The following is a 53,495-nucleotide window of genomic DNA, read 5'->3' on the forward strand; positions in this document are numbered from 1 at the left end:
TAAATTATACATTTTTCCCATTCTATATTGTTTTATTTTCAATACAAATGGACTGAAATTAAAGCGCTCTCATAAGTTCCTTTGCGTACACATCACAGATAAACTTAAATGGTCCACCCACACAGACAGTGTGGTGGAGAAGGTGCAACAGTGCCTCTTCAACCTCAGGAGGCTGAAGAAAGTTGTCTTGTCAACTAAAACCCTCAAACTTTTACAGATGCACAATTGAGAGCATCCTGTCGGACTGTATCACCACCTGGTACGGCAACAGCACCGCCCAAAACCGCAGGGCTCTCCAGAGGGTGGTGCGGTCTGCACAACGCATCACCAGGGACAAACTACCTGCCCTCCAGGACATCTACAGCACTCGATGTCACAGGAAGACCAAAAAGATCATCAAGGACAACAACCACCTAAGCCACTGCCTGTTCACTCCGCTGCCGTCCAGAAGGCAAGGTCAGTTCAGGTGCATCAAAGCTGGGACAGAGAGACTGAAAAACAGCTTCTATCTCAAGGCCATCAGACTGTTAAACAGCCATCACTAACACAGAGAGGCTGCTGCCTACATACATACTTGAAATCATTCACCATTCAAATAAATGGATCACTAGTCACTTTAATAATGCCACTTTAATAATGTTTACTTATCTTGCATTACTCATCTCATATGTATATACTGTATTTTATACCATATATTGCATCTTGCCTATGCCGCTCTGTCATTGCCCATCCATATATTTATATGTACATATTCTTATTAATTCCTTTACACTTGTGTGTATAAGGTAGTTGTGGAATTGTTAGATATTACTGCACTGTCGGAACTAGAAGCACAAACATTTCGCTACACTCGCAATAACAGCTGCTAACCATGTGTATGTGACCAATAGAATTTGATTTGATCTCTATAGATAATTAGAATAGATAAGCCTACTGTAATGTTATAGGGTTATCACACAGTGCAGAATTCATTAGAAATTTAATCACAAAAACATGTTCTTTACATTTTACATTTTCCACAGTGTTGTAAATCTTGAGGACAGGACAACCTCTGGGTGTTGTTGAGTTCCACTTGGCATATGTTCTCTGCTGAGGTCACAGAGCTGAGGAAAGCAGTGTGGAGTCTATACAATGAACGGAGACATACAGCTATGCATTTGGGACAGAGAGGCATGAGGGCATAACATTCTGACTCCCACACCTCAGTCCAGCTAGCCAAAATATTGGAATGGCGTTCTGGATCCAAGCTGGAATGTAATAAGAATACATTTTACATGTATATAGGAGCGCCTTGATACATTTGAGTCTCCACTTTGTGTTACACTGAAGTTGTTACAGGCCTGAAGAGAACATACGTTGCTTTTCCATTGCAATCTTTTATCAGAAATCAATTTCATACAGTCTCCCAACCAAACGTAGGTCTCAACTGCAGATGGATTTGAAAGCCAACACAAAGTTCTCTCAGTGTCCACAGAGTCTTTGCAAGACAGTCTCTTTATGGCCGAGATTAGCATGTAATCCCCTTTTATGGAGGGTTAGTGGATTTGGGGGTTGTTGGGAGTAGGGCAGGAAACTAGCCGTTATGTAAAAGCTATTAGCGGTCTGGAAGACAAAGCCCTATTAATGGCCTGAGAGGCGATCCTCAAGGACATTTGAGGACTGAGGTGCTCGTTCAGAATTTGGGGGTGGGGGGGGGGGCGAGATTTGTCCCTTGATCAGAATGACTAATTTGTCCTATAATACATGTAAAGCAGGATATGTAATATACTGTATGACACAAAAGTCGTCGTACCGGCTGTATTTCTGCTTGCTTGAACGGCGAATAGCTCAGATACACATGAAAACATTAAAATGACTGAGAATCGATAGAGCATCGCTCAGAGATACACAAATACGATATAACAAAAAATGGGTTTCCTTTAAGAGGCCATTTTAAGAGTACTGTAGGTCTACATGTGACGGTTGTCTACTTTGTACCCTTTATGATGGATTCTCACCATTTTCTCACTATAGTTTGTCAGTTCAAATGACTATTGAGGGAGATTAACGTGCCCTATTTAATACTAGACATTAAAACATGGCAGGAGGGCTGGCTGAGACAGCCCTCCAAGTAACTATGCAGTGACACAATGGTATAAATCTATGAAGCCAATTTTATCTAGCCAACATATAACCCACGTTTGCTTGGGCATGTTCTCTATGAGGCTGTTGTATGGGAAAGAATCATAACACCTCTGGCACAATTATTTTTTTATTGGTTCACTGTAAGCACGTGTTAGTCATCATGGAGAACACTTGTAATGCTGATCTATGACATCTTACTATATAGGCTGCATTAATTACAGTTGTATATTACTATGAAATTGCCATTTGTAATAGTTCTCATTTTCATTATATCAAAGTATAGAATTAACAAATAGTTCAGCCAAATAATATCATTTCAAGTTCTAATTTGATGTAAAACACAAAATGGAAGTCAAGTTTGAGTCTCGGTCCAGGATAAGTAACGTCATAATGGACCCTGGTCGTAGAGGGAGAAAGGGCAACTTGAAGTCCACCATTGTTGATGTACAGCTGCATTTTGAACCCAGAGACTTATGGGGTTTATTCAAAACAGAACAGTCATGGAGGTGATGTGAATCTACAACAGAGAACATAGACCAGGGGATCAGTTAGAACTTGTTCTATCTTCCTGTTCTGAATAAACTCCTGAAACAAAGTAGGCTATAACAGGTCATTCCTCAGCTGACCATTTGGCTACTGATCATCTAATCCAGATGGTATATTCATCTAATACACACAACTCTAGTCCTGCTGCTTTTATGTATCTCCTTGTCAAAATATTATTTATATTCCTTACGTCTGCCCTGAGACACCAAGTAGACAAGTATTTTGAATGGAGCAAAAAGGAAGTGAATATTGACAGGCTTTGTGTTTCTAGTTTTCAGTCCATCACAAGTAAGAAACAGTAAACCCATCTGGCAAACCAGACACCGAGAAGCATTGGACTTGAGATGGAAAAGATATGTATTGATCTGACCTCTTGTTCTTGGTTATCTGAAGTGTCTCAGTGTCTGTATGACCGACTCCACAGCGCCTACCCTCATTTGTTGTGGTCTATAGGCAGGATATTGCTGAGCAGAGAACCACCAGTCTACCATACTTAGGGCTTTGAGATTAAGCACCTTTGGTTGAGGGATCCACAAATTAAAAGACAACTCACTGCAACCTTAATCATACATCTTCTTTTTTCTGTTGTGTTAACACATCCACTTACGTTTTGTAAGTTTCACATTCAATTAAGAAGCACCTGATCATACTTTGAACCTCAGTGTCAGTCAAACTCAAAGCCACTGAACTTCTGAATCAGCATTCGCTACAGCAACAATCACATTATAGATCTGGAATACAGCGACACATATTAGCATAGAGAAATAAATACCATCTCATCGTCAAAATAATTGTCAAATAAATACATTTTTTTTAAAAAGTGTCCATCGGTCAGTGCAAAGCCACGATGTGTCCTGTTGGCAGAGGTAGCTATAGGGACACACATTACACAAATGACCATGAAACAGTGAGAACAGACTGGGCCTTTTCCAGTGTTCACTTGATTCTCTAGTATTACAGGCCAATCTATCTATAAATCAATGTTGACTACTATAGGCCCAACCTCCATGTAGTGTAGTGAAAAGTGTAGTGAAAAGTACAGGAATACCTGCTCGCCGAACATCTCATTCCAAAATCATGGGCATTATATGGAGTTGGTCCCGCCTTTGCTGCTATAACAGCCTCCACTCTTCTGAAAAGGCTTTCTACTAGACGTTAGAACATTGCTGTGGGAACTTGTTTCTATTCACCCACAAGAGCATTAGTGAGGTCAGGCACTGATGTTGGGCCTGGCTGGTAGTCGGCGTTCTAATTCATCCCAAAGGCATTCGATGGGGTTGAGTTCAGGGCTCGGTGCAGGCCAGTCAAGTTCTTCCACACTAATCTCGACAAACCCTTTCTGTATGGACCTCACTTTGTGCACTGGGGCATTGTCATGTAGAAACAGGAAAGGGCCTTCCAAATCAAATCAAATCATTTGATTTGATTTGATTTGATTTTGATTTGATTTGAAAGGGCCTTCCCCAAACTGTTGCCACAAAGTTGGAGGCACAGAATCATCTAAAATATAATTTTATGCTGTAGCGTTAAGATTTCCCTTCACTGAAACTGAAGGGTCTAGCCCAAACCTTAAAAAACAGCCCCAGACCATTATTCCTCTTCCACCAAACTTTACAGTTGCCACTATGCATTGGGGCAGGTAGCGTTCTCCTGGCATCCGCCAAACCCAGATTCGTCCGTTGGACTGCCAAATGGTGAAGCGTGATTCATCACGCCAGGGAACGCGTTTCCACTGCTCCAGAGTCCAATGGCGGCGAGCTTCACACCACTCCAGCCAACGATTGGCAATCTTACGCTCCCGTCGTGGAAACCCACGCTCGGTCATGGAAATTTCATGAAGCGCCTGACGAACAGTTATTGTGCTGACGTTGCTTCCAGAGGCAGTTTGGAACTCGGTAGTGAGCATTCGGCGTTGCCGTCCTGTGAGCTTGTGTGGCCTACCACTTCGCGGCTGAACCGTTGTTGCTCCTAGATGTTTTCACTTCACAATAACAGCACTTACAGTTGACCGGGGCAGCTCTGCCAGGGCAGAAATTTGATGAACTGACCTTTTGGAAAGGTGGCATCCTATGACGGTGCCACATTGAAAGTCACACAGCTCTTCAGTAAGGCCATTCTACTGCCAATGTGTGTCTATGGAGATTGCATGGCTGTGTGCTCGATTTTATACACCTGTCAGCAACAGGTGTTGCTGAAATAACCAAATCCACTAATTTGAAGGGGTATCCACATACTTTTGTGTGGAGATATAGATATATATAGTGCATCTATAAAGTACTCCATCTTGTCGAGTACTCTTAAGTTGGCATAGTAAAAAAGGTACACAAATGTAGTTAAATCTATAATTTGGCAATATGTACAGTGTGCACAAAAGGTATGGCTCCCACGAAAGACTTAACACTAAGTGGAATGAACACAGACTGTTAGATAGTCTAAGCAAGTTCAAGATCTGTACAATGGTGGTTCTGTACGTGGTATCAGTGTACAAACAAACACTTTCAAACCCAGCGTAGGCCTACTCATTAAGCTGCAAGACCAAATCTATGGTACATACACATACCATTCTAATTGCTATGGTTACTTGAATTTAGTAGAAAACAAAAGAATAGAAAAACCCTGGTTGCTAATATTACTGCACCCATTGACTTCAAGTGAAGAGGTGGTGCCATCTATTCGAGCTAAATGAGGCATAAGAGCAGTCGGATGCTAAGAGGTGATAGCATCAGGACTCAAACAATTCATTTATCAACCTTTGACCTGGAAATGTTTGCGTCAAAAACAAACTTGTAGATAAGGATGGAAAGTAGTCAAAGGGATGGACGGTAGATAAGAAAAGTGCTTATGAAACCATCGGAGCGTGTCGAGGTGATAGCGTTGACAGGATTGAAGGAGACAACAGGGCACATGTTGTATAAGAGGTACAGGTGTTAGTGCACATGCGCGCACACACACACACAAAACACCCTTTGGAATCTGCTATTTGAGGCCCTCTCCTATAGCAATATCCTCTTGAGCAGTCCATTCAAAGGTGCAGAAAGAACAAATACTGCCATCACTGTCCCCAGAGTCAATGACCCGGACTCGGCCACTTGTTCTCACTTAGGTCCTCTTTGGTCTTCTGGATGCAGGTGAAGATCTCCTGGAAAAGGGCCTTGTACTCCGGCTGAGGCCCGTTGTCTTCGGGGACAGCTGGGAGCCCGATGGAGGTGGCCGAGCTTGAGAGGCGCCGTTGGGGGTAACTGACAGTGCCGTGGGAACTGTGGGGTGTCTGCACGGCCTTGTGACTGAGCCCGTCTGCCCCCAGCTGGCAGCGCCGCAGAAGCTCCTCGTATTTGACCTGCAGGAGGCAAACGTTCAGTCACTCATCGGCAACTTTCCACACTGTATAACAAACTCAAATTACTGCATAAAAATGTCATTTGCTTCACCTCCTAGACCTTTTGTTTGTCATTCTTATTCATAGGGCACATCGTAGACAAATGGAAATAGTTTCACCCTCGGTCTTTGTGTTGATTATGCAATAATGAGAAGTGAAAACCTTTACCTGCAGTGCACTATACTGGGCGTCCACCTCATTGAGCAGGGAGATTCCTCTCTGCTTCACCGCCTCTGCTCTTCTGATACATGTACGTTCATGCCCCCGCCGGATGTCATCTGCTAGTGTCCCCTTCAGAACACTTTCGCTGTTGCACCTCTGCAGGCTGCGCCTCCCCTGCTCCCCCACTTCCTCCTCCTTTTGTACCAGACTGGGCTTCTCCTCTGGGGCGAAGAAGACAGTGTCAGGCAGCAGTAGCCGGTCAGGTCTCCTGACGCTGGTGGAGTAGAGTATTGTCTTTATTATGCCGAATATACAAACAACATGTACCAAGTATGAATAGAAAGTGTCATGATCGTACCTGTTGGCGTAGTCGGCCTGCCACAGCTGCCGTAGCTCCTCCACCTCTGCCTCCAGCTCCCTCTGCCTAGCCCGGCAGCCCTCCAGCAGGGCCAGCCGCTGCTCCAGAGCCCCGTTCTCCCTGGCAGTTAGCTCAGTCTCCTGTTCCGCTGCCTCCCGCTTCCCCCGCTCAGAGGCCAGAACAGCCTGCAGGGTCTGGATGGAGCGCTGGAGCACAGAGTTCTCCTCATCGGGGTCTGGGTCCTGACAGGACTCCTTCCTTGCTGGCCAGGAATGCTCCACACGCAGGCTCTCATAGGCCATGTACCTGGGACAGGGAAAAGGACTAAAGGTTCAACACGATGGTGAAAGTGGTTATAGAGGCCTGTTTTTTATCATGTACAGTACCAGTCAAAAGTTTGGACACCTACTCATTCAAGGGTTTTTCTTTATGACTATTTTCTACATTGTATAATAGTGAAGACATCAAATCTATGAAACAACACATCTGGAATCATGTATTAACCAACAAAAGTGTTAATCAAATATATATTATATTTGAGATTCTTAGCAACAGTTTGCCTTGACAGCTTTGCACACTCATTCTCTCAACCAGCTTCATGAGGTAGTCACCTGGAATGCATTTAAATGATCAGGTGTACCTAGTTAAAAGTTCATATGTGGAATTTCTTTCTTTCTTAATTAATGTGTTTGAGCCAATCAGTTGTGTTGTGACAAGGTATTTGGTAGAAGACCAAGTCCATATTATGGAAAGAACAGCTCATATAAGCAAAGAGAAACAACAGTCCATCATTACTTTAAGACATCAGTCAATGTGGAAGGTCAGTCAATGTAGAAAATTAAGAACTTTGAAAGTTTCTTCAAATGCAGTCGCAAAAACCATCAAGGGCTATGATGAAACTGGCTCATGAGGACCGCCACAGGAAAGACCCAGAGCTACTTCTGCTGCAGAGAACAAGTTCATTAGAGTTACCAGCCTCAGAAATGGCAGCCCAAATAAATGCTTCACAGAGTTCAAGTAACAGACATCTCAACATCAACTGTTCAGAGGAGACTGCGTGAATCAGGCCTTCATGGTCCAATTGCTGCTAAGAAACCACTACTAAAGGACACCACTAAGAAGAGACTTGCTTGGGCCAAGAAACACGAGCAATGGACATTAGACTGGTGGAAATGTGTCCTTAGGTCTGATGAGTCCATTTTTGAGATTTTTGGTTCTAACCGCCTTGTCTTTATGAGATGCAGAATAGGTTAACGGATGATCTCTGCATGTGTGGTTCCCACCGTGAAGCATGGAGGAGAAGGTGTGATGCTGCTTTGCTTGTGACACTGTCAGTGATTTATTTAGAATAATTCAAGGCACACTTAACTTAGGAACAGGAAGAGGAGTTATATGCTATATGCTCTGTGTTATGGTCCCAAGGACCCGTTGATGTGGGGTTGATTAACCAGCATGACTACCACAGCATTCTGCAGTGATATGCCATCCCTTCTGGTTTGAGCCTAGTGGGACTATCATTTGTTTTTCAACAGGACAATGACCCAACACACCTCCAGGCTGTGTAAGGGCTATTTGACCAAGAAGGAGAGTGATAGAGTGCTGCATCAGATGACCTGGCCTCCACAATCACCCGACCTCAACCCAAATGAGATGGTTTGGGATGAGTTGGAACGCAGAGTGAAGGAAAAGCAGCCAACAAGTGCTCAGCATATGTGGAAACTTCAAGACTGTTGGAAAAGCATTCCAGGTGAAGCTGGTTGAGAAAATGCCAAGAGTGTGCAAAGCTGTCATCAAGGCAAAGGGTGGCTACTTTGAAGAATCTCAAAATATATTTTGATTTGTTTAACACCTTTTTGGTTACTACATGATTCCCTGTGTGTTATTTCATAGTTTGGATGTTTTCATACAATGCAGAATATAGTACAAATAAAGAAAAACCCTTGAATAGTAGGTGTCCAAACTTTTGACTGGTACTGTATGTGCTTTATCAGTGGTTTTGTATTGCATGCTAAAACAGGCTACTAAACTATGTGTGTATGTTAGTGTGTGTATACAGGCCAGACTTAACCTCCTCTGAAAGATTTATCTGCAGGGGATTATGTCCGAAAAGCCTTGGCCCAGATTAGGTGGTCTGGGTCTGGGTGACCTGGGGACGCCCAGTCAGCACACGGCTGATAATGGCGGTAATACATAGTCATTAGACTATGGACCCATCTCAATAGTCAAGTGTCTCTGCCTGTCTCCTTTACTTAATATGTACTGAAAGGGAATACACAGTACACAGATCACTAGAAGGGGAAGAGATGAGAAGAGGCTCTCTGACTGCTGGTTTGACACCATTGATGATTGATAGTGCAGTTTCTATAAAAACTTTCAGAAAGACCAGACACACAGTTCCTGGAATGATGTACTGTAACTTGGCCAGACACACAGTTCCTGGAATGATGTACTATAACTTGGCCAGACACACAGTTCCTGGAATGATGTACTATAACTTGGCCAGACGCACAGTTCCTGGAATGATGTACTGTAACTTGGCCAGACGCACAGTTCCTGGAATGATGTACTGTAACTTGGCCAGACACACAGTTCCTGGAATGATGTACTGTAACTTGGCCAGACACACAGTTCCTGGAATGATGTACTATAACTTGGCCAGACACACAGTTCCTGGAATGATGTACTGTAACTTGGCCAGACGCACAGTTCCTGGAATGATGTACTGTAACTTGGCCAGACGCACAGTTCCTGGAATGATGTACTGTAACTTGGCCAGACACACAGTTCCTGGAATGATGTACTGTAACTTGGCCAGACACACAGTTCCTGGAATGATGTACTGTAACTTGGCCAGACACACAGTTCCTGGAATGATGTACTGTAACTTGGCCAGACACACAGTTCCTGGAATGATGTACTGTAACTTGGCCAGACACACAGTTCCTGGAATGATGTACTGTAACTTGGCCAGACGCACAGTTCCTGGAATGATGTACTATAACTTGGCCAGACGCACAGTTCCTGGAATGATGTACTATAACTTGGCCAGACACACAGTTCCTGGAATGATGTACTATAACTTGGCCAGACACACAGTTCCTGGAATGATGTACTATAACTTGGCCAGACGCACAGTTCCTGGAATGATGTACAGTAACTTGGCCAGACACACAGTTCCTGGAATGATGTACTGTAACTTGGCCAGACACACAGTTCCTGGAATGATGTACTGTAACTTGGCCAGACACACAGTTCCTGGAATGATGTACTGTAACTTGGCCAGACACACAGTTCCTGGAATGATGTACAGTAACTTGGCCAGACGCACAGTTCCTGGAATGATGTACTGTAACTTGGCCAGACACACAGTTCCTGGAATGATGTACTGTAACTTGGCCAGACACACAGTTCCTGGAATGATGTACAGTAACTTGGCCAGACACACAGTTCCTGGAATGATGTACTGTAACTTGGCCAGACGCACAGTTCCTGGAATGATGTACTGTAACTTGGCCAGACACACAGTTCCTGGAATGATGTACTGTAACTTGGCCAGACGCACAGTTCCTGGAATGATGTACTGTAACTTGGCCAGACGCACAGTTCCTGGAATGATGTACTGTAACTTGGCCAGACGCACAGTTCCTGGAATGATGTACTGTAACTTGGCCAGACGCACAGTTCCTGGAATGATGTACTGTAACTTGGCCAGACGCACAGTTCCTGGAATGATGTACTGTAACTTGGCCAGACGCACAGTTCCTGGAATGATGTACTGTAACTTGGCCAGACACACAGTTCCTGGAATGATGTACTGTAACTTGGCCAGACACACAGTTCCTGGAAGGATGTACTGTAACTTGGCCAGACGCACAGTTCCTGGAATGATGTACTGTAACTTGGCCAGACACACAGTTCCTGGAATGATGTACTGTAACTTGGCCAGACACACAGTTCCTGGAATGATGTACTGTAACTTGGCCAGACACACAGTTCCTGGAATGATGTACTATAACTTGGCCAGACGCACAGTTCCTGGAATGATGTACAGTAACTTGGCCAGACACACAGTTCCTGGAATGATGTACTGTAACTTGGCCAGACACACAGTTCCTGGAATGATGTACTGTAACTTGGCCAGACACACAGTTCCTGGAATGATGTACAGTAACTTGGCCAGACACACAGTTCCTGGAATGATGTACTGTAACTTGGCCAGACACACAGTTCCTGGAATGATGTACAGTAACTTGGCCAGACACACAGTTCCTGGAATGATGTACTGTAACTTGGCCAGACACACAGTTCCTGGAATGATGTACTGTAACTTGGCCAGACACACAGTTCCTGGAATGATGTACTGTAACTTGGCCAGACACACAGTTCCTGGAATGATGTACTGTAACTTGGCCAGACACACAGTTCCTGGAATGATGTACTGTAACTTGGCCAGACACACAGTTCCTGGAATGATGTACTATAACTTGGCCAGACACACAGTTCCTGGAATGATGTACAGTAACTTGGCCAGACACACAGTTCCTGGAATGATGTACTGTAACTTGGCCAGACACACAGTTCCTGGAATGATGTACTGTAACTTGGCCAGACACACAGTTCCTGGAATGATGTACTGTAACTTGGCCAGACACACAGTTCCTGGAATGATGTACAGTAACTTGGCCAGACACACAGTTCCTGGAATGATGTACTGTAACTTGGCCAGACACACAGTTCCTGGAATGATGTACAGTAACTTGGCCAGACACACAGTTCCTGGAATGATGTACTGTAACTTGGCCAGACACACAGTTCCTGGAATGATGTACTGTAACTTGGCCAGACACACAGTTCCTGGAATGATGTACTGTAACTTGGCCAGACACACAGTTCCTGGAATGATGTACTGTAACTTGGCCAGACACACAGTTCCTGGAATGATGTACTGTAACTTGGCCAGACACACAGTTCCTGGAATGATGTACTGTAACTTGGCCAGACGCACAGTTCCTGGAATGATGTACTATAACTTGGCCAGACACACAGTTCCTGGAATGATGTACTGTAACTTGGCCAGACACACAGTTCCTGGAATGATGTACTTTAACTTGCCCAGTGACAAACATTCAGGCTAGCTGAAGTAGAACATTCCTCTCAAGGCACATGCTTGTTACTGTACTTTAAAATAACATTTAAGGTAACTTCCTCTGTTTATTGTGTTCCCTCTCTCAGCATGCACATAATCTCCAAATTGTTTAGTTACTATAATCCGAGTGCAGGAAATTAGTGTTCACGGTGACCATTCCCACTGCAGAATAAGGCCAGCTCATTTGGTTTCCATCTCCATCTACTCTCTTCTCAGCCTAGTCTTGGTTTGCATGGTTGATATGAGAATTAAATTGATCAACATTGATTTGAGCTGAATAAAGCTGAACACATCTGGTTCTGTGGCGGAATGGATGTTTTAGACTAACAATAACATTAGCGGTTTGTTGGCACCAGGTTCAATTGTACAGCTGCAGGACACATACATGCACACACTCACTTTTCTTTCTGCAGGTCATACAGCTCCTTGAGGCAGGACACACTCTGTGCTCCGAGGTTGTGTCTCTGTTCGGCCAGTTCTCTCCTGCTCCGGTCAGACTGGGCTGTCCTCAGCTCCTCCACCTGGGTCTGCAAGTCCTCCATGTGGGTCTCAAGACTGTTGATCGTTTCTGTCAGGCTGAGAGAGAGGACAAGCATAGAAGTGGTTCGAATTACTGAGCTTTGTGGAGAAAATGTATTTAGCCAAAACCTTGCCTCTTAGTAAATTTGGCATCTAAGTATTTATACTGGGGGTAAAAATGTTTACAGCTACTATTTTCAGAAAGGAATCAAAGTCCTGAGTCTCACCAGTTGATCCTCTGCTGGGCGACGCGGTTGTCCAGAATCAGCCTGTGGTTGCCCTGCTCCAGGTCTCTGGCCGCCACATCTAGCTGCTCGTATACCTTAGCATGCTGGTCATTCATTTGCCTCAGCAAATCCACCTGCTTAGTCAGGTACTGGGAGGAGGTCAAAGGTAATTGCCATTGAAATAGGATGGATAGAACAGTTTTTTGGGTCCACTAATAGGGTCCAGCGTTTGTCAGGTGATACCGAGTTTTTACTGTATGTAAGTATTGATCAAGCATTTAATTACGGTTCCATTATGACTGCTACAGTATGCAAGTCCTCTCATTCTTGTAATTCGATTCTCAGAACAATGATCCATTACGAAAACAGGTCAGTGAAGAGGACCAGTAGCACCGAACACACTTTTGAACTGGCAAAACACTGTGGCTTTGTGACCAGAATACTTTATGCAAGCATGGAGCTGGGACATATGCCACTTAGCATTATCAGGATGGGTCACTTCCACATGTTGAAGGACTCCTAAGTGATCCCCGTGTGCCCTCAAATTTAGGCTTAACCATCACGACTAATTCAAATCATTAGATTTTGATATTAACTGACTGGCAGACGAGGCATAGGAGGATAAAGCCCTAACCCACATCACTCAGGGATCTCCTTCAGAGAGACACTTCAGTTGAAAAATACATCAATGGAACTTTGAGCTGGTTCAATTACATGTGAAAGATTTATTTAATTATTTTTTTCACCTTTATTTAACCAGTTAGGCTAGTTGAGAACAAGTTCTCATTTACAACTGAGACCTGGCCAAGATAAAGCATAGCAGTGTGAACAGATAACAGATTTACACGGAGTAAACAATAAACAAGTCAATAACACAGTAGAAAAAAAAGATAGTCTATATACATTGTGTGCAAAAAGGCATGAGGAGGTAGGCGAATAATTACAATTACAAGATACTTTACTGATCTTGCAGTCAAAAATGTACAAAGATCTTAAGAGTCCAAAGTGAAAAACAATAGCAGTGTCACAATACTGACAGATGAGTAACACAGTCACAGTAGTTGAATAGGTGACAATAGTACCTTGAACTTTACATATCTATCTAACCATTACCTGAAAATAAAAAGCCTATATTCCTCTGTTAAAGGATCCAATCCTTTTTTTCATTTTTCACCTAAAATGACATACCCAAATATAACTGTCTGTAGCTCAGGACCTGAAGCAAAGATATGCATATTCTTGATACCATTTGAAAGGAAACACTTTAAAGTTTGTGGAAATGTGAAATTAATGTAGGAGAATAGAACACAATAGATCTGGTAAAAGATAATACAAATAAAAAAACATGCGGTCTCTTTTTGTTCCATCATCGTTGAAATGCAAGAATAAGCCCATTACATGACTTAGAACTCTAGGCGCAATTTAGATTTTGGTCACTAGATGGCAGCAGTACATGTGCAAAGTTTTAGACTGATCCAATGAACCGTTGCATTACAGTTCAAAATGTTGTATCAAGTCTGCCCAAATGTGCCTAAATCGGTTAATTAGAAACGTTTAAGTTCATAACTGTGCACTCTCCTCATACAATAGCTTGGTATTATTTCACTGTATTAGGTACTGTAAATTAGACAGTGCAGTTGGATTAACAAGAATTTAAGCTTTATGCCCATATAAGACATAGCTATGTTCCTGGAAAATTTTCTTGTTCCTTACAGCGTCATGCTAATCACATTAGCGCATGTTAGCTCAACCGTCCAGCGGGGAGGGGGGGGCACCGATCCTGTAGAGGTTTTAACCCTCTAGTCTAAGACCTCTGTCTTGACGTTTAACCCCAGGATGTCCGACTATTACTGACTGTACCGTTCTATTTTAATTACTGGAGAGACCATCTCAGCTGGTCAACAAAGGACCTTAAAATTCTTTACAGTGCTTATTATGAGGCCAATGCCTTCAGTGCTTAGAATTGTAATCCCATGTATCTGACCATATCTATATGTGGTGTCTGTACCTGGTCTTAGGCTCCTCTTGGGCTATTCCACGGTAACAGAATGATGGTCTGTGCTGTTTGTGCCGTCATTCTGTTACCAAACGTTGCCTCTGCACTGTTCTTCAAGTAAATGTGTTTTTGTAATTTTCTGTGGAAATTGTTAAAAGTTGTCCTTGTACATGAAGTTGTACGTTTTATTTTTTTAACTTTGCGATCATTGGTTTTTATTTTACGTACATTTGAAAGTGGAAAATTGGGAGTCTCAGCATCATTCTGTTACTGTGGAATTGCCATTTTTGGTTAATGTTAAAATCCCCTGTGGTTGGTTGTGTGCTGAACGAACACGTTTGCACCTGAACACCCTTTGAATGCATCACCTGTTTGTGTGAACTCGTTGAGACTGCTCACCGAACACATACTGCTTGTTCCACCATGGTCGCCCAAAGCTAGCACCTGCGCAGTGCACATATTTGCTAATCTTTGTACAGATCTGTTGTTCATACTTATTTGTTTGGAAATTACTGTACAAATCAGACCTGTGCCGCATACCCGGCGCCTATAGCGCAAGTCGACCCTTGTGAACAAGCAAGGAGTTCATACTTAAGTGGTCACTAGTCAGGATGATGGAGGAAAGGCAGAAAGGTCTGATACGAAAATGTCATGTTGTTTGTACCACCACCCTAACTGAGAACATGTGTGTGTGTGAGTACTCAGCAGGATACATCCCGTGAATATAGTGAGGGTACTATTAGGCATCCCCAAAATGTAGGTCATTAAACACACCATCATATATCATGAGGTGCGAGGCAGGAATGAGCATTTGCGCACCAAGTTCTCTTAGGCTATGCTGTCTAAACACAGCCTTAGATACTCTGTGTTGAGAGGCAGGATAACATCAGTAGTAACTATGTGAAAGTTCACTACCTTGACTAAGCCTTTGGCTACTGAAGGAAGCATAAAGCCGTTGGCCACTGCTCTCCTTACAGAGAGGAGGTGAAAGGTGTCCTAAAGGTGCCTTAAAGATAGTTAGACAAATACCTGTCCATGCAATGCACAATGCCAAGGACCAATTAAGTCATGAGCTAATCCAGACAGGCTTTCACTTGATCCCATTTAACAAGAGGAAACTAACGATCGGAAGAGCCTGACAAGAAAAGAGATTTGGGGGAGAGATTTGTCAATGTGGACTTTCGGCTCCCATTGGTGGACTTGTTGGTCTGTGCGTAGGGTTGTTTCCTAATGACGTCATACAGTTGAGCTAAGCTTCTTATTGCTTTTGAACACCGAAGTCCTGTTTTTGTTTACATACAGGACAGGTGCCGTTCCTTCAGAAAGTATTCAGACCCCTTGACTTTTTCCATTTTGTTATGTTACAGCCTTATTCTAAAATGGATTAAATACAAAACAAACAAAAAATCCTCAGCAATCTACACAGAATACCCCATAATGACAAAGTGAAAACAGGTTTAGAAATTTTGGCAAATGGATTCAAATAAAAAAACAGAAATACCTTATTTACATAAGTATTCAGACCCTTTGCTACGAGACTCGAAATTGAGCTCAGGTGCATCCTGTTTCCATTGATCATGCTTGAGATGTTTCTACAACTTGATTGGAGTCCACCTGTGGTAAATTAAATTGATTGGACATGATTTGGAAAGGCACACATCTGTATATATAAAAAGGTCCCACAGTTGACAGGGCATGTTCGAGGCACAGATCTGGGGACGGGTACCAAAAACAATTCTGCAGCATTGAAGGTCCCCAAGAAAAGTGGCCTCCATCCTTAAATGGAAGAAGTTTGGAACCACCAAGACTCATCCTAGAGCTGGCCATCCTGCCAAACTGAGCAATCGGGGGAGAAGGGCCTTGGTCAGGGAGGTGACCTAGAACCCGATGGTCACTGACAGTAAAAGGCACATGACAGCTTGCTTGGAGTTTGCCAAAAGGCACCTAAAGGACTCAGACCATGAGAAACAATATTCTCTGGTCTGATAAAACCAAGATTCAACTCTTTGACCTGAATGCCAAGCGTCACGTCTGGAGGAAACCTGGAACCATCCCTATGGTGAAGCATGGTGGTGGCAGCATCATGCTGTGGGGGTGTTTTTTAGCAGCAGAGACTGGGAGAATAGTCAGGATCAAGAGAAAGTACAGAGAGATCTTTGATGAAACCCTGCTCCAGAGTGCTCAGGACCTCAAACTGGGGCAAAGGTTCCCCTTCCAACAGAACAATGACCCTATGCACACAGCCAAGGACAAGTCTTAAGTCTCTGAATGTCCTTGAGTGGCCCAGCCAGAACCCAGACTTGAATATCTCTGGAGTGACCTGAAAATAGCTGTGCAGCTGTGCTCCCAATCCAACCTGACAGAGCTTGAGAGTAAGAATGGGATAAACGCCACAAATAGAGTGCCGCAGAGTCGATATCAGTGCTTATAAACTCAGGGTCGTTACACTACTGAGAGTCTGAATACTTATGTAAATGTAATTTTTTTTATTTATTTTTTATGAATTAGCCAAAATTGAAAAAAAAAAAAAATGTATTTGCTGTCATTATGGGGTATTATGTATAGATTGATGAGGATGGAAAAAAAAAACAATAATACATTTTAGAATAAGGCTGTAACCTAACAAAATGTGTAAAAAGTTGTGGGGTCTGAATACTTTCCGAAGGACAGGTTAGCTAAGACCAAGTCAGTTTGGTGAATGAATGTAGGGCTACTCCAGTGGTACAGTATCTGCAAAATGGTAATTTATTAACAAGCAATATTCCAGCCATAGTGACCTTCAGAGCAAGGTTTAAAAAGTGATTAATTCATATTACACATCTTATGTTGCCGACTGATTCTAAATCAGTGGGAAAAAATGTAACCTACAATGTGGTGTGTGTGTTTGTATTGTATTGTAAGCCTAGTATGTAAGCACATACTAGGCTCTCAGTGGCCTAGTATGATTATATTTAGACTAGCTACCTCAATCTCCTGCAGCTGCTCCTGGTTGGTGGAGTACATCTGCTGCAGCCCCTGCTCCAACTCATGGTTCCGGTCCAGCAGGGTCTTACCCAGCTGAGCCGCCAAATGGAGATCTGTAAATAGATACACGCAAACAAAACACATTTATTGTACATGTAACAGGGTGGTTATGTTTCCAACTTGCCTCTAAAGAAAGGTGCATTTAATGTTCAAACATTCTTATTGGTTGGTTCAATTCCGATGACAATAAGGCGTGTTGTTATTGGCCCCGCTTTCAGAAAGGGGGAGATCGCGAACGTCAGGTCTCCCCAGTATGAAAATGTGACGCAAGGGGTAGGTCACGTTCTGAATACTGTTTTCTATATTTTACAATGTGTTGCTGATTTATACATGTGTGGGTATATGGTACCTGTCCGATGTAATGGTCACATACGCCCACTGCTAACAGATGTTTTCATGCTACAGATTTTACCATCGACAGCCATCAACATCATTAAGTCCTGCACAACTAACGTGCTGTTTCCTATTTAACTACAGATAATAAATAATGCTCAACTGGGACCCCTGGCTGGGGTGATTTATTTGGACAAAGCACAACGCAAGGAGAGTACGATTATCACTGTGACATATACACACACTAAACATGGATCAGTTCACACTTTCACAAATGTGTACACATAGTATGTTAGGCTCCTTCAGTCCAATATTGGGCTAACATTACTCCTTTTAGTCCAAGGTCCTTACATGTTCTGTTTAAAGGTGAATTGGCTCTGGAAGCCAAAACAGCCAAAAACTCAATCTAAATCAATTCTCAATTGCAGTATGGTTCTTGAAACATAAATCCCTCTACTTTCATATCACATCAATATTATTTCCAAATGCAAAATACACACTTACCGCACACAGATTTAAGCGGTTTTAACACAGTTGCAGCCGACAGTATTTTTCAGTGACAACACGTTTACACACGTGTTCGGAGACGCAGATAGCTAATTTGCACAGGTAGTCCACCTGTTTTCTGTAAACAAGCACTGTAACATGGAAATATGGCTGTGTGGGAACCCTAACAAAATAAAGGTGTATCAATTTAACCTTTTGTTTTGTATAACGAGAACGTCTAGCAACCCAAAAGGTTGCGAGTTCGAATCTCATTGCGAATAACTTTAGTATTTTAGCAACTTTTTCAACTACTTACTACTTTAAGCTACTTTGCATGTTAGCTAACCCTTAACCTTAACCCCTTTAGCCAACCCTTCCTTTAAACTAACCCCCTAACCTAGCTAACGTTAGCATCCTAGCCACCTAGCTAGAATTCGTAACATATTATATTGTAAAGTCATAACATATTGTACATTTTGTAAATTCATAACATTACAAATTATAATTCAGAACATATTAAACAAAATGGGTGATGGACATCCACAAATTAATACATATACTAAATGGAGTGTATTGGATTTACATACAGAATAATACAAAATGCTCTGAGACCAGGTTGCAGCCAGCCACGTAATGTAATAAGTGTCATGATCAACAACATACAGGTAGGTGCACAATAATCATGCAGTACACATATACATGCAAATAGTGCCCAAACAAACCAAAAACTGTAGCCTGCACACACAAAACACAACAATCAACACATGGGAAGTGACAGCCTCAGGATATCCTGGCAACAAGAAGGTTCTCAGTAATTCTCAATATAGACCCCACTGACTGTGTGAGTGTCACAAGAGTGTTACCATTTACAATAAGATAATGTGTTCGATTCAAATCACTCATTTTGTTGAGACTTTAATTTAAAAAAATGTGTTTTCAAAATGGAATGGATGTGGGTCTATGAAAATTGTATCCTTTGAGACTTGCGGTTGCAATGTTGGCAATTGCATGTCTGCCACTGAAAATGTAAATCAGCCTACGTGCAATAACCGTGAGGCTATTCACTGATTTTGTCTAGGACAGTTTAAAATAACCTTGTAATTATTTTCCAATCTGTAACCTCAGATGACTGTAGAATAGTGGAGTCGTATTGCAATAGGAGGCTGGTGATTGTTCCCTCTCAGCTGCGGCTGTTTAGGACGCAACCAAGCTATCCCTCCCTTCAACGCCCGCAACACAAGTCTCTTACCGTGCTCAAGGTCCTGTTTGCCATACCATGGCTCCTCATCCTTGAGCTCAAACTCTTCCTCCACTATCATATCGGTCAGCATTTCCACTGACAATTGTATTCCAATAGAGTGCACGCTCCACCCGGCAGAATCGTAAAACACCGGTGTGATAAACAGCCTGGAGTGACCAGACAATATCCTCTGGTGTCGTAGTCCGGTGTCTTTCTGCAGCAACGTGGCAATCTGCGCAGCCGGAGAACGAACTCAGCCCCTAAGTAAAAAGCAACACTACTTTTTTAATGACAGTTCATTGACCAATAATTAGAAAGTAGGTGGGACCAGAGCACCTTTTTGTCCAATGTTTGTTTGTTATGGTTGGATTATTGCCCCGCCTATTTCCGCATTTACAGAAACGGGTTTGATAGCTGCAAGCGAGGAGAGGAGCATAATGTTGTTATTTTATATTAACACATAGTTGTGATTGTGTATTCATCAGTGAGGTTATCTTAATTAGTATTTGCAAAGTCTGTTTGCTGACCAAGCTGAAATAGTAGAAATCCTGCGCTCGACTGCAGCACTTTTGCCATGAAATATGAATAGCTGTGAACTCCGTTTCTATAAACTCACCTTTCACTCAAGACACACTCGACTCACTTTGCAAGTCTGTGGTAATTAGATCAAAGTGAGTAGCCTGGGGAAAGGAAACCACCACCAAGCATGACCGTAGAGAAACCAGCCGCAGGTGTTCGCACCTTCGGCGGCCTGAACATCCTAGGGCACCTGGCGAGTCTGGGGGCTCACCCCGCCGCCGTGGCTTACTCCATGACCACCCTGGGAGCAGGCATGATGAACAGCATATTCAGCTTCTACTATGTCAAGCTGTTCCTCAACAAGTACAAGATATCAGAAGGAGCTTTCCATCAGTCACAAGTGAGTACTGTACTACAGTAACAGATACTGTAAACTTTATGAGAGGCAGGTAGCCCAGTGGTTAGAGTGTTGGGCCAGTAACCGAACCACATTATTATTTGTTAAACAGCAACTGTAGCCTTCGGGCCATATGACTATGGTGCACTTGTGTAATAATAGGCCAACATTGTGCACTGCCCAATAATAGTATGTCAATTCAAAATGGGAATAATTGGCTTTATATGTCAATGCTCAATGGTAGTGAGGAATGTACGTACAATGGTATTATTGGTCATGCAGCTTGCTCACACTTTATTAAGTGGAACGAACAACACATGACCGCATATACAGTCCTTTGACATGTGTAATTTGGGCAATTGTGCAATATTTGCAACTTTGAGATACACATTTATATGCAAACAAGACAATAGTTATGTAATTCCTTCATCCTGACAGGTGGTGTACATGGTGTGGAACGCAGTGAACGACCCTCTGTTCGGCTACCTGCAGGATAACTCCCACGTACCGTGCTGCTCTCAACGTCGTCTCTCCATTCTGTATGGTGCTCCCTTCTACGCAATCGCCTTTCTGCTCGCCTGGTTTCCATGGCGAGAGTACACCCCCGGCGACTGGATGAGCGGCGTCCACCTGATGGTGGCGTTGTGTGCGTTCGACGGGATGCTGACATTTGTGTTGCTGGCGCAGTGCGCCCTCTTTGCAGAGATATCAGGCCACCACCAGAGCAGGTTGAGACTCATTAAATACAACCAGGTAGGAAAGGGAGGTGTTTTGTGTAGTGTTTTTTTACATGTTTCATTTTAGCCTGTATATGGTATTTATTTTGTTGTCTGAAGTCATTAAAGTGTTCTCACGTTTGTCTCCTCTTCCCCCTCCTCTCCCCAGGTGGCGTCACTTATAGGTTCCTCCAGTGTTCTATTCTGCAGCCTCCACTCCCAGAACATGGATGACTTCCCATCCTTCCAGGGCTTCACTGTCCTGGTGGCCGTTCTGGCTTGTGGCTGCATGATCTACACAGGCCTACACAGCGAGAGCCGCTTTGACACCAAAGGGTCAGCACCGAGGTCAAACTACCAAGGTTCTGGCCAATCAACTCTTTCCTTCTCCTTGGTGACCTCTATGACCTTGCAGATCCTGACCAATAGGGACTTCCAGCTCTTTGTGCTCATGAACTTCTTTCAGGTCAGAGAAAAAGACTTGGATACAGCCACTGAATGGGGGCACAGAATGTGGTTTGTTCTGTTAATGGGGACATGTGTGTATGTGAGTGTGTACCACAGCTGACCATTACATTTATATTTCCTATCCTTTGCACTTTTTCCAGGTCTTCATGGTGGCATTCTGTAATAACTTCACTATGATCTTCGCCGAGCATCTGATACCCCCCAACGTGCTTCCGTCACTGGCCAAGAGCTTCATGTATGGAGCTGGCTTCATCTGTCCTCAGGTAACATACCACAGCTCAAAACACTTTATACTGAGTGGAGGGAGTCACTAACCTCACTCAGCATCACCAATGTATTGCATTGAGTGCGTTGCCAAGTGCTGACCACACACTAGACCACCTATTTTATAGCATTTCCTCATTGATTTATTCCAATAGTGTTACTTACTGTATGTTATTGTCATCTGTCTGTGGTGCGTCTCTCTCAGTTGGTTGTGCTGAGCAGTCAGAGCCTGCTCCACAGCCTAGGCTACTACAAGATCATCCTGCTCACCTTCTACGTGGAGGCTGGCATGGCTGCCGTCATGCTGGTGCTGGGGCCACATCACTACTACATCCTGGCATTCTTCCTGACCGCTAACATGTAAGATGTTATGGTATTGTCATTGTAATGTTATTATATCATCTATTTATATGTTATTGTAGCCACTGGCATTAATGACAATACATTTCCACATATATCAATGTCAGTTATGTAATTCAGTAACATGATTTGCTCTATGAGTTGGAAATACAACAGTGCCATTTTACAACTGTTTGCTTTATCATACAAACACTATTTAATTGTAAAATAAATAAATATATATTCTCTTTGTCACCATTAAGGGTCCTTGTCCAGGCAGCCTTCAGTCTGTTTAACCTGCCTCTGGCTGACATTATCGACTCAGACCTTCAGAGACACAAGCGCAGGTAAACCCAGGTCTGCTGTGTGACAGCACAGTTATAATAGTGCCACATCAGCACACAGTGACCTCCACCCGCCCAGCCATCCATTACAGATAGACAGAAATAGAACTACTCTCTCAGGTGTGTTCTGTAGGCTAACACTGAGCTTCATTGGCAGTGCTACAGTACCTAACAGACTCCCTTGGAAGGGCACCGACCTAACGTTACAAAAGTAACAGAGGCTGTATGTTCTTACAAAAGGTTACAATCAATGTGCATCTCTGTAAGTCACGTACAGTACACAGACAGGAATGTAAACACAGTGACGGAGATAAACACTAGCAAGGGTAGAGCTAAAAGCGCTTTGAGCCCTTGATGGAAAATATAAATCCAATCATTCCAATCCAAGATTATTATTGTCATTGTTATATCCTTATGACGTCAAAGTAAGTGGATCAAGTTTTAAAGCCTTGTTGTGTCCTTTCCCTCTGTCCTCTACAGCTCCCCCCTCTCCTCCATGGTGTTTGGGACCAATGCTCTGTTCACTAAACCAGCCCAGTCTCTGGCTCCTATGCTGGTGGTCTCCATCCTAAACCAGTTTGGCTATGAGAACCTGAAGGACGCTGGGAGGGATGCAAACCCCAGGTAAGGGCTGCTGGGAGGGATGCAAACCCCAGGTAAGGGCTGCGTCTCAATAGTCTTAAATGTCCACTCCTTATCTCCTTTTTGCTAATTGTATTATTGTGGTGAGTACTGAACAGGTGAAAGTGAATTCCCTGTAGACATCCATTTTGCTTGTATCTGATCTGTCTTCAGATAAGTGAGGCGAGGAAGGCACTTTAGACTATCAAGGACGACCATTTAAGATCCTGTACTGTGTTTTGCATTATTAGCTATAATCCATGTTTGCTCTGCCAGCATGCAAATTAACTTTAGCCTGACAAAACCAGTCTTACTGTTACGGCCTAGTGTATTTTGGAGCTGTAGTAGGAATGATCTAGGATTGGTTCACTGCCAGCGAGTCACCGGCTGAATTAAAGCAGCATTTGATTCATTTCAGGTGCCGATATCACACATTGTTATCCGTAGATGTAATGTTTGACAACTTGCTGGGGTTAAAGCTTGAACTCTAATGTTACGCTTACTGAGATGACTGCTTATGCCCCCTAGTGGTGAAATAGCTGCATTGACATGTTACATTAATTGTGTCAGTGAACCCATGGAAAGCAACTGCATTTATTCTACGACATGGTAGTTAATTATACGTTACTTTAATGTATCTCTATCATAGCATTATTAGATGTAATTTTTATGAATTGTCTTGATACACAGACACACTGGTTGAATTCATGACAACACATTTCCAGTAGCTCTTCTATATCTTGTAACAGATCCTGTACTGTCTGAATAATGTCCTACTCCTCCTCTGCAGTGACTTGGAGGCCCTCCACACCACCATGTTCTACCTGGTGTGTGTGGTGCCCATGTGTATCGCCGCCCTGCAAGTCTTCGCCTGGAAGCCCTTCTCAATACGCAGCAGTCACACCGTGGACACCATGTATATTGACGGCTGAGTCACTCAATTTATGCTGTTTATGAGTCACTGTCTATGCTGTCTTTTAAGACTTGATAGGTTGCTGCAGCACTCCTAAAGGGAACATGGGGGTGTAATGGCCGGAGGGTACTGCAGAAGAAAACACTCCATCTGTATGTGTTTGTTATGTTTGTCGGTGAACTTGTCTGGTGGTGATGAAGGGAATGGTACTGACCTTAACTCTGGTAGCAGGAGCACAGTACCTGAGTCTGCTATTACTCTATGCAATAATATTATGTTAGTTACTGTGGAAACTGTATGACTTAACCAAGTTTGAGGGATATTGTAGCATCAGATTACTTTCACATAGTTTATTAGTTTTCAGACTTTGTTCTCCAAACAAATTGAATGTAAAACAGATATTTTCTTTGACATTGTGTATACTACATACTGTTATCATGGGACCTGAACCATTGTGATGTTGTGCCTTTGTCTAAATAGTTAATACCAAAAAAATATGCTATTACTTTTCATTCAAATGATTTGCATTCATTTGTTGGGGAATGTTTCCTACGTGTCCTTTTACACTGTTTCCATTTAAAAACAATAAGCCTTCATTCAAATAACTTGCACTGTTATTTACGTTGACTTTTCAAACTGAAACATGGACAAAAAAAAATGTGGATATTCAAATAGGTGAACTTCAGATTCAGTAGAGGGACTTCTGTTTTTCTTTCTGATTAATTTGAAGTTTATCAAATCGAGATTGTTTTTGTCTGGTTACTCTCTTTGGTTAAGCTAAGGGTCAGTTTTAGATTTTGGTTAGTCGTTTTGCAGGTCAGCAGTGTCCTTCGTTTATAGTCTCCCGCCTGAAGATCAGTCTGTGTAGGGAAGTAGCTGTCATTAGTGGTTCTTCTTTTTGTTGAGTCACTGGTTTTGGTAAATGTCCTCTGGATGGTTGGAGTGGGGGCTTTCAACCTGCAAGACGATTCAGTTGAGTTTATCAGCTGTAGAGTCAACATGGTGTAGATTAGATGTGTTGATAGAGAAGAGTTTGCTTAAGAACAAGGTGTGATTATTTAGTCAATTGAAAACCGGTTGATATAACTGAGTCATAACATTAACATAAAATCTAAGCACTTTCCTAGCCTCTCTCATACTTATTAGGAAAGCCAATAAGCCATATTAGGAAAATGCAATGTGACCATCCCGTACCTTGTTTTGAGCAGGGCCACTGTGGTTGGGGTTTTTCTTGTTACTTTGTAAGTTCCTCTTACCGTACAGCTCTTGCACAACAGCACCAAACTGTACTCGAACTTTATTCTTCTGTAAGAGAGAATGAACAGCAAACAAATTGGTTACATCCCAGTGGTAAATAACAACTAAGAAGTGTTGTATTTCCTTGTCTTTCTGCAATGTAAACATACATTAAAGTCTCAACATTGTGAGACTGAGGATTTTACTAGGAATTTACTGAAGAGGAATACCCCCTCTTACAAAACAATGATAGCAAGGGCTTAGAAATAGAGCTGTTCCTTGTTTAAGACATTGGGCTTTCCACAACATGGTGAAACTAAATATTGAGAACACATTGCACATTGTGCTGGTATCAATAATTCTTTAAGACATCATGAACAACTTCAGTACAAAAGAGAAGACTGCACCTGGATGTCACTCTGCTGTGTGCCTCTGCAAATGGCATTGTCTTTCCCAGTCTAGTGTAGAATGAGCAGGTTAGAATCCAATGTAGACTAGATGATTATGATGGTTGCATGATTGGTCAATATATTTTGTGCTCTGTTACATCTCAAACAACAACCAATTCATAATGATCATTATATGCATGTATCTAGAGTAATACAATAGCTTACCTTCTTACGAATGATCAGAATCAGTATTGCCAGACTGTACAAGACTAACAGGACAAACAGCAGCCACAGCAAAACATGCCAGGCCATCTGCACGCCCCTCTCTGAAAGCACACAGGAGAACTGGCACTTCATATGGTTGTAAAGGCAAAACTTGAGTAGAACTGAAAAGTCCCCCTTGCTACCCCAAACACTCTTACCCATAGAGATACATTAAATGATGAGTAATAATTTCAAATGACACATGTTCTATTTAATTCTATGCTCTTACCTCTCACCACCAGCGTGGTGCCCTGCCCTATCTCCTGTGCCCCGCTGCATACCACGTCTCTAAACAAGGCAGCACAGTGGTACACCCCGCTGTCATTGGCCTGGAGTGAGTTGATATTTAGGCTGTTTCTCTCCAGGCTGTATTTGTGTTGCTGGGTCATCAGATCGACCGAGTGGTGAGCATCCTGCTTGAAGACGAACCAGAGGAAATCAATGTTCCTATTGGTATCATATGCGATGTTACAGGGGAGAGAGGCTGACTGACCCCCTATCCGCCAAATGATATCGTCTGGCTGGTGTAACGATAACCCTGGGGGGCAGTTTTCCTTGTTCTCCATGATGACTGGAGTAAAAAGAGATACACGTATAATCATAAAGTTATACTCTCAATCGTTATAAGTGAAGCTAATATGGAATCATAACAGTTTTAATCTAATATTTGATCACATTTAATTTAGCTGATATGATACATTTAATTTAGCTGATATGTCCTTACCGGCTGTCGAGATTAATTAGCGTGATAGAGGAGAACACTGACAAATCCGTTCTGATGAAAACATAATGTTGACACAATATGTGTGTGTGCGCGCTGTGATCTCATGACTAAGTGTGCAATAGACAGAACAGGAAGATGGATGTTTTCACTTCTCTCAGTTTTCCATCCTGTTTACCAAGTATCTCATCATTATGTGTTTGGTGTTGTAATCCCAAACAAATTCTCTCACAGTTGTCAGTCAAAACTGTCTTCTCGTAATGTTGCAGCATCAGCGAGATGTGAGAATCAATCTGTTCGCTGATCTTCAAATTCAAGGCCCTGGCATGACAGTCACATTGCGTTTATTCAACTAGAAATTCTTACCAATGGAGGGCGTGTTTAGCACAGGTGTCACTCAAACCGCCGTATCCAATCCGAACCCAATTTGCTGTGTAATTTACGTTTTTCTTACGCCCCCTTCCACGTCGACTTGCCCTATCGCCATATTTCAACTCGTTGCATCAAAAAGGGATAGTGAAGCCGGTTAAATAAGTTAGCTAGAAAGCTAGTTTAAACCAGGAGAAAGTTAACAGGAGACTTTAAGTCATTTTCACCGGTGTCAAAAGAAGGCATCAGCTCTAGCAATGAACATCTTCAGGTTAACGGGAGACCTCTCTCACTTGGCAGCTATCATCATTCTCCTGCTCAAAATATGGAAAACCAGGTCGTGTGCTGGTGAGTATATTAGCCACTAAAATGTATATTTCTTCAAATGACTTATTGGCTATGTGCTGTCTACTCATGTATTTAGTTAGCCGTCTGCCCATATTCCAACGCATCTAGTTAGCTGTAGTTTAGATCCCTGTAGACAGCTAGCTAACATGGATAGTATATATATTTAGCTGGTAGCTACAGAACAAACAAGCAACGAATGGCATTTTAAGTGCTGATCAGTGTATATATATATATATATATATATCATGAAACATGCAGATCATGTTGTGTGCACTGGAGTGTTCGCTAGCTAGTGAGCTTGAATTGGTTGAATGTTAGCTACTTCACCACAGTAGCATGTCAACTTGCTAACTGTCTATTCTAGCGCGGCAACTTGGATTGCTCTGATTTTAAAGTAGCTACATGGATTATTGTTTAATCAAATCCTTCATTGAATATCTGGTTTGCCACCTATGCAAAACATGTTAGCTACGGTATCTCATTAGCTAGCTACGTGTAACAGCCCAAATAGTCGACGATTTAAAAAAATCGATTGCTCATAAAGTGATGCAGGTTTGGACACTGTACCTTGCTTTCAGATGAGGCATTTATGAATAACTTTTGTTTAAACATCCGGTCTAGTGTCACCTTGTTTTCTGCAACAGTCTGGCATGCGAGTTCACTCAATGTAGGCTGGCGTTTGATTGTTAGATCTGGACTCTGACGTGGCATTCTTGAAAGTCTCACGAAATTAAATTCGGTGGCAAGGAATCAATGCATTCTCACTCAAAAGTAGTCGACACTTATACATTTATGTGTCAAATTAGCTGAACACATCGTATATTCTAAACACTCGCACACGTTTCTCTCATCAACCTTGTTTGCATCGGATTCATTTGCCTTTGAGGCATTAGGATCTGCTGTTTTTTTCTAATACCAGTCACTGTAATATATGGAATAAATAAGATGTCTTGTGCACATTACGATTAGGCCTACATGGAGATGCATTAGTTGCAGAGTGATCACCCTGGTCTTGAGATGCTGCTGCATTTCTTGATGTAGTTTCAGCAATCAGACTAGACCCTCTAGTCAGACATGGGTTTGTCTCACTCACATTTCCAACTGCTGTTGATAAGATACTATCACACTTGCAGCTCTCTGACTGGGCAGGGGCTTGCAAAGGAAGAAGGGGCTTGCAAATTTCAGAAGTTGTGAAGGACTTGCCATTCTTCCAGAACTTGTTCTTGAAGTGATGCAAAACTAGAAGAATAATTTCTTATTTCATTCCCAGGTATTATCAGTCCTACTGTTGTTAAACTGGTTGTCCCATCCAGGTATCTCTGGGAAGAGCCAGATCCTGTTTGCTTTGGTCTTCACTACTCGTTACCTGGACCTCCTCACCTCTTTCATTTCCCTCTACAACACCACCATGAAGGTAAGAGGATGGCTGAGCCTTCCTTTCCTTCTCTCCATAGTATAGATTAAGTGTTAAGATTAAGTTGGGCTAGGCATAGAATCCCTTAGTCGTCTGCATAAGCAATTGACAATGTCCTCACCAAATCTCTCTGGGGGTTCTATCTGTAGATTTATTCTGGCCCTAGTCCTTATGAGAGACTGTGCTACTATTTTCTTCTCAGCACCATTTTATTTGACCTTTATCTAACTAGGCAAGTCAGTTAAGAACAAATTCTAATTTTCAATGACGGCCTAGGAACAGTGGGTTAACTGCCTGTTCAGGGGCAGAACAACAGATTTGTACCTTGTCAGCTCGGGGAGTTGAACTTGCAACCTTTCGGTACTAGTCCAATGCTCTAACCACTAGGCTACCCTGCCGCCCTTAACATGGGATACATTCATTTTCTCCCTATACTCTTCTCTGCAGGTGATCTACATTGGTTGTGCCTACGCCACTGTCTACCTGATCTACATGAAGTTCAAGGCCACCTATGATGGGAACCATGACAGCTTCCGAATGGAATTCCTGGTGGTTCCTGTAGGGGGCCTCGCCTGCCTGGTCAACCATGACTTCTCTTTCCTAGAGGTTAGAGACATTTACATTACATATGAAGGAGAAGCCCCTAGTTGATGTCTACTTAACCTATTCCGCATGGTCAGTTGTGAGAGAGCTGGCGGATGAGATTAATGGCTAATATACAGTGTTGTGTGTTTGTCTTTCTATCAGATCCTGTGGACATTCTCCATCTACCTGGAGTCGGTGGCCATCCTGCCCCAGCTCTTCATGATCAGTAAGACGGGCGAGGCGGAGACCATCACCACCCACTACCTGTTTTTCCTGGGTCTCTACCGGGCCCTGTACCTCTTCAACTGGATCTGGCGCTTTTACTTCGAGGGTTTCTTCGACATGATCGCCATTGTGGCCGGCATGGTGCAGACCATCCTCTACTGTGACTTCTTCTACCTTTATGTCACCAAAGGTGAGTGTCCACCTAAATGTCCACCTCTGATGTATGTTCTGCCATCTGTGTATTCGCTCTTTGACCATCTGGTATTTTATGTATGCGTAAGTAAGCTTTGTTGGAGTTTTTTATTTTTTATTTAACCTTTATTTAACCAGGAAGGGCTCATTGAGATTAAAATCTCTTTTTCAAGAGCGCCCTGGCCAAGATAGGCAGCATCAAGTCATTACAAAAAAATTACAGACAGACAACATGAAAAACTACAAGTAATCTAGTAAAAACCATTGAATTCACAAGAGTATAAAACAGCAAATTAAAAACATTGACAGGTCAGGGAATCAGCCTCAAACTCCTTCATCAGTGATTTAAAAACACCAATCAGGACAAGTTCTTCCAGTTTAAAAGTATTTTGTAAGGTGTTCCAAGACTATGGCGCAGAGTACATAAAAGCCCTTTTACCAAATTCAGTTTGGACGTTTGGAACAGTTAGCAGGATAAAGTCCAGCGAATGAAGAGTACCCACCACATTTCTGAACATTAAAAATGCACAAATAAAAAGGTAGTAAACCCAAAATGGCTTTGTAAATAAAAGTCTACCAGTGACTAGAGAAGGCCAGCCAACCCTGGTATACAAAGTGCAGTGGTGCGTAAGGGTTTTGCAGTTTAAAATACATCTCAAAGTGCCATGGTAAAGAGTGTCAATTGATCTCAAACACTGAGCAGAAGCATTCATATATAAAATATCTCCATAGTCTAGTAAAGGCATAAATGTAGCTGACACTAGCCTCCTTCTGGCTTCAAAAGAAAAACAGGCCTTATTCCTAAAATAAAATCCCAATTTCAGCTTCAATTGTTTTGTAAGTTGTTGAATATGCTATTTTAAAAGAGAGGCTGTCATCAATTAAAATTCCAAGATATTTATATGAGGTTACAACCTCAATCTCCTTACCCTGACAGGTAGTAATAGGTGAAAGGTTCAGAGGTCTATTTCTTGCATTAGAGAACACCATTAGTTTAATTTTGTCAGTATTGAGGATAAGCTTCAATTGACACAAGGTATGTTGAACAGTATAAAAAGCAGTTTGCATGTTCTGGAAAGCTTTTGTAAGAGACGAGGCACAACAGTAAATGACAGTATCATCAGCATAAAAATGAAGTTGTGCATTTTGGACATTTTTGTCTAAATCATTTATGTGAATAAGAGTGGAGCAAGTACAGAGCCTTGGGGCACACCATTCAAGACAGACAATTTAACAAACATAAGCCCGTCAAATTGAGTGCACTGAGTTCTATCAGACAGATGGTTAGCAAACCATGCAACTGCATGCTCCGAAAGACCTACACTCGACAGTCTCTGCCTGCATGATCAACTGTATCAAAGGCCTTAGAGATCAATAAAAGTGAGACAGAGTGCTGTTTTTTGTCAATGGCTTCAGTGATATCATTTAAAATGGCTGCTGTAATTGTGCTATGCTTCTTCCTGAAGCCTGATTGGTACATTGATCAAATAGAGTTAGTAAATTATTGATGTTTGAGTTTGTAGGACTACATCCTATCCTGAATGAGTTATAATCTATCTAGATACACTTTGAATGTTGTAGTACACAGGAGTCGGCACACTGCAAGGGAAATATATTTTTTAAATCATTGGACCCTCTGACATGTATCTCAATCCTCAGTGCTGAAAGGAAAGAAGCTGAGCCTGCCAGCATGAGAGGTTCAGACGGAGACCCCGTGTCTTCCAGCAGACTCAGGGTGCGTGGAGATGACATCACAGAACCCCGCCGAGCAAGATGCCTGAGAGACAGAGCGACTCAAGGGGGAAAACACTAGTCTTCTTCATGAATAACTTTGAACTGGTAAACAACAAACGGCTCAAACTGAATGAGAGGTCATCCCAGGTCTTCACGCAGTCATCAGATATCTATTTTTAGCATATTGCCTTACCTTTTCTCATTGCTGTTCAAAAAATAGACATGTGAGGTGTGCTCTTTGATGGCTCAATATGCATTGTATTGATTAGGGTTGACTCAATACAAAGTACCATGCCAAACTTCAAAATGAAATACAAAAATGTAGTCTTTATGATTAAGATGGAAACGATGTGTCAAGGAGTATTATGTAATGATGATTTTATGTCTTGCTATTTTTTCATACATTGTTTTTACATGACTGTACCCCCTTGGCCAATTTATTATTCACAACTACATTTACTTGTGTTTTGTAGGTGCTCTTTCATTTGGATATCCCAGTTTGCACTCCTCTCTTGAAAAAGTAATCCTGCAAAGCCCACTTCTGGGTTCTTGTGTTTATAGAACCCTTTGCCCAATATATATATTTTTTTCCAGTTGCCCTTTTTGACATTTTTGGTAAAATTCCCTTCAATGCAGTTGTCAAATTTGAAAGCATAAATTCTTCATCTTGGTGTCCTCCATTTATGTACATACTTGCCTTTCTAAGATGACGTTCCCATCTTAACATGATACATATCACCTTTCACATCCCCAACCAAAAGAAGAGTTTACTGCATTACTTAGGCCCAGGCTCAGCTTGTTCAACATTGGATGATTGTAAGTAATTTAGGGGTCCGTATCAGTAAATGTGCTTCCCGACAGGGCTATTTGGTTTGTTTTCAATGCAGTCATAGACTAAGGTTAATTTGATTGAATACTGTAATCACCTTACATGGTCAGTTTGTTTAGCTGTTTAAATAAAGATGCAGTCATTTGTCACAGAGGTAAAAGACCCATTGAAATATACATGATATTCTAGAACAGTGTTCAGGAGGAATGCGTGTGACATATGGTGTTTGGTATAGATGCATTTGAGTTAAATGTTGAGATTTGACCCATTTTCCCAGCTAAGTAAACCCCCATAGTCTTTTCATTTGTCATTCCTATAGCTTCTTTTGTTTTAAGTTGCATGATAACTGTGATACAACCTCGCCTCCAATAAACTTTTTATGAAAAAGCACAATTTTACCTTGTTAATGTGAAACACCACCTATGTACAGACAGCTAGAAAAGGATTAGGCAAAAAAAATGGTAAGTACTTAGAATTACTTGTATTATTTTATTAGAATCTCCATTAACTGTTGTGAAAGCAGCAGCTACTATTCCTGGGGTCCACATTAAACATGACAATACAGAACATTTAACTGCTCAAGGCCAGAACTATAAATCTGTGAAGGGTCAATCATTACAAATGACTTTTGTACATTAGAAAAATGTCTTACAATATTGAGACACTGGCTTTCTAGAGCAAATCAATTTAGTGCAGTTGAAGTGATTTACTTGTAACATTCCATCAAAGTAACATCTCACCACTAATCTTCAGAGAAAAGGTACATTAAATTGAATACATATAAAAACACTTTTTGATACAAATCAGTCACTATCATCTCTATTAGTGCATACTTTACATTTCTGATTCACACAAACTGACATGACCTTAGTAACAGAAACTAGCTCCCACTTTTCAAATGGACCACAGATTTTAAACTTAAAAGACTGACCTGTTATTAATCCTATGTGGATAAAAACTAGAGGAACACATTTAAGAAAAATCTTTGGCAAATGTACAATATGGATTATAGCATACTGCACACATTGTTTCCAGAATACACAGATTGTCAAATACAATGTAGCAGGTATATTATTTGCAGTGCTACCTGGTCATCTGTCATGTTCTAAATGGGCTTTGTTTAACAAATCATTTCTACCATTACAGGTTCTTAAACCTCTCCCCATTGCAAATGGACAATAAAAACCAAGGTGCATTCATTGCATGTAACATCTGACAATCAGACTAGCAACCGATAGCAGCTTGAATTTAAACTATGTTTATGTATAAAATATACATCTTTGTACTCTTAACCCTTAGAAAGATCAAGAAAATAGAGATATTAGTACAAATGCTATAATGCAATAAAATAAATCAACAATCAATGTGCCTACATTGTCAGGTGAAATTATACAACCTCCAGAATCATATAAAGAAATATTAATACTTGTATCAATGGTGATGATTCCATTGGGCTGCTTGGATAATCAATTTTTCTAGTTAAAGGCCCAGTCAAAGATTTTTGTTTTATAAATATTTCCAGACGATGATGTTGGAATAATACTGTGCAATTGTGAAAATGATGCCCTTTCAGTGCAAGAGCTGTTTGAAAAGACCACCTGAAATTTCAGCCTGCTTTGGTGGGCTGAAAATGTGGCCTGCCTGTTGACATCACCTGGCGGTAAATTAGTTTATAGACTAATAAGAAAGAGAGTTCCAAATGTCTGACAATAACAGATATGTTTCAGTTTTTCCCTCCCCACTTAGACCTAAACAATTATTGCTTGAGAACATGCTCTTTGCTAAGAAGCATTTTTTGTTTGTTTTCATTTAAAACAAATCACAGTAAGGTACTTAATTATTAGCCAGAAATTATTTTATATTGAGATAAAAACAGCTGCATTGGGCCTTTAATGAAAAGTCAACCTGAGGTTTTACTCTATCTAGTTCTTGAGTCTAGAGGAACCCCTATCTGCCAGTGAAAGGACTGCAGTGCAGTGATCAGTATACGATTGTGTCTGTAGAAGGCCATCTCCATCACTGACGCTGCAGCTCCTTAAACCTCCGGCTTCCCTTCCCATAGGCTTCTTCATCTCTGACAGATTTTAAAGTAGGGGAGAGAACAAACAACTTGAGTATTAAATTAAAGGGACACTTTAAACTTATGAGAAACAACATTGTATGATACAGTTAAAGTACACCTTAGCCAAATACCTTTAAACTAAGTATTTCATAATTCCTGACATTTAATCCTAGTAAAAATTCCTCGTCTTAAGTCAGTTAGGATCACCACTTTATTTTAAGAATGTGAAATGTCAGAATAATAGTAGAGAGAATGATTTATTTCAGCTTTTATTTATTTCATCACATTCCCATTTGGTCAGAAGTTTACATACACTCAATTCATATTTGGTAGCGTTGCCTTTAAATTGTAAAACTTGGGTCAAACGTTTTGGGTAGCCTTCCACAAGCTTCCCACAATAAGTTGGGTGAATTTTGGCCTATTCCTCCTGACAGAGCGGGTGTAACTGAGCCACGTTTGCAGGCCTCCTTGTTCGCACATGCTTTTTCAGTTCCGCCCACAAATTGTCTATGGGATTGAGGTCAGGGCTTTGTGATGGCCACTCCAAGACCCATTTGCGACCAAGCTTTAACTTCCTGACTGATGTCTTGAGATGTTGATTCAATATATCCACATAATTTCCCTTCCTCATGAATCCATCTATTTTGTGAAGTGCACCAGTCACTCCTGCAGCAAAGCACCCCCACAACATGATGCTGCCACCCCCATGCTTCACGGTTGGGATGGTGTTTTTCAGCTTGCAAGCATCCTCTTTTTACTCCAAACATAACGATGGCCCTTATGGCCAAACAGTTCTACTTTTGTTTCATCAGACCAGAGGACATTTCTCCAAAAAGTACAATCTATGTCCCCATGTGCAGTTGCAAACTGCAGTCTGGCTTTTTTATGGTGGTTTTGGAGCAGTGGCTTCTTCCTTGCTGAGCGGCCTTTCAGGTTATGTCGATATTTGACTCGTTTTACTGTGGATATAGATACTTTTGTACCGGTTTCCTCCAGCATCTTCACATGGTACTTTGCTGTTGTTCTGGGATTGATTTGCACTTTTCACACCAAAGTACATTCATCTCTAGGAGACAGAACGCGTCTCCTTCCTGAGCGGTATGACCGCTGCGTGGTCCCATGGTGTTTATACTTACATACTATTGTTTGTACAGATGAACGTGGTATCTTCAGGCGTTTGGAAATTGCTCCCAAGGATGAGCCAGACTTGTGGAAGTCTACAATTTATTTTCTGAGGTCTTGGCTGATTTCTTTTGATTTTTCCCTGATGTCAAGCAATGAGGCACTGAGTTTGAAGGTAGGCCTTGAAATACATGGGGCGGCAGGGTAGCCTAGTGGTTAGAGTGTTGGACTAGTAACCGGAAGGTTGCTGACAAGGTACAAATCTGTCGTTCTGCCCCTGAAGAGGCAGTTAACCCACTAGGCCGTCAATTCTTAACTGACTTGCCTAGTAAAATAAAACATCCACAGGTACACCTCAAATTATGTCAACAAGCCTATCAGAAGCTTATAAAACCATGACATAATAATTTCCAAGCTGTTTAAAGGCAGTCAATTTAGTGTATGTAAACTTCTGATCCACTGGAATTGTGATACAGTGAAATAACCTGTGTCTGTAAACAATTGTTGGAAAAATTACTTGTGTCATGCACAAAGTAGATGACAACTAATCTGAATACAAATATTACAGTCATGGAACAAGATGGGTGTGTTCAACTTAACACATTATTTGGTTGATGAACAAAAACTTGTCGGTTAGGAGTTTTTGTTCATCAACCATGTGTTAAGTTGAACACACCCATCTTGTTCCATGACTGTTATATTTGTCGCAGGCTCCACCTACTGACACTGGGTGAAAAAGAGAAAGAAAGAGGGAGAAAATTAGAATCTCAAATGAAGGGCCTCTGTGTGTGTGTGTTTACTCCAGGCTGTGTGTTTTGATACCGCTGGCTGTAGTAGAAGTTGAGCACATTGTAAGAGGTAATGTAACAGGCACCAAGGACCAAGGAGACCAGGATGGAGAGGATGGCCAGAGCAGAGAGCACACACAGCAGACTGACCCCTCCTAGGGATAGCAGAAACACTGGAGGGAGAGGGAGGAATAATGAGGAAAAACATGATAGTGAAAAAGGGTTTCAGTATTAGCCACCATCATTGTCCCTGATAGACAGGCATTCAGATTAGTTGTTATACTACACAGCTGGGAAGAGTGTATTGGCACTGTAGTAGTGGACAGTAGGTATTGTATAGATAGTGTAGGGACTTACCCTCCAATAAAACGAAACCCACAGTGGCACCAATGAATGTAACAGTGGCAAAGGTCAGGAAAATCCCAATGGGTACAGTGGCCATGGAGCCAAATACCAACACAGCCAGGGCTAAGAATGGGTGGCCATTGAGGTACTGCCCCATTGATGTGTTCATCAGCGCTGCCACCTATTGAGGAGAGAGAGAAGGGTCATGAACATGCTTCACATTACCTACTGTCCTATTAAGAAGTAATACATGTGTTACTGTTAGACCAAGAGCTTTTAACAGTGTTGCTAAAGAGGATACATGGTGCACTGTTACCTTGGGGTCTTTGTAAAGGCTGTCCATCATGCTACTCAAACTGTCTCGAAGCTGCAGTAGCCCTTTGGGGATAGTTGTCACATTGTTGCACTGCATTGTTAGGTTTCTATCATGCACAGAAGAATTGGAAGAAGAGGATAAGGGGAGGAGGGGGTGATGGATACATTTACAAATAAATAAATGTCGCTATGTCACATAGTTTAGCCACCTCTCATGGAGACACACATATGAATACCGAGTATCTAGCTAGCTCACTTATAAGTCTATTTCAGCAAAGCGCCTTGATGACACATCAGCTAGCGTTAGTAGTAACAGTTAGCTGGGTTTCTTGGTTTGTTTACTTTCACTAACGTTAGCCTAGCTGAATAGCTAAAGCTATTTCCAACGACTTGCTAGCTAAAAAAGCGAGCAACACATTGAGTTACTCCTCAATTCCACACGATTTTAATTTTAACACAGTTAATCGTGTAGTTTGCTACTAATCCAAACGTTTTGCAAAACTGTTCGTTACCTTCTTCTTCTATAATATTATGGCGGTCCGCAAACAAACGTTATCGTTGAATGCCGCCACTTACTGTACTGGAGTAATCACAGTTTACGGACTAAAGAACAAAACATTAAGAACAAATAAACCCTCCTATCTAATCCTTTACTACTCTGTTCGTTATCTACCGGTCAGGAAGTGTGCCGACTGGTTTGAAGCTGTGTGTGAACTATCGCGAGGTTAACAAAAAGGTGTAAAATGCAAAGAACAAAAATTACTAGGACTGAAAAGCATGTGTGACTGATACATAGAAATAGAACTAATAGAACAAACAACACATTCAATAAGTTTGCATCCAAATGATATACCCTTCTCCCCAAGTGCACATAGTGAGGAATAGGCAGTGGTCAGTCTAAAAAAATACAACAACAAAAAATCTTATACAAAGGACAACAGACAGAATCAAGGCTTGGACTGGCAACCCTGCAGTCTTGAGGACAATACTACATCCCTTTCTTCACAGATAAAATTACATAACTGTTGATGAGAACTGCACCTGTTTCTGGGAAATCATATGATACTGTAATACGAAAGTAAAATATCTAAATTATGTAAGAGCCCAGGCAGCCAATAGATAACAATATGGAAGATCTCTATGCTGAGTGTGTTCACTGTGTGTGATATATCCCCTTCAGTGAGAGTGAGGGTAGTCTGGACACAAAAATAATTGGGATTAATTTTTTAAATAAATAAATACAATATAAATATAGGACAAAACAACAAGAGAGACCCAACACTACATAAAGAGAGACCTAAGACAACAACATAACAAGGCAGCAAAACATGACAACACAGCATGGTAGCAACACAACATGACAACAACATGGTAGCAACACAACATGATAGCAGCACAAAAACAAAGTACAAATATTATTGGGCAAAGTCAACAGCACAAAGGTCAAGAAGGTAGAGTCAACAAGACATCATACAAAGCATCCGCAACTGTCTGTAAGAGTGTCAAAGATTGAGGCTTTGAATGAAGATATTGAGATAAAACTGTCAAGTTTGAGTGTTTGTTGCAGCTCGTTCCAGTCGCTAGCTGCAGCGAACTGAAAAGAGGAGCGATCCAGGGATGTGTGTGCTTTGGGGATGTTTAACAGAATGTGACTGGCAGAACAGGTGTTGTATGTGGAGGATAAGGGCTGCAGTAGATATCTCAGATAGGGAGGAGTGAGGCCTAAGAGGGTTTTATAAATAAGCATCGACCAGGGGGTCTTTGCGATGGGTATACAGAGATGACCAGTTTACAGAGGAGTATAGAGTGCAGCGATGTGTCCTATAAGGAGCATTGGTGGCAAATCTGATGGCCGAATGGTAAAGAACATCTAGCCGCTCGAGAGCACCCTTACCTGCCGATCTATAAATTATGTCTCCGTAATTTAGCATGGGTAGGATGGTCATTTGAATAGTTTGGCAGCTAGGGTGAAAGAGGAGTGATTACGATAGAGGAAACCAAGTCTAGATTTAAATTTAGCCTGCAGCTTTGATATGTGCTGAGAGAAGGACAGTGCACCGTCTAGCCATACTCACAAGTACTTGTATGAGGTGACTACCTCAAGCTCTAAACCCTCAGAGGTAGTAATAACACCTGTGGGAAGAGGGGCATTCTTCTTACCAAACCACATGACCTTTGTTTTGGAGGTGTTCAGAACAAGGTTAAGGGAAGAGAAAGCTTGTTGGACACTAAGACATCTTTGTCGTAGAGCATTTAACACAACACCTGGGGAGGGGCCAGCTGAGTATAAGACTGTCTCATCTGCATATAAATGGATGAGAGAGTTTCCTACTGCCTGAGGTATGTTGGTTGATGTAATTTGAGAAGAGCGTGGGGCCTATATTTGAGTCTTGGGGTACTCCCTTGGTGACAGGCAGTGGCTGAGACAACATATTTTCAGACTTTATACACTGTACTCATGAGAGAGGTAGTTAGCAAAGCAGGACAAAGACCTCTCAGAGACAGCAATACTCCTTAGCCGGCCCACAAGAATAGAATGGTCTACCGTGTCAAAGTCAATAAAAATAGGAGCACAATATTGCTTAGAATCAAGGGCAAATGGTGACATCATTGAGGACCTTTACGGTTGCAGTGACACATCCATAACCTGAGCGGAAACCAGATTGCATACCCGAGAGAATACTATAGACATCAAGAAAGCCAGTCAGTTGATTATTGAAAAGTTTTTCCAACATTTTTGATAAACAGGGCAAAATCGAAACAGGCCTATAACAATTAGGATCAACTTGATCTCCCCCTTTAAATAAAGGACGAACTGTGGCTGCCTTCCAAGCAATGGGAACCTCTCCAGAAAGGAGAGACAGGTTAAAAAGGTTTAGATAGGCTTTGCGATGATAGGGACAGCAACCTTAAAGAAGAAAGGGTCTAAACCATCTGACCCAGATGTGTTTTTGGGGTCAAGTTTAAGGAGCTCCTTTAGCACCTCAGACTCAGGGACTGCCTGAAGGGAGAAACTTTGTAGCTGGGCAGGGGAAAAAGAGGGAGAAGCATCGGGGATAGTCGCATAAGAAGGGGTGGGATATGAGGAAATGTTGGACGGGCAAGGAGGCATGGCTGAGTCAAATAGGAATCCTGACTTAATGAAGTGGTGATTAAAAAGCTCAGCCATGTGATTCTTGTCAGTAAACAACCACATCATCAACATTAAGGGACATGGGCAGCTTTGAGGAGGAGGGTTTATTCTCCAGGTCTTTAACCGTTTTCCAGAACTTCTTGGTTAGACCCACAGAGAGAGAGAACTGCTCCGTAAAGTAACTAACTTTGGCCTTCCGGATAGCCTGAATGCACTTATTTCTCATTTGCCTGAATGAGAGCCAGTCAGCCTGAGTATGCGTGTGCCAAGCCTTTCGCCAAATGCAATTCTTGAGGTGGAGTAATTCTGCAAGATCACGGTCGAACCAGGGGCTGAACCTGTTTTTAATTCTCATTTTCTTTATGGGGCGTGTTTGTTAACAATACCATTGAAAATATCAAAAAAGAAGGTCCAAGAGTCTTCGACAGCTGATCAAGCTGGTCAAGCTGATTCTATACCATTTTACAGAGGCCAGTTCATGAAGGAAGGCTTGCTCATTAAAGTTTTTTAGCAAGCGTCTATGACAAATCAGGACAGGCCATTTCACTGAGCAGCCATTACGAACACATGCTGTAAAACAGTGATCACTAAGGTCATTACAGAAAACACCAGACTGATACCTATCAGGATTATTTGTGAGGATAACATCGAGGAGAGTAGCCTTTTCTGGGTGTTTGGAGTCATACCTTGTGGGATTGGTGATAATCTGAGAAATTTTAAGGGAGTCCCATTGCTTTGAGACTTGGTCAGGTTGTTTAAGCACGTCCCAGTTTAGGTCACCTAGCAAGACAAATTCAGACTTGGTGTAAGGGGCCAGGAGAGAGCTTAGGGCAGATAGGGTACAGGCCGGTGCTGAATTTTTGTAAAAAATGTTTTACCTTTATTTAACTAGGCAAGTCAGTTAAGAACAAATTCTTATTTTCAATGACGGCCTATGAACAGTGGGTTAACTGCCTGTTCAGGGGCAGAACGACAGATTTGTACCGTGTCAGCTCGGGATTTTGAGCTTGCAACCTTCCTGTCACTGATGTAGGACGATACCACCCAACAACGGTCAACAAAAAGCTATTTTAAAGTTTAATGCTTAAAACCAGCAAATCAAATTGTTTGGGGATAGACTTGGTAGAGACAACCGAGCACTGAAGGTGATCCTTGGTAAAGATTTCCACTCCCCCACTTTTGGAAGATCTGTCTTGCCGAAAAGCCTTATAACCAGAAAGTTTAACATCAGTATTCAAAACACTCTTCCTTAACCACGTCTCAGTAATGACCAACACATCTGGATTGATCAGGTAAGATGAATACAAAGCCGACGAGAGGTTAGAATAGGATGGGAGGCCAAAAGTCTGTGTAACCAATACAGACTCAGAGTCCCGAGTGTTGGAACAAACATAGTCTGTCCCACAGTTTGATAAAGAAAGTTTGTAGTCAACAAAGTACGCAGGAGTCATGAGGCAAATAGAACAATGCACAATATTAAAAAATATATATATAACGACTTGGGGCTAGCCATTCTAAGGTCAGAGTCACTCGCACCAACAGTGCGTGTGTGGTGGAGGCGAGCGAAAGCTCGGGAGAGAGGGGTGAATGTGGTGGAGGTACCTGTACCAGACAGGGGGAGACAGGCCAGGGAGAGAGGGGTGAATGTGGTGGAGGTACCTGTACCAGACAGGGGGAGACAGACCAGGGAGAGAGGGGTGAATGTGGTGGAGGTACCTGTACCAGACAGGGGAGAAAGACCAGGGAGAGAGGGGTGAATGTGGTGGAGGTACCTGTACCAGACAGGGGGAGACAGGCCAGGGAGAGAGGGGTGAATGTGGTGGAGGTACCTGTACCAGACAGAGGGAGACAGGCCAGGGAGAGAGGGGAGTGTGGTGGGGGTACCTGTACCAGACAGGGGGAGACAGACCAGGGAGAGAGGGGTGAATGTGGTGGAGGTACCTGTACCAGACAGGGGAGAGAGGCCAGGGAGAGAGGGGTGAATGTGGTGGAGGTACCTGTACCAGACAGGGGGAGACAGACCAGGGAGAGAGGGGTGAATGTGGTGGAGGTACCTGTACCAGACAGAGGGAGACAGACCAGGGAGAGAGGGGTGAATGTGGTGGAGGTACTTGTACCAGACAGGGGGAGACAGGCCAGGGAGAGAGGGGTGAATGTGGTGGAGGTACCTGTACCAGACAGTGGGAGACAGACCAGGGAGAGAGGGGAGTGTGGTGGGGGTACCTGTACCAGACAGAGGGAGACAGGCCAGGGAGAGAGGGGTGAATGTGGTGGAGGTACCTGTACCAGACAGGGGGAGACAGACCAGGGAGAGAGGGGTGAATGTGGTGGAGGTACCTGTACCAGACAGGGGGAGAGAGGCTAGGGAGAGAGGGGTGAATGTGGTGGAGGTACCTGTACCAGACAGGGGAAGAAAGACCAGGGAGAGAGGGGTGAATGTGGTGGAGGTACCTGTACCAGACAGAGGGAGACAGGCCAGGGAGAGAGGGGAGTGTGGTGGGGGTACCTGTACCAGACAGGGGGAGACAGACCAGGGAGAGAGGGGTGAATGTGGTGGAGGTACCTGTACCAGACAGAGGGAGACAGGCCAGGGAGAGAGGGGTGAATGTGGTGGAGGTACCTGTACCAGACAGGGGGAGACAGGCCAGGGAGAGAGGGGTGAATGTGGTGGAGGTACCTGTACCAGACAGGGGGAGAGAGGCCAGGGAGAGAGGGGTGAATGTGGTGGAGGTACCTGCACCAGACAGGGGGAGACAGACCAGGGAGAGAGGGGTGAATGTGGAGGAGGTACCTGTACCAGACAGGGGGAGACAGGCCAGGGAGAGAGGGGTGAATCTGGTGGAGGTACCTGTACCAGACAGGGGAGACAGGCCAGGGAGAGAGGGGTGAATGTGGTGGAGGTACCTGTACCAGACAGGGGGAGAGAGGCCAGGGAGAGAGGGGTGAATGTGGTGGAGGTACCTGTACCAGACAGGGGGAGACAGGCCAGGGAGAAAGGGGTGAATGTGGTGGAGGTACCTGTACCAGACAGGGGGAGAGAGGCCAGGGAGAGAGGGGTGAATGTGGTGGAGGTACCTGTACCAGACAGGGGGAGACAGGCCAGGGCAGACGGTGAACAGATCGCCAGGTGGAATCCAAGCAGCAGTGCAGCAGGCAACAGGAGTAGGTGTCACACCACCTTGGGAGAAGCCTTTATTTCTGGAGGCAGATTCCTTGTAGAAAATGCCAGTGAATGGTCTTTGAACAGCAGGAGGGGGCTTCAGAGGACGCTTCAAAGACTCCTGGCACTGGTTGGGCCAAAATCCCTTTTACTTCACACCTTAGTGCTAATTGTATTTGTATCTGGTCTGTCCTTTCAAGCCTGGGAGCTCAGTTCCAGGTTGGAATGGTGTCCTCAGGTCTCTGCTGTTTGCTTGCTAGAGCACCCTCTGTGTAGCTTGGAAAAAGAAAACCTTGGAAGCAGTAATCTCTACAGTTAATTGTGGTCAAAATCTGGAGCGAAGGCCATGCTGCGGAGAGGAGCATCCTGCATATGTACCTGCCAAAAAATCCAAGTTCATCTAACTCCAAGTCTATCCTTTTGTAAAAAACATGTTGAAAGATGTGAGAGCTCACATTAAGCTGTGTCTCTCTCTGAGTGGGGCGTGTCCTCTACAATTCTACAAATCCATGCAATCCCTAGGCTTTTGGGGGCCCTAAGCCCAAAATTTTGACTTTTTAACGTTCATTTCCTGCAATCTTAGAGATTGACGAGAGTCGTAGAGAAAATCTTTAAGTTTTAAAGCAAGTTTGATGCGTTTCTACACATTTTTCCATGTGGCTGAGGGAGCATTTTGCAGTTTTACAGGTGATGCCTTGCAATTCTACACATTTTGCCATAGGGTGCAGAGAAATGTTTGCCGTTTTTAGGCAAATTTCCTGAAATTCTACATATTTTGCCTTGACTTATGGTATGTTGGTATGATATCTGAGTGATTGTTACTTACCAGAGCTGGCTAGGCTAACTTGCTGACATGAGCTAATTGAGTGACTGTCAGTGACCCCAACTGAATTCCTAATATTTGGAAAGTGATCTGCGGGCTGTGCCGCCTTTTACCGAATTCCTTGCATAGAGCATTACCTTTGGCCAAGGGTGTGCTGGTATATGCAATCTCAGTGGTACATTTCCTGCTATCACAAAGAACAACGGGCAGTGCGTGTTTCTGTGCGATGCGAAAGATCTATGCTGGCTAGAGCGTATCTCTCCCAGTCTTGGTTCACCACCTGGGGATGAAGCCTCCAATCCCTGTATAGGGGATTCCCTCTGGACAACAAGTTCGCTCTCACATGCAATACGCCTGGGACATGACTCACGTGTAGTGAAAGTAGTTGTGCCCTGCTCCACAAAATAATCTTGACAGCTATTCTGTGTAGATGCAGAGAGCGGTGCAACCTTGGCAGTTGATGTATGCCACCACAGTCGTATTCTCTGTCCCAACAAGGTCTTACAGTCTCACTGCAGAATTAGACATTTATCCACGTTCTCCAAATGTCAAATTTCAAAGTTGTTCCGAATGTAAAATGTTAAAGTTTTTTAGTTAGTCCTGCTGCTCTGTATCGTTCCATGTCTCCAAACATCAAATTTTGAAGCTAAGGATTAAATTTAGGCACTCATAACGAATGGTTAGCGGAAGGGTTAAGGTTTGGGATAGGGTTAAAACCCAAAATAAAAAAACAACTGGGATCAGACACATAACCTTCTGATCCAGAGTTGCAGTCATTCCAATGGGTAAGGGTTAAGGTTAGGGATACGGTTGAACAGGGAGAGGCACCGTTGGAACAACATTATGTGGCCGTCCGATAGCGTAGCCCGGTAAGAGAGAGAATCCAGTATTCTATTCTCTGTGTGGGCATCAAACAGCTCTTTTTCTGTTTGAACTTGAACCATAACTCGTTGAGGTGGATTACAAGGGAAGCCGTGTTTCGTACCGCTTACTTGGGTGCTATATACACACTTGCTGAATGTACGGGAAGCTTGGGCTAGCCCGAAGGGAACAGTAAGGTATTCATAGGCTGTGCCTTCAAAGGAGAACCTGAGAAACTTCCAGTGTGCTGGCAGAATATTTATGTGAAAAGAAGCATCCTGAGGTCGACTGAAGTGAACCAGTTGCCTCGACAAATAGAGAAAGACAGCATATTGATAGTAAGCATATGGAACGTGAACTTCCTCAGGAAGCTATTAAGGAACCGTATGTCCAAAAGGGACCAGGAAGTACCGGGAGTAAAAGCCTAGATGGCTCTCTGCCACTGGTATTACTCTACCCCTTTGATTAATAGAGAGGAAATTACGCAATTATGCAGTCTGAGTCACCATTTGCTATTGAAACCAGAACTCTGTTGATAACAGGTGGCTTCATAGAGAACTGAAGTCTGTACCCCTTTATGACTATGTACAAGACCCAGGGCTGGAATGCCAGTTCCCTGCTCTTGCGGTTAGTCACCTACAAGTCTGATGACTCTGGCAAACCAGTGTCATATTTTTGCTCTGTGCCCTAGGCAAGATGCCTGGATGCAACATACTTTTGTATTACAAAGCACAGTGTTAAAACACTGGGATTTGGGGACAGTGCTTGGTGGCAACTGGCAATTTGTCTTCCTGCCTCGATTGCTTGTGAAAGCGCTGATGAGAGAGCTATGGCACTGGTGGTGAGACCCCCCCATCTTCCCTGTGAGGGGATGCATAGAGATTAGCTGCTCTATATGAGCGGCAGGGTTTTAAAAGTGCGTACCTGGCGAGAGTCTGTGCTCCAGCCGAGAGGAGGCAGGCCAGGACAAGGAGTGAACTGTTGGATGCTCCTCAGAAGCCACTTCTTTCCCCCAAGGGATTCAGGCTGCAGGACACTGATGTGGTGGCAACGAAGGACCGCTTCCCCTACTGTCAGCCTCTGTTTGGAGAGCCAAACTGTGGGTTAGCTGCCTGCTGCATTTCTGGGGGTTTTGAGTTACGTAAAACCCTGAAGCCCTGGCTTGTGGAAGGGGAGACCGGGTTACCACAGTACCCAGGTCTACTGGGCAAGCAGAAGTTGAAGGCTTCACCTTCATTCTTGCCGAGTTTGCACTTCTGCTGCATGGCAGCAACAGTTCATTCGGTACTATAGGAACATCAAGGAAATCTGCCTCTTCTTTGTACGAGAGGTTGGACAAGTTGAACCACAAGGCTCTCTCTCCCGCGCACCATAAGACTCATGGTGCACCCACAGCCTCTGGAGACTTGGAAGTTGAGATCTGCAATGACGCAGATCTTGTCCCATTGGCCCTGGTTGGCTGTGCCTTTGACTTAGAGAATGCTCATCTCTTGTAACAAATCGACCTGGTAAGCCAACAGTAGAGACGTTACGTTCAACGCCGGTACTGAACATGCCACAGACACGTATACTTTTTGGAATATGGAGGCGGTGAAGCACTCCATCTTCCCAGGGAGATCAGTGCTGTTCATAGTTTCCTCCCATTGAACCAGTCCCTCTTGGCGCTGCCACCCCCCATGGGTGCAGGCCATGTATTTGTCATCGGGTGCTGATGTGCGCTGAGGGAGGAAGAGGACCTCGAGCCAATGGTCTTGAATCTCCTTTTCCTCCTCTCCATACTTTCACTTCTCGTCCTCCTTGCTGTTTCATCTTGATACAGCAAATCGAGGACCCCGTATTCCATAAGGCTATGGTATGTGGGGTAGCCTCAAGACAAGTCTTGTTTGGGGGCTGCTCTGCACACTTGCCGATGGAGGGAGTTTGCAGGCAGTGCCCTACAATGTACACAGTACTTGTATTATTAAGCAAGTAAATCCAAGACACTCAATTTAGAATGTATGTTACGTTTCGTATGGTATGTATTAATTTGTGGCTGTCCATCACCCCTTTTGTATGATATGTTAGGAATTTGCAAAACATACAATATGTTATGAATTTTCTAAATTTACAATATGTTACAAAATCTGCAAAACTTATGTTATGTTATGAATTCTAGCTAGGTGGCTAGGATAATAATGTTAGCTAGCTGGCTAGGATGCTAACGTTAGCTAGCTGGTTAACGTTAGCTAGTCAGCTAGCTTGCTAAATAGCGACTTTCGTAACTTTGTCTCTACATTAACTAACATATTCCTCTCAACTGTACATTTTTTGCATGATTCGTTATGACGTTTTAATTACTTACATTTGCTTCCATCCTAGTATTTTTGTCAGCCATCTTTGCTGAAGAATGTCTCCAGCCTAGGGTCGCATACCGTCAAATTAGTCATGGGAACCACTCGATATGATTGGTCATCGCCCAGTGATCGTCGCAGGTGATTTGCATCAAGTTGGGAAATGTTGAACTTTTTACACCCTCCCACGCCACATTTATGCCACCCAACGGTCCCCCACCCTCTCCGCTTCCCAAGGCTTTTCTTCCATTGAAAATAAATGGGAAGCGGTGTTTCACCGCATGGCACCACATGCTAGTGTACACGGCGGGGCAAAAGAGCTTTCATTGTCTGCTTATATACCCCCTTTATTTATCCTACAGTTCTGACTTGGTGTACAGGGAGAATACTGTAAGAACGGCCCATGTTCTGAATTCTGTCCTGTACATTTCAAAGTCTTAGCTTGCTCATTCATGTCTTAATTGAAATTACGTATTACCTCTTATCCGCTCTTCATTCCCTTATACCATAGTTTGTACATCTCAATTTTCAGTAGAAACCACATTAGTTTAAGCAAGTCAGCCATATCCACTATGTTTTTAAAAAAGGCAGTAAATGAGGTTGAATATCTGTTTCGTTGCCAGACAAGACTCCCCTGATAGCCAGGTGTAGCTGTGGTAAGGATTTACTCCATGGTGCTGAAAAGAAAGCTCTGCTGTTGGAACATCTTTATATAGGCCCTAAAAGTTTGTGGGCACTATTTGTCACTGTTATAGTGCAGTTAATGTATTGTTTAATGTTGTGTAGTGGCTTTGCTGGCACACATCTAAAACATTCTTTGGGAGTTTGCCCCACTACGATTTACATGTTAAAATCACCACTGAGAACAGGGTTTCCCAAACTCAGTACTGGAGCACTACACAGCTGATTAAAATAATCAACTCATCATTGTTATTTATTTTATTTCACCTTTATTTAACCAGGTAGGCCAGTTGAGAACAAATTCTCATTTACAACTGCGACCTGGCCAAGATAAAGCAAAGCAGTGCGACACAAACAACACAGAGTTACACATGGGATAAACAAACGTTCAGTCAAAAACACAATAGAAAACTCTATATACAGTGTGTGCAAATGTAGTAAGATTAGTAAATAGGGCTTAGTGGTGAAATAATTACAATTTAGCAATTAGACACTGGAGTGATGGATGTGCAGAAGATGACTGTGCAAGTAGGGATACTGGGGTGCAAAGGAGAAAAAAATAATATTATGGGGATGAGGTAATTGGGTGGGATATTTACCGATGGGCTATGTACAGGTACAATGATCGGTCAGCTGCTCTGACAGCTGATGCTTAAAGTTAGTGAGGGAGATATAAGACTCCAGCTTCAGTGATTTTTGCAATTCGTTCCAGTCATTGGCAGCAGAGAATTGGAAGGAAAGGCGGAGGAGTTGACTTTGGGGGTGACCATTGAAATATACCTGCTGGAGCGTGTGCTACGGGTGGGTGCTGCTATGGTGACCAGTGAGCTGAAATAAGGCGGGGTTTTACTTAGCAAAAACTTATAGGTGACCTGGAGCCAGTGGGTTTGTCGACGAATATGTAGGCCAGCCAATGAGAGCATACAGGTTGCAGTGGTGGGTAGTATATGGAGCTTTGGTGACAAAACAGACGGCACTGTGATAGACTACATCCAATTTGCTGAGTAGAATGTTGGGGCTATTTTGTAAATGACATTGCTGAAGTCAAGGATCGGTAGGATAGTCAGTTTTTCGAGGGTATGTTTGGCAGCATGAGTGAAGGATGCTTTGTTAGGAAATAAGAAGCCGATTCTAGATTTAATTTTGGATTAGAGATGCTTAATGTGAGTCTGGAAGGGGAGTTTACAGTCTAACCAGACACCTAGGTATTTGTACTTGTCCACATATTCTAAGTCAGAACCGTCCAGAGTAGTGATGCTAGACGGGCGGGCGGGTGCGGGCAGCGATCGGTTGAAGAGCATGCATTTAGTTTAACTTTCATTTAAGAGCAGTTGGAGGCAACGGAAGGAGAGTTGTATGGAATTGAAGCTCGTCTGGAGGTTAGTTAACAGTGTCCAAAGAAGGGCCAGAAGTATACAGAATGGTGTCTTCTGCGTCGAGGTGGATCAGAGTCACCAGCAGCAAGACATCCTTGATGTATACAGAGAAAAGAGTTGGTCAGTAGGGAAAGGGGGGGGGGGGGATCAGTAGGGAAAGGGGGGAAACCTAGTGTTGTACAACTGAATGCATTCAACTGAAATGTGTCTTCTGCATTTAGTATGGTGTTTATCAGTGGAAGCTGCTGAGGGGAGGACGGCTCATAATAATGGCTGGAACGGAGCGATTGAATGGCATCAAACACATGGACACCATCTTATCGCATTCCTCTTAATCCGCTCCAGCCATTACCACTAGACTGACCTCCCCAATTAATTAAGGTGCCACCAACCTCCTGTGGTATTTATACATTATGTAGTTGTAATTTTGCATTGTATTTTTACAATATGAAACTGTATGAAAATAAGAAACTTTTTACAATATAAAAATGTTTTTCCGCAGGATCAAAGGATTTACATAAATTCACTGAAAACCTTGCAGTTCCCTTTCTCTCACTAGATCGCGTACCTAAACTACAGCCTATGTAGCATATAAAAACATATGTGATTTTGATGATTTTGATGTGATTTTCTGGATTTATTTTTCTCATTTTGTCTGTCATAGTTGAAGTGTACCTATGATGAAAATTACAGGCCTCTCTCATCTTTTTAAGTGGGAGAACTTGCACAATTGGTGGATGACTAGATACTTTTTTGCCCCACTGTATGTCACGGAATCTCTGAGACAGGGGTACATTGGGCCCTCCATGTCACCTGTCTCCTCGAGTTTCTTTTTTGTGAGGAAAAATGAGGGAGGACTGCGTCCGTGCATTGATTATCGAGGTCTAAATTCGATCACAGTGGGATCTAGTTATCCGCTACCTCTCATCGCTACGGCGGTAGAATCATTCCACGGAGCGCGTTTTTTCACAAAACTGGACCTCAGGAGTATTCGGGGAGGAGACGAGTGGAAAACAGCGTTTAGTACCACATCAGGCCACTATGAGTACCTTGTGATGCCGTATGGGTTAAAGAATGCTCCAGCCGTCTTCCAATCCTTTGTAGATGAGATTCTCAGGGACTTGCACGGGCAGGGTGTGGTGGTATATATTGATGACATCTTCATCTATTCTGCCACACGCACCGCGCATGTCTCCCTGGTGCGCAAGGTCCTTGGGCGACTGCTGGAGCATGACCTATACGTCAAGGCTGAGAAATGTGTGTTCTCCAAACAAGCCGTTTCCTTCCTGGGTTATCGCATTTCCACCTCGGGGGAGGTGATGGAGTGTGACCGCGTTAACGCCGTGCGTAATTGGCCGACTCTGACCACGGTAAACGAGGTGCAGCGGTTTTTAGGGTTTGCCAATTACTACCGGAGGTTTATCCGGGGTTTGGGCCAAGTGGCGGCGCCCATTACCTCACTGCTGAAGGGGGGGCCGGTGCGTCTATGGTGGTCGGCCGAGGCAGATGGAGCCTTCAACCAGTTGAAGGCGCTGTTAACTGAAGCTCCCGTGTTGGCGCATCCGGACTCTTCGTTAGCATTCATAGTGGAGGTGGATGCGTCCGAGGCTGGGGTTGGAGCCGTGCTGTCACAGCGCTCGGGTACACCACAGAAGCTCCGTCCCTGCGCTTTCATTTCTAAGAAGCTGGGTCCGGCGGAGCGGAACGATGATGTGGGGGACTGGGAGTTACTAGCTATGGTAAAAGCCCTGAAGGTGTGGAGACTCTGGCTTGAGGGGGCTAAACACCCTTTCCTCATCTGGACTGACCACCGCAATCTGGAGTATATCCGAGCGGCGAGGAGACTAAATCCGCGTCAGGCTAGGTGGGACATGTTCTTTACACACTTTAGATTTACTATCTCTTATAGACCAGGTTCCCTTAACACTAAGGCCGACGCGCTGTCCCGTCTCTATGACACCGAGGACCGGTCCATCGATCCTACTCCCATCCTTCCAGCCTCTTGGCTGGTGGCCCCGGTGGTATGGGAGGTGGACGCGGACATCGAGCGGGCGTTGAGGGTAGAACCTGCGCCTTCACAGTGTCCGACCAGTCTTAGGTACGTGCCGCTTGGTGTCCGTGATAAATTGATTCGGTGGGCTCACACACTACCTTCTTCGGGTCATCCGGGGATTGCGAGGACGGTGCGGGGTCTTAGGTTGAAATACTGGTGGCCCACCTTAGCTAAGGACGTGAGGCTCTATGTCTCCTCCTGTTCGGTATGCGCTCAGATTAACGCTCCTAGGCACCTGCCTAGAGGGAGGTTACAACCCCTCCCGGTTCCACAACGGCCCTGGTCTCATCTATCGGTAGATTTTCTTACTGATCTTCCCCCATCTCAGGGGAACGTTGTGGATCGGTTCTCTAAGTACTGCCGTCTCCTCCCATTGCCTGGTCTCCCTACGGCCCTACAGACTGAGGAGGCTCTACTCACCCACGTCTTCCGGCACTACGGGGTTCCGGAGGACATCGTATCTGATTGAGGTCCCCAGTTCACGTCCCGGGTTTGGAGGGCGTTTATGGAGCATCTGGGGGTCTCGGTAAGCCTTACCTCTGGTTATCACCCCGAGAGTAATGGGCAGGTGGAGAGAGTGAACCAGGAAGTGGGTAGGTTTCTGAGGTTGTATTGCCAGGACCGGCCAGGAGAATGGGCGAGGTACGTCCCGTGGGCAGAGTTGGCCCAGAACTCACTCCGTCACTCATCCACGAACATGTCGCCATTCGAATGCGTACTGGGCTACCAGCCGGTTCTGGCTCCGTGGCATCAGAGTCAGACCGAAGCTCCTGCGGTGGAGGAGTGGGTACAGCGCTCTAGAGAGACCTGGTGCGCAGTCCAGGACTCTCTCAAGCTGGCCAGTGAACGGCAGAAGAAGAGCGCTGACCGCCACCGCAGTGAGGCCCCTGTGTTCGCACCAGGTGACAGGGTCTGGCTCTCGACCCAAAACCTACCCCTCCGTCTGCCCTGCCGGAAGCTGGGGCCGCAGTGTGTGGGGCCATTTAAAGTCCTGAGGAGGATAAACGAGGTGTGTAATAGATTGCAACTTCCCTCTTACTATTGCATTAACCCCTCGTTTCATGTATCTCTCCTCAGGCCGGTGGTAGCTGGTCCCCTACAAGAAGTTGAGGTACCGGAGGTCCCTCCGCCCCCTCTGGACATCGAGGGGTCCCCGGCGTACACAGTACAAGCTATTCTAGACTCGAGACGCCAGGTGAGGGGCCTGCAGTACCTCGTGGACTGGGAGGGGTACGGTCCAGAGGAGAGGTGCTGGGTACTGGGGGGGGGGGGGACATTTTAGATCCTTCCCTCCCTCCATCACCTCTACAATGTGATTTTATGGATTTTTTTCTCATTTTGTCTGTCATAGTTGAAGTGTACCTATGATGGAAATTACAGGCCTCTCTCATCTTTTGAAGTGGGAGAACTTGCATAATAGGTGGCTGACTAGATACTTTTTTGCCCCACTGTATATCTTAAATGTCCAATTCAGCCGTTTTGATCTAAATATCTGATCATTCCTGTGTAACAATACTGCACCTTACTGTGATTGTTTTCAATTAAAATGCTTGAAAAGAAACAAAAAATGCTTCTTGGCAAAAAGCAATTTCTCAAGTAAGAATTTTGCTAGGACTGTCTGGGAGTGGTCTGAGTGGGGAGGGGGAGACAGAAAACTAGGTTTGGAACTATTTCTTATTGGAACTCAATTACCACCTGGTGATGTCACCAGGCAGGCCAAAACTCCATCCCACCAAAACAGGCTGAAATTTCAGATGATATTTCACTTAAAAGGCATTATCATAATGTTCACAATTTCATAGTATTATTCCAACCTCCTAGTGTGGAAATATACAAAACACAGAAAAATCCTGTTTTTGACTGCACTGGGCCTTTAAGTAACCACGTTTTCACGATTTGAATGATACATTAAAGACCTTAACCCAACACCTAGCAACCTTGTCAAGAGGTACCCATGAGGCCATTGGACAGGCATGTACACATACAGTGCCTTGCGAAAGTATTCGGACCCCTTGAACTTTG

General features: G+C 43.4%; 5 protein-coding genes across 14 annotated transcripts; 2 read left to right on the forward strand and 3 right to left on the reverse strand.

The window, feature by feature from the left end:
• Nucleotides 1-2,237: 2,237 nt before the first annotated feature.
• LOC139398591 (cerebellar degeneration-related protein 2a) lies at nucleotides 2,238-19,731 on the reverse strand. Its single transcript, XM_071144509.1, has 8 exons — nucleotides 19,547-19,731; nucleotides 17,419-17,531; nucleotides 12,459-12,607; nucleotides 12,112-12,288; nucleotides 6,567-6,872; nucleotides 6,215-6,482; nucleotides 4,129-6,007; nucleotides 2,238-4,065 (listed from the first exon to the last, which is right to left on the reverse strand). Exons 1-7 carry the CDS (start codon nucleotides 19,626-19,628, stop codon nucleotides 5,738-5,740), a joined length of 1,365 nt encoding a protein of 454 aa, XP_071000610.1. The 5' UTR covers nucleotides 19,629-19,731; the 3' UTR covers nucleotides 2,238-4,065; nucleotides 4,129-5,737.
• A 27-nt stretch (nucleotides 19,732-19,758) lies between these two features.
• Nucleotides 19,759-24,720, forward strand: LOC139398590 (major facilitator superfamily domain containing 13a-like). 2 transcript variants are annotated; one of them, XM_071144507.1, is made up of 8 exons: nucleotides 19,759-20,456; nucleotides 20,892-21,206; nucleotides 21,339-21,635; nucleotides 21,778-21,900; nucleotides 22,107-22,261; nucleotides 22,504-22,587; nucleotides 23,065-23,208; nucleotides 23,996-24,720. In XM_071144507.1, exons 1-8 carry the CDS (start codon nucleotides 20,244-20,246, stop codon nucleotides 24,135-24,137), a joined length of 1,473 nt encoding a protein of 490 aa, XP_071000608.1. In that variant the 5' UTR covers nucleotides 19,759-20,243; the 3' UTR covers nucleotides 24,138-24,720. The 2 variants fall into 2 exon arrangements, with proteins under 2 accessions (XP_071000608.1, XP_071000609.1); XM_071144508.1 differs by having other exon boundaries at nucleotides 19,921-20,456; nucleotides 23,065-23,240; nucleotides 23,996-24,231.
• Nucleotides 24,449-27,107, reverse strand: LOC139398592 (immunoglobulin superfamily member 6). The gene is made up of 6 exons (XM_071144510.1): nucleotides 26,732-27,107; nucleotides 26,237-26,578; nucleotides 25,969-26,069; nucleotides 25,762-25,812; nucleotides 25,313-25,423; nucleotides 24,449-25,075 (listed from the first exon to the last, which is right to left on the reverse strand). Exons 2-6 carry the CDS (start codon nucleotides 26,571-26,573, stop codon nucleotides 25,025-25,027), a joined length of 651 nt encoding a protein of 216 aa, XP_071000611.1. The 5' UTR covers nucleotides 26,574-26,578; nucleotides 26,732-27,107; the 3' UTR covers nucleotides 24,449-25,024.
• A 73-nt stretch (nucleotides 27,108-27,180) lies between these two features.
• Nucleotides 27,181-32,814, forward strand: LOC139398593 (ER lumen protein-retaining receptor 2-like). Its single transcript, XM_071144511.1, has 5 exons — nucleotides 27,181-27,445; nucleotides 28,759-28,859; nucleotides 29,307-29,465; nucleotides 29,607-29,859; nucleotides 31,521-32,814. Exons 1-5 carry the CDS (start codon nucleotides 27,355-27,357, stop codon nucleotides 31,553-31,555), a joined length of 639 nt encoding a protein of 212 aa, XP_071000612.1. The 5' UTR covers nucleotides 27,181-27,354; the 3' UTR covers nucleotides 31,556-32,814.
• Nucleotides 32,786-37,833, reverse strand: LOC139398594 (lipid droplet assembly factor 1-A-like). Of its 9 annotated transcripts, none has more exons than XM_071144516.1 (6): nucleotides 37,569-37,810; nucleotides 37,058-37,163; nucleotides 36,754-36,922; nucleotides 36,431-36,569; nucleotides 36,285-36,334; nucleotides 32,887-34,498 (listed from the first exon to the last, which is right to left on the reverse strand). In XM_071144516.1, exons 2-5 carry the CDS (start codon nucleotides 37,151-37,153, stop codon nucleotides 36,304-36,306), a joined length of 435 nt encoding a protein of 144 aa, XP_071000617.1. In that variant the 5' UTR covers nucleotides 37,154-37,163; nucleotides 37,569-37,810; the 3' UTR covers nucleotides 32,887-34,498; nucleotides 36,285-36,303. The 9 variants fall into 9 exon arrangements, with proteins under 9 accessions (XP_071000615.1, XP_071000620.1, XP_071000617.1 ...); XM_071144517.1 differs by having other exon boundaries at nucleotides 37,730-37,766; XM_071144514.1 differs by lacking the exon at nucleotides 36,285-36,334 and having other exon boundaries at nucleotides 32,786-34,498; nucleotides 37,313-37,743.
• Between the last annotated feature and the right edge of the window lie 15,662 nt (nucleotides 37,834-53,495).

This window comes from Oncorhynchus clarkii, unplaced genomic scaffold (genome assembly GCF_045791955.1).
Source record: "Oncorhynchus clarkii lewisi isolate Uvic-CL-2024 unplaced genomic scaffold, UVic_Ocla_1.0 unplaced_contig_13399_pilon_pilon, whole genome shotgun sequence".
Lineage (NCBI taxonomy): Eukaryota > Metazoa > Chordata > Actinopteri > Salmoniformes > Salmonidae > Oncorhynchus > Oncorhynchus clarkii.

Coding starts and splice junctions, on each gene's coding strand:
- LOC139398591 (XM_071144509.1), bottom strand. CDS start 19,628: ATGCTGACCGATATGATAGTGGAGGAAGAGTTTGAGCTCAAGGATGAG. Junction 12,289..12,458: donor GCCCAGCAGAGGATCAACTG/GTGAGACTCAGG, acceptor CCTCTCTCTCAG/CCTGACAGAAACGATCAACA. Junction 6,008..6,214: donor CCCAGTATAGTGCACTGCAG/GTAAAGGTTTTC, acceptor TGCCTCCTGCAG/GTCAAATACGAGGAGCTTCT.
- LOC139398590 (XM_071144507.1), top strand. CDS start 20,244: ATGACCGTAGAGAAACCAGCCGCAGGTGTTCGCACCTTCGGCGGCCTG. Junction 20,457..20,891: donor GAGCTTTCCATCAGTCACAA/GTGAGTACTGTA, acceptor TCATCCTGACAG/GTGGTGTACATGGTGTGGAA. Junction 21,901..22,106: donor CTGGCTTCATCTGTCCTCAG/GTAACATACCAC, acceptor CGTCTCTCTCAG/TTGGTTGTGCTGAGCAGTCA.
- LOC139398592 (XM_071144510.1), bottom strand. CDS start 26,573: ATGGAGAACAAGGAAAACTGCCCCCCAGGGTTATCGTTACACCAGCCA. Junction 26,070..26,236: donor CACCACGCTGGTGGTGAGAG/GTAAGAGCATAG, acceptor GTGTGCTTTCAG/AGAGGGGCGTGCAGATGGCC. Junction 25,424..25,761: donor CACAGCAGAGTGACATCCAG/GTGCAGTCTTCT, acceptor TCTCTCTTACAG/AAGAATAAAGTTCGAGTACA.
- LOC139398593 (XM_071144511.1), top strand. CDS start 27,355: ATGAACATCTTCAGGTTAACGGGAGACCTCTCTCACTTGGCAGCTATC. Junction 27,446..28,758: donor GAAAACCAGGTCGTGTGCTG/GTGAGTATATTA, acceptor TGTCCCATCCAG/GTATCTCTGGGAAGAGCCAG. Junction 29,860..31,520: donor CTACCTTTATGTCACCAAAG/GTGAGTGTCCAC, acceptor CTCAATCCTCAG/TGCTGAAAGGAAAGAAGCTG.
- LOC139398594 (XM_071144514.1), bottom strand. CDS start 37,153: ATGCAGTGCAACAATGTGACAACTATCCCCAAAGGGCTACTGCAGCTT. Junction 36,923..37,057: donor GCCTTTACAAAGACCCCAAG/GTAACAGTGCAC, acceptor TCTCCTCAATAG/GTGGCAGCGCTGATGAACAC. Junction 34,499..36,430: donor AACTTCTACTACAGCCAGCG/GTATCAAAACAC, acceptor AAAATCTGTCAG/AGATGAAGAAGCCTATGGGA.